This window comes from Sinohyriopsis cumingii, chromosome 8 (genome assembly GCF_028554795.1).
Source record: "Sinohyriopsis cumingii isolate HCF-2022 chromosome 8, ASM2855479v2, whole genome shotgun sequence".
Lineage (NCBI taxonomy): Eukaryota > Metazoa > Mollusca > Bivalvia > Unionida > Unionidae > Sinohyriopsis > Sinohyriopsis cumingii.
Window position 1 is genome coordinate 42584898 of NC_142968.1, and position 72089 is coordinate 42656986.

The following is a 72089-nucleotide window of genomic DNA, read 5'->3' on the forward strand; positions in this document are numbered from 1 at the left end:
CATTCCGTATGCAGATGGTATTGAAGCGTGCAAATATTTTCTTGATAACAATCCTAATAATAGCACACTATCTAGCGAAGATATTTGTAAAATAATACAAACTTATCTTGGAAAATAATTATTTTCAATTTAATAATACGAATTACATGCAGATAATGACTATTAATATGGCTCCTATATACTCTTCCCTTTCATGGGTGAATTAGAAAAGGATTTTATTCCAAACGAAAAGTTTAATCCCATCTCTTTCGTTCAGATTTTTAGATGACATATTTATGATCTGGAAGCATTCAACTGAATAACTGAAAAAAAATATTGATATACAAAAAGTCGAGCCGATATCGACAGAAGCAGCTTGTCGGAGGAAAATGGCTGACGTAAACAGTGCCTGGAGGTGTGTATAATAGCGCTCGCTGATTGGTCAATCGAGCAGAATGATTGACAACTGGCGATAGGTCAATTCAAGAAGGGATGCATCGCAGAGTCGTAAACATGGTACATGTAGCTCTTGTCACCGGTTTTCACATGTGCAAGCACTTGTCTCAGAGTAAAAATGACTTTGGGGTTAATACCAACTGGCATTTTTCTGATAACAAGATTGATACAACGAAATTAAAACGGTCCGTGGGATACAGGCGCATGAGTGGTCTAAGGCGCTGGCCTTTACAAATTATTGGCATATCACATCGGTCACTGTGGGTTTGAGTCTCGATCTCGGCCAACTGGTATGTGGTTCTTCTTACACCAAATATACTGGTTGCCATGTATAGGCTATCACGTGCTGGAAAATGTCGTTAAACCCACAACAAAAGCAAACGGGCCGCACAACTCGATTTCGTATGCATTCAGCATCTGCTACACGGACAAATCTTTCAAAGAGCCTAAAAACTTAGTTCAAGTATTCCAGAGAAAAAAAGTGCAATATGGTGGCAAGAACAATTACATAGTTGTCTCCCCCCACCATACTCTCTCTCTCTCTCTCTCTCTCTCTCTGTGTGGCAACATCATTGTATCGTCATAGTGCTTTTCTCATCCATATGCATTGTACATCTTATACGCAACTTTAAAACTAAGATCCAAACGAAAGTTTAATTTCATAAAGTATCGCTTAGTTTATGTTGAAAATCGATCCAAAGTATAATCGATCGTATATGGTAATTTGTTTAATCAACCTGCCGCACATCTACCCATTTATATCACCCTATTAGTTGTTACTCGTGACAATATGTAAGTACATCCGGGTACGAATTAGGTAAATCTATGTATAAACGTGTGACTGCAGAGCGGTATTCGAGGCAGGCGTTATACGGTGAGTTTTGTGTAATGTTTGTTTTGTGATATTACATAGACTAATACACTACATTTAGCAAGCTTGAGATTTACATATGACGAATCTCATTTGCCCCGGGGTGGGGTCCTCACACGTAGAAGTTCCCTCGTTGATACAAAATATCTTCTTGTACAGTTTTCATTCTCCATGCATCAACGCTGCCCACTCCGTATCCCTACTTGCGTTTTGTTTATTTTAGAAACACGTTTTACTATTTGGTCAGTGTTTAATCTGTTTGCAATATGATTGAAATCGAGATCTATAGCGTAATGTAACACAGATTCTTTCGATAACTTTCCTAACATCACGTGATATTTCTATTTGGTCAGTGTTTAATCTGTTTGCAATATGATTGAAATCGAGATCTATAGCGTAATGTAACACAGATTCTTTCGATAACTTTCCTAACATAACGTGATATTTCTATTTGGTCAGTGTTTAATCTGTTTGCAATATGATTGAAATCGAGATCTATAGCGTAATGTAACACAGATTCTTTCGATAACTTTCCTAACATCACGTGATATTTCTACAGCATAAGGAGACCAAGAAGTATTTTACGCCAACAAACGAGTTACTGACTGCAGTTTGTTGACATAATTATATCGACATGTAAGTAATTTTCATCTCTTATTAGAAATTACCTTTCTGTGGGTAACATTAATTTGCAGAACGGAACAGAGCATGACTTGATATCTTTCAAAAATTGCTATTTTCAGGCTTTTGGGAAAACCATACTTAGGTCTATTTATACATACGATTATTGGAGTTCCCTTTATGACGCCATGGTTACCCAATTGTGTTTGAATGGCCGTCAACCAAATCATCAATCACTGCTATGTAACTATGCTTAAATCGGTAACATTTTAGTTTCTGCTAGATATCTTAGCTCATCACATATTGATTAAATAACTCAGTTATACGTTTGACTAGTTCAGTGTCAGGTATAAACAAATTATTAAAGCAGTAATCAAAGAAATATTGGATGACTGATCATACATCGCCGTTATGTGTATATCTATCAGTTCGGTTCACTTGAAAGTTGAATAGTGGTATGTAGGTAGGCCTATATGTATGTAGGTAGGTAGGCCTACATGTATGTAGGTAGGTGGGCAGGTAGAGACATATGCACGTCAGTGCATTCCTGGCTATATAGTGCCTAATATGTTTAGATATCGCAAATAAAGACATTCGAAACAAAGATAAAAGGAAAAAATACGTAAAATACTTCAAAATACAAAGTCCAGTTTTTTTAATATGAACTATGCTCTTTTAAAAAGTACAATATTTGCTTTTCAGTTGTTCTTTTCTTTTCATGGAATTTAGTTACATCTATTTTAAGGAGTTTATTTTTATTCAATTTACATTTTACAAAATGTTAACATCTTTACATATTATCTTCTATCTTGCAGCTCTTTTATTTGCATTTATTTAGAAGTTTTGTGCAAATTCTTCACTTTTAAATTCGTTGAACTTGACTTGAAATTGGCATCATATAGCGATGTTTGTGCTGAGGCGTACTTACAATATATACATATATTTGAGGGGTGGGGTAGCAGTGAGATTGCAGATAATTTTATTTATAAAATCAACTGTATCCAGAGCACCTTTAGTCAATCTTGGTTGGATGCTCACGGGTATACAACAGAGTTGAGACGTAAATATCCATTTGCTTGATACGTGTAAGCAAAATTTAATTATTGTAAATATAATCGGACGATTAAAGGAAACAATGAAAAACAAATTATAATCATTATATGTTACTTGTTAGATACCGATATTTTTGGCTAATTTTTGTTGTTGTGTTGTTGCTTAATGTGAAGCTACCTCCAGAAACTGAGGAGTTCGAGGATGCAGTCATATTTTAATGTCATGCAGATACGCGCTAAATAGATACGATTATTTCATTGGTCAAATAATAACTAATAGCACACGCAGAAACAATTTGAAATGTATTCCATGTTACACCAAGGTTTTAAAAATACAACGTGCTATCACTACAATGAGAAGCTGTTTTAAAATTCAGGAGGTCAAACATTAAGTTATCTGTTGACACCTGTCGATTGCATTAAATTACATACAGAAGAGTTCCAAATTTCACAATACTGTTTAAGGTGACAAAATCACTACCTCCTTGAGTTTTAATTTCTTTAGAGTGGCTAGACTAAATTTGATTAATAAATATTATTATATATGTCCGACGATTTTTAACAATCGTCAGTTGATGACAAATACAAATTAAATAATAGTGAAAAATTAGGCATATTTATTATCAACATTTTAATATATATATATATATATATATATATATATATATATATATAAAGAAACAACACTTCCACTGATTGCATCCTTTTATATATTAACTGAAATATATCATTTTTTCATGTGAATTATTGATATTAATTTTGTAAAGAAATCGCGTTGGGCACTTGAAAGGCGGAGCTCATATTTGTTTAAATATTTTTGGACTTATATTGCTTAGATACTCCATGATCCACCCACCCCGGTTTCCTTGTGTGCATGCTCTCTCTCTCTCTCTCTCTCTCTCACAGAGGCGTCTTACGTACATTCATTTGTATTGTTCTTGACTCATTTGCCACATGCATATAGCCATTCGTGCCTCTGTTTAAAAAAATAGTGTTTTGTTATGCTCTACCCTGCCTCTTTAACTGTAATTTTGTCTCTCCATCTCCGGACCCGCAGGTAGGAAATTCTTATTGTCATCACTTTGCATGATGCTGGTTATCAAATCAATCTAAACCATGTATAAATAAATGGCGTGTGAAGAGAAAACAAGCAATACCCCCACCAAGCATTAACAAGCTAACTTAATTTAATATAATCTTAATTCGGATATATATAATTCCTCCATCTATCGATAGTGGATTAATATATAAAAATATACTCCAATTCATGAAGCACCGATTAAGAATGGAAATTAGATTCCGGTAAATTAATAGTATAAATTAACTAATAGTCTGTTATAAATGAAGTTCCAATCCAGAAATCACGTCAATTAACTAGTAGTCTGTTATAAATGAAGTTCCAATCCACAAATCAAGTCAATTAACTAGTAGTCTGTTATGAATGAAGTTCCAATCCACAAATCACGTCAATTAACTAGTAGTCTGTTATAAATGAAATTCCAATCCATAAATCACGTCAATTAACTAGTAGTCTGTTATAAATGAAGTTCCAATCCACAAATCACATGAATTATGGTTTGGCTTGTTGTGTATAATCTATAATTTGTGTAATTTTTTTTATTCATGACTGTAAATTTGAGTGATTATCGTTAGCTGAAATTTCGTACATGTATAGGTTTTATTTTAAGAGGTTAAGAGCGTACAGTTGCATAGTATATATAAATAAATGCCTACGTTCGTGTTGACAGTTGCTAAAAATAAAACTGTTAGTAAATATGTTTCAAGTGTTTGGCTTTTTCCTATTGTACAGGTCAGTCAGGTGGTATTTTAGAAGAATTAAGGTAATGAGGATGACTCTAAATATCGGAATGAATCAGATTGATAAGTTCTTTCCTTATGTTATCTTCTACTGCGATTATAATTTACACGTAACGGATCTTACTGCTCATTTTGCCTCGAAGTTACATATTCATGTAACCTAACCCAATCAATGGGAAGCTATATACTATTGGAATGTAACATTGTATATTGGACTTAACCTTGTTCAGAATCAAATTTATTTTTACTTTATCTGAATTATTGCCTTTTTTAAATCCGCAAAAAACTAATACGTAGCTAAAACATTCTCTTTATTGATAGAAGTAAACATGTTTATTTGAGTCTGGGTCTATGTTTTTGGGTTTCTCATATCGTACCTAACGTAGTCCAGGTTATATATTATAATCTTAGTAGCAGACTTTCTAATTATAACTAACATTTAATATTGTAAACATTAAAAAGTTTATATCAGGTTATTTTCCATTAGGTAATAGTTTTTGTTTAGAAATGCTAATTGTGAACAGAGGTCAAGTAGAGGACTGTATCATTTTGTCACTGGAAAAACTATCCATTCGGGCTTTACGATATTATAGAATCAGTTTTGTATTATTGTTTGGTCTAGAAGTTCATTTGGGCTTGAATTTTTTTCTACAAATTATTTAATTGAGTGATTTGTTTTTCTCTAGAAATACAGAGTGCTCATAAAATATTCTTGGACAGAGACACTTACTGGGATTTATAGTGAATTCAAACGTGGAATTATATTACAAAAGATTCTTGGTAAAACGAAACAATACAGCGCCACAGGCATAAAATCACCTTCAGAGTTGGACTTAATTTGGATTTCCATTAGTTTTTTCAGAACTTTTCTTATTAGGGATTATCTCTGTAATTTTAGGATTATATTGGATTTAATTGGCAATTACTTTGTATTTTATGGAAATAAACTATTTGTTGAATTTTACAACTGAACTGTCAGTATTTTACAATATTTTAACTACCTCTTGCTCGTTCCTCATTTCGCTTGGTTTCTATTCCACGCAAATTTCCATACGCCAGTACGTGAATGCCTGATAGTTCAGGTTCAGTGTATAAGAGGCTAACCGTGTTTGTAGTCCATTCAAAGTACAAATATGTGTATTTGTTTGTAATCTAAATAAAATATATGTATAGTATGTACGCTGTATGAATGATATACCACTCGGTGTATAAATGTTTCGTTAAACGGAAACTCGGCAAGCCACAAGACAACGGCTTCAAAAAGATACTTTGTAAATTTAACACTGAAAGTATGAATACGTACCAGAGAGAAGCCACAACAGGTGTGTTCGAGTGAAAGGTATCTGTACAAAGACTGACTGGCAGTGGAAAATTGCTTATCTACCAGTCCATTCAAGCTGTGTGCTCCCCTTGTTTCGATCAGGTATTAAAATTGTTCAAATTTGAACAACTTAATTTTGATTGGAAGCGGTGGCCTGCCGCCGCATCCAATGAAATTCACAGACTCGAAGCACAGAAATATCTGCTCGATACGCCAAGGTGTAGATATAGTTATCATACTCGAAACTTTGCCAGCGAATGCGTGGTGGTGGTTGTGGTGGGGGGCCTGGTGTCAGGATGATGTGACTGGATGGGACATGATGTTACATGTTTGCAGCACGATGTCCCAGGGCTAGATATCACTATAAACTGTCATACGGTAGACATCGTAGCGATATGACTGAAAAATTAAGACTACGTTACAAATCCAAATCACACTCACCCAGATCACAGCGTTACCTCCTGTGAAATCTAATTTATGTGAAATAATTCGCAGCAACATGTCAATAATGCACCCAATAAATCAGGTAATATATCGTTATCTTCATAATAATGAAACTTAGTAGCAGGTAATGTACATACACCTTTGAGATAAACTATAGTTTTTGCATAAATCCCTGTTTGTTTTGTACCTCCCTAAAGATTTCAAGAAAGAAAATATTTAATGTGATAAAAGATGCATAGAACTCCGTCATTTCATTCATTGATTTACAATTTATAATCTGGCTGTGACCAGGATGGCCCTAACATCATCATCGTCTGCCTGTTTCATGCTGAACGGAGTTTCCACACTAACATGGTGCCATATCTCGAACACTATAGGCGAGTCTATTTACCTCAGAGTAACGTGGTTTATCCTATTAGGTAACTGCCAGATAATTCCGTAAATTACCAATTGGTTGAGAGTTGAGAGTTATATCCATTTGCACGTTTGTACATATAAATTACACCACTTGTTAAATATGGACGTGAAAGGCAAATTAGTATTTGTTATTCATTTCCTTTGCTTGCAGTGCCGGATTCAACCCTGTTGAGGCCCTCAGGCCCTTAGGCAGTCGAGATCTTGGGGCTCCCCTCGCAAATTATCTCCTAATACGTTTTATCAATATTATTTTGATCCGTTGTCGCGGGGCACCTAGGGCGGGGCCTACTCTGCCTATTTGGTAATCCGGCACTGTTCGCTTGATTCGACATTGTACACATCGGAAGCAGACGATGTCATTTTTACTTTCTATGTACATACAAGTGTAGTTGTGCATCCACCCCTTCTCTGAAAAGGAACATGTCCAGTAATTGGAAATGACTGGCGAACAGGGTCGTCTTTGACACTGAACACTTCCGTTTTGTATGAAACGCGCAGACGATAACGGATATTAAGGTCCCCATTGGTCATATAATCAAGCTTGAAATTACAAATCAATGAATGAACTAAGTTATATGCATTTTTTAAAAATCTCATTTGTATTTGTGTTTTTTTTTTTAAATCGGATGGGGGTGGGGGTACAAACAAATGGGAGGTATATTAAGATTAAATGCTTATTAAAGGTTTCAATTAATTACTTGAATTATTGTGAATATCGATAGCCTCAAATATCATTTGAAGAATGCGAATGATCACAAAAGGACAGAAACATTCACATTACCTGTCAACTTTTTTTTTAATAAAAATAATACATATTTACACATAGCAGCATATCGATACCTGTCAGATATCCTGAGGTACTTTTATTACCAGTTTTATTCGAAACTAGCATTGCGTCAGGTACTGCAAATACTGAGAAAAATGTTTAAAAAGATTACATTGGTGCCAATTTTCATAACCTGGAGAAAATCCGAATTAGTGTGAGATACTATATAGATACCCGTCATATAAATTAGTTATCTGCGATTGCGACATATTGCCTGTTTTTCAGTGAATTTCACTTGCAATAGCTGTGAGAAAAAAAATGATAAATACCCGTTTGAGTCACAATCATTCATACATAAAGTTTTGGTGTCATGCTGTAATGATTAGTTTTAAATACGGTGGATTTACAATGATTGCTAAAAGAAAAAGATTAAAGATTGGGTGTTGAATTTAATCTTTTATCTCGTTTTTTTATAGATTTTTTTTTTTGCAAAGTGATTTTACAATTACTGCCCTCGGATATTGGTAGGCTGAGCTCTGAGATTTAACAAGATGAATCAAGTAATATAATGACGTCAGGGATTAAGAAGGGAAAACCAAATGAATCAATGTTGATGAAAACCTTTGTTCGTAATGGGTCAGTATTTCAAAGGTCACACTTTCTGGTGAAATATCCAGTGAGACAGTGATAATAGAGACACGGGCAGGGGGTTATTTACAATTTGTAATGTTGACTAAAGAGATATGATACAAAATAAGTTCAAACACAATGCAGAGCAATACGTGAATGCTATATAAACTGAACTAAGAAGAAAATAGAACTTATTTCAAGAAAACTAAAAATAACGAATTCAAGAACAGTAGTTAATAACGATCCTACAATAATACTAGTGTTGTTTTTTTTTTCCCAGCGAGGCAATGAAGGTCTCCGTAAGCTTCCTAGTGGTCTTTCTTACAACGAACTCATTTTTAGTGCAAATTTTTACAACGAAATTATTAGCAAAGGAGTGTCCGTTATTTTCTTCTCTAATCTGGGAAATTAGCAGCTTGACGGCCAACTGTTCAAGCGGCGAGGCTTACCACTGTCGTGTACACGATGGACAACCAACTGCATTCTGCCATGCCGTATTAGAGTGTCCTCCTGGTATGTAACTCCCTTTCCTACTTCTCCAATGTAACCAACGTCACTTTTCTCCTCTTTTTTCACACTTTCGCTCATTTCATTGTCCATTGCTACATTGATAGACAGATAAATAGACACATACATAGATCTTGCATCCGCATGTAGGAATTCATTTATGGAGCTTGCTGTATTGGATTATCCATCTGGTATATAGCTCCATATTTTAATTCTAAAATATAACTCGCGCTACTTTTCTTTTCTCACTCTTTCGTTCATATCATGGTTCATAGATAGATAGATAGATAGATAGATAGAGAGATAGATAGATAGATATTGCTTCCCCACATAGAACTACATTTATAGTGCTCGTGTGTGCATGCGTGGATATATAATCAACAAGGTTCGAGTCATATTGAGTTCCACGCAGGAATCGAACTCGAATTGCGGCATATCGCACCTTAGCTCTTCAACACCAGCGACCTAACCAAGTCGGCCATATGTAGCATGTGCATATTAAAAAATTAACGTGGATCCAAGTTAAAGTATTTAGGGGGCTAGTGGTAATTATATACTTTGTGATTTCTAAATAGAAATCCAGTGGGCTTGTATATAGTTGAGTGTTAAATCTGGCGTGTCTAGGGAGCAAATTCATGTGCTCCTCGAGTCATCACTTTTGACCTCGTTCCATCCTTTTTAGGGATAAGCGCACAGCCGAGTTGTTCAGGTTGCAGTTGTATAAGAGCAAGGCAACATATACCATTACTAGTGACACGGGTTCGATTCCTGCTTAGAACGAATTTTGTATTCATCTAACCGGTTTGACTGCATTGATGTCATTGTATATAAATTTCTTTCATATTATCATGTATCCAACTATACAGTGTAGGGTCCATTATAAACGTTTTCCACTCTGTTTTGGTATAAAGCAAATGTCTGCTATCTATTTTCGATAAGGTACATTTGCGGACCTTGTGAAAGAGGCACCGTCACCAAAGCTACAGTGCGTGGAGTGCCCAGATGACAGGTTTGACGCCTCACAAAGTCGCAGCAATGAGATAAGCGAATGCCGATACATGAAACAGAAATGCCTTCGCGAGGATCACAAGATACTCTGGAGGCCAGGAAGTGCCACTTCAGACAACTTATGTTACTGCGACTACAAGACCGGTTTTGATATGGACGCAGACTGGTACGGTGTGATTCCAGGAACAGATATCAAAATATGTGACGGATTAACACGCTGCGTGTGTAGACCAGCGTTAGGCTGTAATGTCTCTCCTAACGTGTGTATACTGCCAGGTTTGTCTTTTAAAATTATACAGTACATAGTCATTACTTTTATCTCATAGATTTAAAAGTATCTTCAGAGCAGTGGTTACTAACAGGCAGCATGTTCTTGTGATTTAGCATTGCGATTATATAATCATGGCAAGCCACATAGGTATTATCTTTTGACGTTTCTTAAAAAGATTTTCTAAAGATTGTATTTGGCGTTTTAGCAGCAGAGGGGGCGAACAGACCGACTTTGGAAGCATCCAAAAACCGAAATAAGGCTTCTTTCGAGCTGAACATTTGCTTGAGAACTACAATTTATTACAGGAAAAAAAAAAAAAATGAACCAACTTGAGGTAATTGCCCCCTCTGCTGCTATTAATCTATCCAAATACTTTATCAAGTCCAATACGATATCTTGTTCTAGGATCGTGCAAATTTATTGTTATAAACCCGTGCGGAGTAGTTTGCGCTCGTGAAAAGAAGTTTCTGAATTTAATTATATCCATGTCACCGCTGCACCAGGTTTGATGAATATTTCGCAACGTGTGTGTGTCTACGCCATTAAACACAACTAAAATATTACAGTTATCTCTGATCACTTTTAGTATTTGTGTGTATCGTTGAGTAACATAAATAACATCGGTATTTTTATGTCTACCTCGAGAAAAAATCCTAGCTGGATTTGATTGTTTGTCCAGCATCACATCATCGTATACAAGCAAGTTATTAATAAATCCGTCTATGGAATCAACCGATGGTGCTTCATCAATATCGGTTATAAACTCGATAACATCGCTATCCGCGTTTTCATTAAAATCCTTAAGTACATTATAACATCGTTGATCATCAACTGACGGGGCTACCAAATACAATTTATCCCACTTTAACCATCTCATTATAAGATTAAGTAACAACTGCGTCTTTCCACTTCCAGATGGTCCTATTATTGTCATTCTGATGGAATTTGGTAACGCAGGATGGTGCTTGACAGGTTCTTGTTTTCTTGTCGCTGAGAAATCAGTTATATCCATGCTGTATAAAATATCTATGGATTTATATTGTTTACGCTGTAAAGTTAAAACTCTAACCACTGATTTAGCTACGGTTATAACAAAAAATAAAAAAATAGCGTATGGTGGAAAATGTTCTGTGTGCGGTAGAAAGAAATTTTCGTTTTTACCTAATAAGCGCGGTGGTGATATTGCTAATTTGATGTCAAAGTTTCCAGGTACTCCATGGGCTAAATACGCAGGAGAAAAACATCTACCAGGATATAATTATTGCGGTCCTGGTACCAGACTTGATATTAGACTTGATAATCAGGATCAACCAAAACTAGGCGAGGAACCAATAAACGCTATTGATCGAGCTTGTCATGCTCATGATGTTGCGTATAAAAGCAGTGATCTACAACATAGGCATATTGCAGATGTGAAATTAATTCATGCGTTAAATTCCATAAAAAATAAAAATATCAAAGAAAAATTAGCTAATTGGTTAGTAAGATCCGCGATGAAGGGTAAATTAGCACTAGGGGCTGATAATATATAAATGGAATCGATTTATTATTCACCAGTTGGATACTGGAAGGGTAAAGCAGCAATTAGTAAACTCGCTGATGCAGCAGCGGTTAAACATTCTACTGCTAAAACGTGATTATCCAAACAGGCAATATGGCAAATTTACCTACCGCGTCCTAAGCAAATTCGATTTGCACATTTCACTGTCAGTGTTCCTAATGAAATTCATCAAGCTGATATTCTGTTTTTACCATATAATACTGTACGTAGAAAAACGTACAAATACGCGCTAACTGTTGTTGATGTTGCAAGTAGATATAAAGAAACAGAACCGTTGTCAGCGAAGACAGCTGCTGAAGTAGCCGATGCGTTTAAACGAATTTATCAACGAGGACCATTACGATGGCCACAGCTGCTACAGGTTGATCCTGGCAAGGAATTTCTTGGTCCAGTATCATCGTTGATGAAACAACATAATACGAAAATACGACGAGGGCATACTGCAATTCATCGTGATCAGGAAATTGTTGAGCGATTTAATCGAACACTTACTGAGCGGTTATTTGGATATCAATACGCGAAGGAATTTATTCAGGATACGAGATCTCGTGAATGGGTGGCAAGATTACCAAATGTGATAGTAGCGTTAAATAATGAGATTACTCGAACGACCAACATGAAACCTATTAATGCAATTGCAAGCGCGCACATACCTACACAACGACGTGATCTTTCAGCACAGCCAGTATTAGGTAATATCACTGTAAGGTATTTATATGAGCCTGGCGAACTCGAAGGTGGTAAAAAAAGAGCGACTGATCCTATTTGGAGTGTTACCACACATAAGATATCCACCGTAACTAGATCCTCAGGTAGACCCGCAATCTACAGACTAGATTCGGCTGCTCCTCAACGCGGATTTGTACGTGAACAATTACAAGTAATTCCTAAGGACACACAATTGCCACCCAAATCACTTAACTAGCACCACGACGTCGATTACATTCAAGACAGGTCAACATGATATTTTCTCGTGTATGACCAAGATTGTTATTTTTTCTACATACGGTAAATTGTCTTGGATCATTTTTCTAATACCGCCATAACATTATACAATTACAACTTGCACAATGATTATTCTGTTGTTGTTTCAGCGCAATGACAACGTCAGTGTCTAGATCAAATTCTCAATTATTTTTTTTTATCACACTGTTTATAACCAGCTAGTTTTTTTTTTTATTATATCGCTTTGACATTCGTCAAAGCCTCGATGATCGAGGTCATCATTGATTGACGAGTCCATGACGATTCGTCTCAATTGAGATATTTTTCTAACTCGAGATACTGCAAGATAAACCATGTTCGACCATTCGATACGATCATCAACGATCCAAACAACTGTATCAGTAATAGTTAATCCATGAGATGAATGAATCGTCATCGCGTATCCAAGCGTCCACGGGGATTTATCAGCACGTAGAGCATCTTCAACAACATCAACATCAACTGTGATAATATCATTCAACACAAGATTCTGTTTCCTTGACTCGGTCTGTCCTGGTATATCAACGTCGATATTTTGCCGTCGCGTATCTGCTGGTCGATAACATAACGGAACTGACAACGTTGGAAACTTTTCTCGTTGTAACTGAAACAACTCCCGCTGAAGTGTATCACGAACTATCTTTCTACTTGCAACTATCAAATCGTTTGGTCTCCACGCGCGCAAAAAGTCTTTCATGGGTGTTTCTGAAATTATCTCGCGCATTACTTCACACTGAATTTTATTCGGTTGTAGTCTGATTAATTTTTTAAATTCCTTCAACGTTGCATCAAGTGCTCTATGATCATCAGTTATTTCTTCAGCGTGGTCAACGAAATTTTTCAGCCATCCATGTGGAGATGGTCCAGCTACAGGTGGTGGTTGACCGTGATCGCCGCACATTATCACGGCAGTATTTCTTGTTAACAACCAATCAAGAAATGTTTTTAGTGTTTCTAGCGGTACAGTGCATATTTCATCCCATATTATAATCCTTGGAATGTATTTCTCGCCCATCCTTAAAGATGTCCATGTATCACCCTTCCATCGAAAAAAGCTGTGATAAGTACAGGAATTAACACCGCGTTGTTTCATTTCTCGCGCGAGTCTATGTGTAGGTGTTAGCACGATCATATCTGAATTCTGAAATAGTTCGATAGCTCGAGTGGTTTTACCAGAACTTCCAGCTCCATTTAGATAAACCGTTTTGTGTCTAGTTATTGGATCGTATACCGATGGTAACAACGAAGTTGTCAACGTTTGATATTTTTTACAGTAAATATCTTTAACCGCAACATCAGCGGATTCGGAATAATCGAGCATATATTCCTTTTTTATTCTCCACGAACCCCACGATGCATAAGTGCCTATGTTTAATTTTTCTAACAGTATTGAATGTTTTTTACTTATATAAAACGAATCAGTAGCTACTCTGACGGCATGCGCAGAAACCTTGTTTATCATCGATACTAGATTTATTGAAACATACGCGAGCATCGATGATCTTAAATGAGTATACTGTGGTGACTCACCGTCCATGTAGCTCACAATGGTACCTAGTTTATTTCCATTTGACAAGAAAACTGTTTCTCGACTTATAAACGTGTTCTTGTTCGTTGTATCAGCGATTATAAAATCTAACTCAGCATCGTCCATGATCAATCTTGTACAATGTCGTTTATGATCATATGCTCCTCCTTGTGTAAACTTGCCAATTATTTTTCTACCAAGATCCTTCGAATCGGTTTCAACCGAATGTGGTAACCAAACTTCGATTTGTTTTCGATATTATATAATTGCTTCGCTGATCGTCAGCGATATTAACATCGTACAATCAAGCATATACCGTAATAGTACTATTGGTGTCCACATTTTTTCTGAAAAATGTTTTCCAAACCAAACATAACAAATTGGATGAAGTCCTTTAGACATTTCGAATGACTCGATACGAGCAAATCCAGTTAGGTCAAAATCCGGTAATGGTCCATTTATCGATACTCGCGTCATTTCGTGCGTCGGATGACCGAATCGCTCAAAATACACAGGACAATCTCCGTATCCAAGAAAACTTCCGGGATAACATGTAACCATATCAACTGAAATAACATCTCTGTGATTGTATTTAGTATTCCATAGTCCGCCGTGTCCATATTCGACACAACTCAGTATTATGTCATTGAGAAAATCAAACCGAGTTGGTTTCCACGAATTTTTCTTTCTAGCAAAATGAGCCGCAACTGACGGAACAGTAAAACAGTTGCTCAATAATTCGTCAGTGTCATCAGTATATTGCAGTGCAAGATTTTTCATTTTCTCGTGAAGAGGATTTGTTCGATAAATAACGCCATTTGGTCTCACAAACTGATCAAATTGATTTTTTTCTTCCACGCAAGACTGAAATAACCATACTGACACAGGATCGTTTTTACTTATTTCGTTAATAAAATCAAACATGTCTCCGGGATAACATTTAACAGTTCGATCTCGTGGAAATATTGTTACTGCGTTAATCCACGCGTGTGCGTTACGATCAATAATTTCGATCGAAGCTCCTTTTGACCTATATTTTGATTCATACAAAATCTCTCCTGTTATCGTCGCTACGGTTATTGGAAATTTTAATCTTTTTCCTAACTCAGCGACATCTTTAATAGACGCACCGGTATCTTTAACCATTTCTCCCCATGTGTTTATTATTTTACGTCTATTATCCGTTAGACCGTTTCCACGAGTCAAAACGGTAAAATGTTCTGTTACTCGTTCAGCCACACAATTTATTTTTGAAAATTTCATCGGCGCTAGTTTATCAACGCTGGGTTTTTCATTTATCACATAGATTCCATAAATAACCGCGGTCACAGGATATGCTCGCTCATAATACGGTTTGTCTATACCTGTCAATAGACCTGGTTTGGAATCTTTACTTAGTATGACAGTTTTTTTATTACCGTGGACAGGATCATATTTGTCACGGATAATCCAATCATCTGTTTCTGTCAACACGACAAATTTTATTCTGAAGAGATATTTGCGATTATCAAGATAGTTGATGATAATTGCTGCTCGTTTGTCGTTCATCATAGCGTTAATGATATTTTTGTTGCGTATAATTGTGAACGTTGACCAGACATGAGATGCACCATCTGTGTGAAATTCTTTCTTGGCGTCGTCAATTTTATTAATCAGACCCTTGTTTTTTGGATCAACCAGATCTTGCATCGGCACGTCAGGAGATATTCTGTCGAGGTTGAATTTATCCACGCTCCAGAGCTTTATTCGGGATAATCTATCGAATTCGTTCATATTATATTTCAGACAAGTATTTAAATTAAAATATTATGTATACAATGTCTCAATGCAGATGGCTCATGGTGGGTTCATTGACTCGTTGTAAAAAATCCTGTAAAAAGGAATTCTGCGGCCAACACATGCAGTGCGTTAACCGTGGAAGCTTAGGACCAATACCATGTCTGCGATGTGGTACTGGAGTGCGAGGAAAAACAGAATTATGTGGAAAATGCGGTGGTAAACGATACAGAGAGCTTAAAAGATATTATGACTAAAAAAATAATAATAGTGAAAATGCTATAAAATCCGTGGAGGATTATCTAAGTTTTCAGACAAATTATGATTTAAACAAATGATATTATTACATATATGGAGCAAAATAATTTTTTCCCACATCCTACAATAACAAACTACGAATCAAATATTAATGGTATGATTAGAAATTGCAGGTTGAAAAAACCAGTTGGTTATATTAATAATCATGGTTATCTCATATTTACTGTTGGGGAGAAAACTTATCTCTGTCATCGTTTCACATACGAGTGTTTCTTCTGAGTGATCAAAGATAATCTTGTGATCGATCATATTGACGCAAACCCTCAGAACAATAATTTATCCAATCTTCGAACTATCTCACAAAGCGAGAACGTAACACGTGGTAATACTGGAAGATGTAAAACAATTATAAGGAGGGCGGTAAAGTCTACAAATACAGAAACCGGTGAAGAGATTATATTTCGATCGATGTATTCAGCTGCAAAATATTTTGATATTAATCCACCTTCAGTACGATTTGTCGCGAAAAATATATACAGATCTGCTTTCTAAAAAGTATGTAAACAGAAAATCACCTTTCAATATTGTTAACGAGAACCATTTATTATTTGAGGGGACCCAGTACTGTCTGATCGTATACTACTGAATTTTTAATTATGTAAATGGAGATTACTTTTGCAATATATAGTTTTCCGATTTTTTATGGTCAGATTAACCATTTACGTCGTAATTAATTACACGTAGAAGTATATTTATGGTTTTTAAATATATAAACGTATTTCCCATCATACAACATAGCGGATCTGTTACGAGAAATTGATCCGCAGCTAGTTACAACATGCTGCATTCACAAATCGATCTGTAGGTGAAACATGCTGTATTCATACCGCTTAGGAGCGGTGTTATTGATTCTAAGGTTGTATTTACAAACTGTTTAGGAACCGCGATTTTAATATAGATATATTCGGAAACCGTTGTTTAAATACAGATATATTCAGAAACCGTTGTTTTAATGTAAAAATAGTTATTTAAATGTAGAAACTATTCCGCTGTTTTAGTGCAAATATATTTGAAATTAGTTCCTTTTCAATGATTATTAGCTACATATTAACTTCCGAAACATATAGTGTTAGATGAATTCGATAGCTCAATCGGTATCGTATTGAACTGTGACGCTCGCGGTCCAGGATCGAATCCCATGACTGACAATTGGTCGGGTGGTTACGCATATTAGAGATTTTTATAATTAATTGGGGCGCCGCCAGCCCCTCTCCGCTCTCAAAACACCCACCCACATATCAACTGGTGGTTGATACATGTTTTGTATTACCACGGGCTGATTATTGGGGTGGGTGGTTCTGTTGAGCGGAGAAAATGTCCTCATTTCATTTCATCTCATTTCATTATATATATTTCATTTCATTCATTCATTGCATACTTAAACCTGCTAAAAGACTCATTCATAATATATGCTTGTGCCGTCCTCCTTCTTGGGCCTCTAGACCGTTGTTTGACGGGTTAGGGGCTCTCGTAGAGGGAATATTTCGTGTGCCTGATGAACTTGGTAGATTGCGGTGGCAAGCTATGTGTTCTTGGTTGTACTGTCCTTTCCCCTCCCTGAACTTGCTAAAAGACTCGAATAGATGTTCATAGGGGAAATATTTTTTTTTTATTTTAAATATATATATATACTAAATAATGAACTACGAAAATATCAATGATGTAATTGTTACTATTTAAAAATTGGAAAACGATGGAATTAATATATCTAATAAACTAAATCCTGAAAAAATAGTTTCTGATTTTGAGATTTTACAAGAACGTAAAAACCAAGGAATACACACACTATCATCTGAATACAAGTTCATGAAACGGATTCAGGCGGCGATGTTTCAGTCGCTAGCTACCGTACAAGATAATCAGGTGAAGGAATTCGTTCCTCTCTCTGCCGCAGTAGAAAAAATTAGATCACTCTTATCCCACGAGTACGAGGAAAAGAAAACAATTAGCACTAGCATAAGACTATTAAGAAAAATCATGTTAGCGAGTAACCTAGTTGGTGAAACGATCCAAAATAATAATTCTGGTGAAAATGAAAATGACTGGCCTGAACACGTAGATCTTTGATCAGAAATATTTTTTCTGAGATTATATTTTTTCTGAGATTATATTTTTTTTTGAGATTATATTTTATTTATTCTGAGATTATATTTTTTCTGAATTATTATTTATTTTGCAATTTTGATGGGTTAGTTGGTACTTAGATTTATGCAAATCAATCAATTTTGCAATTTTGATGGGTTAGTTGGTACTCAGATTTATGCAAATCAATCAAATTTATAACTCTGATGGGCTAGTTGGTACTCAGATTTATTCTGAATTATTATATTTTTTCTGAATTATTATATTTTTTCTGAATTATTATTTATTTCTAAATTATTATTTATTTTGCAATTTTGATGGGCTATTTGGTACTCAGAATCATGCAAACCAATCAATTTCATAATTTTGATGGGCTACTTGGTACTCAGATTTATGTAAAATGATCAATTTTGTAATTTTGATGGGTTAGTTGGTACTCAGATTTATGTAAAATGATCAAATTTATAACTCTGATGGGCTAGTTGGTACTCAGATTTATGCAAATCAATCAATTTTTTAATTTTGATGGGTTAGTTGATACTCAGATTTATGTAAAATGATCAAATTTATAACTGATGGGTTAGTTGGTACTCAGATTTATGTAAAATGATCAATTTTGTAATTTTGATGGGTTAGTTGGTACTCAGATTTATGTAAAATGATCAATTTTGTAATTTTGATGGGTTAGTTGATACTCAGATTTATGTGAAATGATCAAATTTTCAGAAAAAAAATAAAAATTTTCAAAAAAGATGAATTTTTCATCAGATATATTTTGCACCAATATTTATTTATTTATTCAGAAATATTATTTTGTTAAGTTGATCGACTTTAATACAGGCGTGTGCATAATTTAGAATCTGATCTCTGTTACAAATGATCTCGATAATATGTTCTCGACGGAGTTCATCTAACTGTTCTTGTGTTAATAAGAAATCCTCGTTTCCGTGTTCATCAATAACTAAATTAACGTTAAATTGCTCTGTGTTTTGTGAAAACGCTGTTCTGATGGCGTTTTCAAGTGCTTCTTTGTCATGTATAAAAACCCTCACGTGCTGATACATTATATAATATTTACTGGATTAATTAAGATTTCACATACAGATTTATTACAAGCTCTTCTCCACGTAGGTCAATTAAGCGATTAAGGTGGTCTGTGAGTTTGAAATTTATTCGTGACAAATACTGATTATGTGTGCGTAAATAAACAGGATTGGTTGGTACTTGCACGATCAAATCCCCAGGGGGAACTTGTGGTGTGAACGTGTATAGGATGTATCCTTGTTGAGCCTGATTTGATTTTCCAAGATCTATTTGATAACTGCCTTCGATTACGTCACAAACTAGATTGACTGCGATTGTCGATGTTATATTAACGATTCCCGGAGATACGTGTCTGCCGCCGCCGTGTTGATCATTATTATATCTAAAAACAGTTGATGGTGGAGTTATTTTTGTCCATGCTTCAAGTATTTTAGGAAAGAACTCATCAATGACATCATTGACAGATTTTCTTAATCCATTTGGATTATAATCAGGGAACTTAAACGTTGCAATGTCAGCTTCGGATATTTTGTATTTGGTTGCGAAAAACCTTCTATAATCGCCTGATGATTCAAAAACCAGGTTTATGATTCTGTTATAAAAATATTCAATGGTATCAGCTATATGATTTAAAATTTCTATTCGTTTCATAATTTCTTCACGCGTTGATGTCAAATCAGACAAATATTCATGAAAAAGAACACGTAAATTAGCTAGTTGTTCTTCGTGATCTGACTTTATGATATCAATGACATTATTGATATTTATATCGTAAAATGAATTATACAGGTTATTACCGTCATCAGCGTTGTGTAAAAGCCAATAATGTTCACCAATATTATTGACACGAAATTGATCACGTTTATCCCATACCCGTTTTTCTATGTTCCACCAAAAACTTGTATAATTCATTTTAATATTATGATGAAAACTCTTCGTCGATGTAAAATCAGCCCGAGTTGGTTCTGATATCGGTGCAGGTATTTGTGGTGTTATTTCAGGCCAGCCTAGCACGGATCTAATTGAAGACTGATAAATATCAACGACGTAATCAGGCGAGTTTATTTCAATCGTCGAGGACAGCGTCGGCTCATGAATATTAATCGATATTTTTGCTTCTTTTCCTGTTATTGATTTTATTCTACGCGCAAATTCATCATTTATTTGTTCGATCTCATAAGTACCAGTTGGTATTCCAACAACAACCCAGTCAGGTGTTCCTTCGGGTTTGTTTTTATCAGCAAATACAAGCGAATTATTTGCTGGTGTACCATTAAATGATTTCAATCTGATGTTTGGCCAACTATAGTATACTCGTAATTGCGCTAGCGTAATTTCATTCGCGCGAATTGCAGTTGGAAAATTGATGTTAAATTCAGGATTAATCGAGCTTAGCGAGATCATCGTGGTCTTGTGCGGGGTTGTGTTCGTCACGATCTGCTGCAGTAATTGCGTCATTATTGTTACTCGTACCTTTAATACCAGCGCAATTGTATACGCTAATCATCATTGAAAACTCAAAATCGGATATAATTCCATCATTGAGATACGCTGATAACAAAGAGGATAACCTCGTGTATGCGACAGTTGCTATGTGTAATTTTATCTTGTAATCGGATAATTTTTCATTCGTGCAAGTACATATTTTTTGCAATGATATTAAGCACGCCTGCAATTGTCGTAGTTGCACAAACACAAATAGTCACAGCTACTGGTGCCATCATTGTTACCGCGGATAATATTATTCCAGCTCCAGCAACAACAGCGGATACCGAATAAACAACAACGTCGATGATAACTAATTGTCGTTGATACTTTTTTATTTTTACTGTATATTGTTCGACTCGATCTTTCAACGCTGCCTGCCATTCACGCGCTTGATTGTACCTAAATCTTTGAACGTCGATATAGGTACTCATTATATTTTATGCCGTAACCAATTGAGGTGTTTCAGCAACAAATTCCAAACACCACCAGAAGGATGTTGCGGTTAATTTCTTATCAGCTGCTTCCAGAATAAATATTTCTTCGTTTCCGCTATTTAATACAACAGATACAACCCCGGAAAACTTATCAGTTGAATGACGCCATGGATACGTTGTAAATATTTCAAATTTTGCAGCAATAAACACAGACAGCCTGTACACGCCAGTGACTGTTGCGGTATATCCAATGGTTTTATTTTGCTGCGACCATGTTGCGAATCCCGATGATACCGTGTATACGATGTTGGTAATATGCCCGGAAGTTATTCCGGCTGAGATTTTAATCAGACTGGTTTTATTAACGATATCAGGAATTTCCGCTACGATGTTTTGCTGTGTTTGTTTGATCGTGTCGATGTTCGTCTTGATATCAACGAGTTTGATGTCAACGACGTGCGGATTACCAAAAAATTCCTCTGCGGTTTCATTAATTTTTCTAAAATTTCTACGGAGATTTGTAAACGCGTTTATGTGAACGTCATACTCGGCCCGCAACGTTGATAATTTACCATCTACGGTGTTGTAGTTGGCGTCGACGTATTTTTTTTTTGTTGCTGCGTCTTCGTCGGATGTTGGATCTCTTAAAACCACTATCTTATTTCCGTTCATGCTAAGTTCACCTGTCATTGTGTCACCGGTATTTTTTACGCGATTAGCAACACCTGCCGTAATTTGATTTCTGATGGTTGCAAACGATATACTTGAATCCCTGATTTTGCCGCTGTCAGTAAACACAGGAATATTATCCGTAACTGCACCAAGTACTCGTCGAATTATATCATTCCGTCTGATGTTGCTCGTTTTTAGTTTACCATGTCGATCCTGAAAAATAACAACCTCATCTGGGTCAACTCCAGCCAGGTTCATAATATCAGCGAGGTCATCCTTAGTCGCGTACTTCGACAGATCAATGTCATCGGACTTTTTCTTAACGCCTGGCGGTTTGGATGATTTTGATATAGCGTTAAGTACATTAATTACTTCACGGCCGCATATTGGCGGATGTCATTGTTTGTGTGGGTAGCGTTGAATACCAAACTCTACAACCAGAGGTTCTTGCGTGAAGTGGTGCAACATGATAAATTCAACAGGTGGAGCTAACCCGTATGAATCAAAATAAACGATTCCACGTGGATCAACCGCGTATGATACCCAATGAGTACCAGGTCCGGAACGTTCGTCGAGATTAATAATACCTGTTTCGAGTTTGTTTGGTTGTTTTGGTAATTGATCTCGCACGAAAACACCTCTAAAGGCTTTTATTTTTAATCGTTTAGCAGCATCAAGTAAATCAAAATTTGATGCTGGAACGTCTAACGTGGAAGCCTTAGACCTCTTCCCCAACGAGATCCTGGCAATCTTAAGCCGCGTCCCTTTTTTTTGTATCCATTTCCTGTTGCTTTCTTTAAAGCCATTTCAGCAACTGTTCCAACAGCACCTAACGCGGCTGCTTTTGCTACGGCTGACGCGGCAGCAGCTATTAACGCTGGAATATCCGCGAGAAGTGGAAAAATACCACCTGTTTTAATTGAGGCTTTAACCGCACCCGCAGAGAGATTGAGTTTGACGCCTGTTTTTGATTGTTTAGCGTCGTTGAAATGTTTAAGCTGGCGTTGTGATAATGATAGTTTATTTTTGACCACCCGTGATCTGATCTCGCTTTAATGATATTTTCATTCCGCAGTTTTTTTTCTGAATTTGATTGAAGGTTTTTAATCTGACCAGGAGTCAGACTGACACTAACGTGATGATATGGCATTTTATGATAAATACTTGCCACGCTCCAAATGGTGATTAAAGATTTTCCACTGGTGCATCAACGACTCTCATTCGTCCACTACCACCTTCAAGTAACATGGCTTTATCGCTGAGTATAACCGTGATTGCTCTATAATTAACATCACCTGTATTTAACGCTGCTTTAAGATGTATATCAACGACAGATTGTTTTGATAGATCAAGATGCTCCAGTGAAAAATAATAAATCGGGTACAAGTTTCTGAAATCATATTGTGATATTTGCAACCCAGTATCTACATTTTGATCATGTCCCATGAATGACATCAAACGATGATATGCACGTCCTATATGATTTTGTACATAATTTAGTTGTATATTCTCTGTTGGTTCTTGTTGTCCGTTTATCCGCAAGGAAATATTTGTGAGACCTAGCTGGTCAAATATCATATGAGAGTGAGTTTGTGAGTTTAAACGATTTTGGTTCTGAAACGCAATAAAAATATGCCGTGGTGCAGAAACACCTTGTTGTGATGCTATATGCCATGTAAACTGACCGTTAACGTTAGTTTGCATACTATCTGTGTTTGTTGTTAACCATGACAACAAGGATTTACCACCTGTGTCCATGAAAGAAATCAATTTTTGTTCTTCTGCGATCGTTGGAGTCATTACCGGCATCCACAGTGAAAGTTTCGATAATATTACTTTACCAGCATCACCAACAGGTCTCCACAGAGTATCGTTATCATCATTCTTTCTTACAAGAACAACCGTGTGTCTAGCTCCAAAAATAACCTTTTTAACATTCCTGCAAAATCCAAAAATGTGCGATAGTGGAATTGTACATGAAAAACTTCTATTGGCTCCCAGCAACATATTTCTACGTGCTGCAAATCCCAAGTTGAAATTTTCATTAGAACCATGAACCACCGGCCACACATCAGCATCATTGTTATTGGCAAAATTTCTTGGTCGTCTTATATTATACGGATCGCTTTCAGGGTTATTAGAATTATCTTAGTAGTTAATTGGGGCACCCTAGCGACAATGGGAATTAGCATTACAGAGACCCCTGGGCAAATCTAGCGACAATGGAAATTTAACATGGAGAAAAATCGTGGGCAAATCTAGCGACAAGGGGAATTTAACATGGAGAAAAATCGTGGGCAACTCTAGCGACAAGGGGAATTGAACATGGGGGAATAAAGTGTGGGTCTATCTAGGGACAATGGGAATTGAACATGGGATTTTTTTTTTAAAAAAATAAAAAAAAAATTTTTAAAAAAAGGGGTAGGCAATCGAAAGTCATTCTCTTTTCGAGAAATATGGGTGGCCCTGAAAAGGGCCTTTGTTTTTTCTTCTTCTTCTTCTGCTACTAATTTCTTCTTTTTCTCAACCAACTTCTTATTTTCTCTCCTACACTCTTTCTCTTCTTTTTTTCTCCTCCTCTTCTTTCTTCTCCTCCTCTTCTTTCTTCCTCTTCTCATTTTCTTCTTCTTTTTCAATTTTTTCATTCCATTCTCTTATCCTTATCCTTTCCTCTTCATCCTCCTTCTCCTCCTTTATCTCATGACACCACTTATTATGTCCTTTACTTTTCTTAAGTTATTAATCTCCATCTTTACTCGATGGGACTATAGGAATAGTGGTCTTCATTGAGTCTCACTAACATCTGCTCCATTATTCCTAAATTGTCCAAAACGTCTTGTAATTTTTTCATTTTGTCAAGGTGGTTCGAAGCCATCTTCTTTGTGGAATGGTTTGAACGACGAATACTTTGGGTTCTTATACGAAAAGCGCGGACGTGAAGGAAAACATCCCCTAAAACATAAAATTGATCTTACCTAGATCATTACCAAACAACGCGCGGACGTGAAGGAAAACATCCCCCACTTTCTCATTTCATATAATAAAATCCTAACTATACTCTCCACATACGCTAAGAAACAATAAAGAAACCCATAATCTACTATTCACACAAACTTACGTCAGCAGTTACAAACACAAACACAAACACACAAACACATACACTCACACTATAAAAAAAGAGTCAGTGTTTATATTCACACTACTCTACCTACACACACACACATTGGCAAATTGATGGTTATTTCTTTTCTTGAGTATTGGGTAGCCCTGAAAAGGGCTGTTGTTTTTTTTGAACTTCATGGACACCTGGTTAATGATGGCACCTTCCAGGCCTGGCGCCACATACACATCTTGTTCTCCAGTTGCTTTTTACTTTTTTTGGGGAGAGAGCAGAGGCGGGATAAATAGCTTCAGAATCCCAATTTTCTGTTTCTGGGATTCTGAAATTTCTTCTCTCCTTTTCCTCCTCTTCTTTGTTTCTTCTCTCCGCCTCTTCTTTGTATCTTCTCTCCTCCTCTTCTTTGTTTCTTCTCTCCTCCTCCTCTCTCATCCTTCCCTCTTCCACAATGGCTTCCGCGGCCAGTTCGTTGAACAGGCGCCTGGCATATTCCAGATGCACATGAAGTTCCAACAGTTTCGCTAGTCTGGTGTTCATTCTGGTGTTGATCAATCAAGAAGGGTAGCTGGACTGCCGAACGAGTTTCAATTTATACTAAAAGTGCGGACGTGAAGGAAAACATCCCCCTAAAAACATAAAATTGATCTTACCTAGATCATGACCAAAAAAAACAACGCGCGGACCTAAAAGAAACACTCACTCACCTTTTTTATACTTCCCATCACTATTCTAAAAAAATTTTTCATTAATCACTTCAATATACTATCCACATACGCAAAGTAATCTAACCTTAAATCTACTCTCCCCACACCTCTAACAGCCAAAAACAACATCATCTTAATCTACTATCCACACCAACGTACGTGAGCACTTACTAACACACAATCCTATACACAAACACATACCCTCACACTATAAAAAAGAGTTAGTGTTTATATTCACACTACTCTACCTACACACACTGGCAAATTGATGGTTATTTCTTTTCTAGAGTATTGTGGGTAGCCCTGAAAAGGGCTGTTTTTTTTTTGTTTGCTATGGCAATCTTTTAGTTTCTAAGAATGCGATGTCCTCTGAGGATAGACTTTCTGGCGATAGGTCTGCTTCTTCGGAAAGAGAAGAAGAACTCTTTGGTGTCGATACGACAATCGACAAAGCCTCTGTCACGTTCAGGTTGCTGCTGCTGCTGCTGTTGTTGTTGTTGTTGCTGTTGCTGCTGTCTCTGAAGTCTGTACTTCTCTGTCCATTCTTCTTTCTTGAAGAGCCCTTCTATCAGGTCTTCAGTGACTTTTTACATTCTCACATTCTCTATCTCTTCTGGCTTCGGTATCAGACTGTGTCTGACCCTATGCAAATTTACGTAGGCTTCGTTTAGCTTAGCTAGTTTGGAGCACATCTTCGTAGGAGGATGAGTCGACAATGGATGGTTAGACTGGAAACTCCCCCCGGTTCTTAAAGCCAAAGCGCGGACGTGAAGGAAAACATCCCTCCACGGTTTTTTCGAGCCGACACGTTCAATGAGTGTCATGAGAGATAGAGAGAAGTGAAAGGGCATGAATCAAACATTCTTATAGCCAAACAAAAGACAAAGGCATTTTTTTCAAAACACAACATTTTTTATTCAAAAATCACTTAACACTAACCAACAACTCTAACATTTTTTTAACAATAATCCAACCATATAACATCAAACATTTTTTTTCTTCAAATCACAAACATTTTTTTCAATTCATACTCTACTTTAAACAGGGCTGACAACGTTGTGAATGAAATTGTGATTTCCACTGTTGGAAGTCATTAGGCCATTGATGGACACTACGTTTCCTAGCTTGAGACAAAAGATAATCATAATGGTCACAAAACCATCGATCTACTTTCACATCGTTTCTTGAAGAAGAACGAGGATCAAAATGAGTCACTAAATGTTCTAAGGAATAGCCCAGGCTGCGATGATGCAGAAAATACACACAATATTGTCCACACACCAAGGAATCTGTGCCTTGTAATGTCACATTATTGAATCGGGTGGTCTGAGCATTTCTTCTCATAAAGTCGATGATATCGTCTTCCAAAGGGGACAATCCGTACGAATGGAAATATTCCACACATCCTTCTTGAGGAAAGTAAACGGCTACCCAGTGGGTTCCTGGGAGATGACTGTCGTCCGTGTTGATCACGTAAGCTAGATGGTCTTGAGGTTTGCGATGAGGGAGTTCATCTTTAGCACAGACGACAGGATTCCAAGAAGCCGTATACGAACTGTGGTTCAAAAGGTAATAAAGTTCCCAGGTATCCATTGATTTGTGTGTGTTTTTTTTCTTCTTCTTCACAGGTAATAATAAGTCATCAATTCGATCCTGACTTTTTGCTTGAAAATGTCTGACAAATAACCGTTTCTTCGTTTCGTCTCCTCACTCTGATTCAGGAGAGTTTCGATACGATGGATCTCTTGAGTGGTTAATGGTGGACAAGAATGTTCACGCAAGTCTTTATACCACTGGTGCAACACGTCTTCGTCCGAGATGAGACTCCAAGCCTCGTCTAGATACTCGTCCAATTTTTCTTCTTGACTCAGCATCAGGCATTTATTGTGTTGAATTTGACTGGGATGATCGTTTTGACATCCATAGCAATCTTTCTTGATCAATTCCGTCATTTTTTCCACCAAGTGTTTGGCAAAACAGCAGACTAAATGGGCTTCTTGTTCTGGCCATCTTAACTTCATCATGACAACTTCTTCGTCTTTGTCTTGGGATTCTCCTTCCACGGTCTCCTTACATTCCATCTCCAAAGTTTCTCCACTAGGTAAAGAGGGATAACAGTCTTCCATGGCTTCTAATAATCTAGAATGACTTCTCTCAAACTGTTGATTTCTATCGTATTATCGAATTCTGCATACAGGATGACGTTCAACGTTACATCAGGGTCCCGTTTTGCAAACTGAATTTCCACACGAATTTGGCCTAATTTTATAGAGTGGAAATGTCCCTCGTCGCTGCCTTGGTCTGGAGTGAAATAGAAAGCCCACAAAGCATAGCCTCCTGCGTAATCTTCGTACGTAATACCGTGACTGGTGTTGGTCCCTAACTGTCCAGTGGCTTCGTACAGGGACAAGTACGATCTCAAGTAATTCATATTTGTGGGATCAAAGTTAGGTTCGAAAGGTCGGGTACACAAGGTCTTGCCATCGCGACTGACTTCAATCTTGGACACGTTGAAGTGATGAAAGTTGAAAGGATTTTGAGTGAAGTCTCCGTTGAAGGCTGAATTCTTGACGATACCAAGGATTAAACGTTTGGGTAACTGTCCTTGAAACAGATGATCTTCGATCATTGATAGCTGTCCACTAGGAATGGTGAACGTTTTCACTTCCACGCGTCGTATGGGATACTTGGCGGTCGTTCTGCTCAACGTTTGACTGATGTCGTTTCCCACTTTACGGAACACTTCCACGCGTCGTACGTAGAGTTTTGCCTCCTCGATTTTGCTTTTAGGATTGCCATTCTTAATAGCATCACCATCAGCCAACAAATGGAAAGCGGCACTGCTACGATTCAGTCTCAAGCGAACATTTACCCCGTTCAGCAAATATTTTTCTTGCAACCACATGTCCAAATGCAAACGATCCATCAGTTCTAAACTCTTTCCATCTAAGATTTTCTTTTCTCTTTCCACAAAGCCGTCATTGCTTCCATCTGTTTTGTCGAACTTGTCCGCTTCGTCAGGTTCCCATAGCACACAAGCATTGAGATGAGTATTCTTGGCATCTGTTCCGTACGTCAAGAGATTTTCCAGGTAGGCACGGTAAGGATAAGTATCCATGCTGCTGCTGACCAGTTTGTTATTCAAGTACAAGTCCACTGAGCTGAACAAGGAATGCATGAAATTGTTGACGCGAGCTATATTCTCACTGTCTTCTACTCTATTACCATCCTTATCTAGAACTTTGACTTTCAAGTACAAGTAACTGCTATTCAGATCGATGTAATCTTCGGGCTGTCCTTTGATGTCAAACTCGATGGGAGCGGAATCAGCCAATGAGGAGACGGGGTTAAATTCCACCCATTGGGATTCTTGCATGGTCATCATGGTGGGGGGCATGGCAAACAGATCCAGTTCCGACTTGGAATAGGCGCAAGACTCTCGGTGCATCATTTTTTTTATTGCTGTGTCTCAATAATCGAAAAACGTGTAAGTCTCGAACGGTTCTTCTTTTCTTGGTCTTTCTAGCTTTAGACGTGTGAAGTCTGGTGAAAGGGTGTTTTCTTCGTCGTCTCTTTCTGCCTTGTCCTTGCTGAATGCCTGACTCGGTAGCGTGCAGGGCATTTATAGGTGTTTCGCGTCGGCCCAAAATGTCTTTGTCAATTTGCAGCAAGACATTTTTGCCTGCCCTCATGAAGGCTTCTTTAGGGTTTTGTTTGTCGATGATGACATTTTGGAGAAATTCTTTGCCTTGGGTCAGTGGCGCATCTTTCAAGGCGTGCAATCCGCGTGTCACCATCGGTTTCAACACCGGAGCCACCGAACGAAAGGCCGATTTTAACATATCTCCTAAACCGTGTCCTCGCTGTCGAGCAACCCCTCGGTACACTGGATACATGACTTAAGAATCGTGAGAGAACCGTTTTCGAGAATGGAGTTTCACTGTGACTTTTCCTTTGGTGAATGGAATATTTTGTCCCAGATCTCCTTTTATAGCAATGTTGACCGTGTCCAAATACGACTTGCTGACAGGCAAATAGTGAGGATGTACAAATTCGCGGTGGACGTGGTAAGTGTTTCCACCTTCCTCGTCAGTGACCGTGGCAGAATTTACTTTGAAAGGAATGACACGCAGTAATGGCACGGAGGTGTGTCCCACCACGTTGTACTCCACCACATCGGAGTACACAAAGATCAAATTCAGTCCCTGGTTCAGTTCCACCGGGAAACGAAAATACCTCGTAAAATGCATGTTGTTGTCAATCTCTGCGATGTGAATCGTTTTGGTCTGCTTATCCGTGACCAAATTGAGGTCTCCACCCAAAATGTCATACAATCCAGGGCAAAATTTAATACGTATACTTTTTTCCTGATTTTCAAATCCGATGAGTAGACGGTGAGACAGTTTGTGGTACTCCATGGTGACACGTTTACCTACTTTGGTCAGAACTTTGTCAAATGTTGCATAGAATTTGTCAGCGATGGCCTCCACCAGATGTTGACCACTAAAATAATGGCCTGAGTTAATTTTAAAGTGATAAACATAAAGAGGAGGAGAAGGGTCACTGCTGTTACGGGCTATTGGGTCCTTCGCAAGATGTGATTTATGTTGAGGACTGCCCGTCATCTGTTGCTGCACTGCTGGGTCCAGAATTTCGACGTCAAAAGTGTTTTGAGTTTCAGTGATGTTTTTGATTTGTGTTGGGTGAATCATTTCTACCAAAGCCACTTCCCAATTGGCTTCGTGATCTAAGGGGATTGCCTGAGGTAATTTGGCCGTGTAACAGCACAACGTGTTGTGGGGAAACACCTCCATGGAACTGTCACTGGGTAAGGTTAAGTAAAATTGGTTTTGGTGACTCATAATTCCAGAGTTCTGTGGCTGTCCGAGGGGTTACTGGACGTCAGAGGCGTGTCTCCGCCCAAAATGGGGTTCTGGTTGTGGTTGTTGTTGGAGTGGTGACTGGCACTGGACACAAGGTTCCCGTGGTTCCCGTTGGAAGAGAATTCCAGGGAGGGATTGGGAAGCAGGTAACCGATGCAACTGCTCAATAAAATGGTCCACAATTGTTTGTCTCCTTGTTGCAAACTCAGATTGGCAATGCCTACCCCGATGACACAATACACCACAAAGATTTGGCAGAAAAAGACGATTTGCGTTTTAGGCGCACATTCTCCGCACCACGCCCACAAAGGTTGTTTTTGTAAATCTTGCACAGAAGAACTAGGTGAAGGAGTGGTCGACGTAGCTGCGTCTGTGCGAAAGGGCATGATGGTCACTTCTTTTTATAGTCGATGACGTGCGAAGCGTCGATCCAAGAATCAAAACTGGGTGGATATCCTTTCCAACGTACTTTGACTTCTTTGACACGTCGTTTGCCCACTTTACGGGTTCTGCGTTCGAGAATGCTTTCGATGTCGTACACGTCGTCTTCTTTTTTGGTGACACGTTGTAACTCGTGCAAATAAAACGTTCCTTTGAGCACTTCTCCGTTCATGTCTTCCAATTTATAGACGGTAGGATGACGGCCATGCACTCGTCCAGTGACACGAAACAGTTCGGTCGTCCAGTTAGGTAAGTAACCTTTGTCAAAAGTGCGTTTGGTTTTGCCAATGCGCACCCAATCTCCTACGGCCAACTCTCCACATTTTTTGGGGACAGCCCTCGTCGGGGACGTACCAAACAGGCGCTCAAACACCAACACTTCGTTGTCGGGAGTCACTTCTTGCGGGGCACGTCCGATGCTTCGATGGTAAGATTGGTTGTACGCTTGCACCAGGTGCGGTAAGATGTCGATGTACTTCAGAGTGTGGTGATGCGTAAAATATTTCCACATGCGTTCTTTCAAAGTGCGTTGAAAACGTTCCACGATGCTGGCTTTGGTTTCGGGATTCTCGGTGGTAAAAAAATGAATGTCACGTTTCTTTAATTCTTTTTGGAAAGCTTGGTTCAGAAATTCGGTGCCTTTGTCCGTTTGCCATCGAAGAGGGTGACGACCGCTTTGTTTCAACACCCGTTGCAGGGCTCGCACTAACTCGCTGCTGGATTTGGAAGTCAAGGGCACGACCCAGCCAAATTTGGAAAAGACGTCGATGACACAAAACAAATATTTGTAGCCACGATTGTAGCTGGCCAAATGAGAGACTTCGGCTAAATCGGGTTGCCATTGATGATCGATGCCTTCCACTCGGGTGCGACTTCTGGCAAACTTGCGTCGAATGGGTTTGTGTAAAGTGTAGGTAGCTTGTTCTTGTAACCATCGTTGCACTTGAGGTAAACGGAGACTTTTCAGTCGCGTTTTGGCAGCAAGATACAATTTTTGAACTCCTGCGTAACCTGCAGGATGAGAGGGATCGTAGTAAATGCTGGCTAAGACTTTTTCCATTTTTTTATTTTTTGTGTTTGTTTCTTTGTGTGTTAATAAGCCACCCACTCTTGGAGGATGCTACTCTTTTTCTCTTGGGGTATTTTCTTGGATTGCAATGCTTTGCGTGTGCGACCGGCAATAGGTGTTGAAGAGGAGGATGTCTGAGCGGGGGATATCGGTTCTTGTTTTACTTCTGTCTTCACTTTCTTTTTCTCTTGTGATGAAGAAGAAGTGGCCATCATCTTTTTAATCCATCCAATTCTGGAGGTAGGTGGTGTTGTTAACTTGCGTACTTTTTCTGGTGGAGTTTGAAACCCTTCTTCTTCTTCTTCTCCTTTTTCTGTCTTGGTCACTGGTAGTGGTGGTACTGGTACTGGTGATGGTACTGGACTTTTCATCAAGGTCTTAAAATCTTTCAGAGTGGGTAGAGCTGTTTCGTCTAAAGCTTTCTGGTGAAAGAGTTGCAGTCGTTGCAAGAGTTGACCGTACTTTTGCGATTTTTCTATTTCGGACAAATCTTGGCGATCCATCAAGGACTGCAATTCGTGTTGTAACTGGGACATCTCGCTCAAATGGGGATTGGGAGGTAAATGCGGGGTGCGTTGTTCTTGCCAACGATGGTATTCCATCCATCGTTTGTAAGGCACTAAGGCTAGTTTTCGTCCTTCCATGGGGTTGTCAGGGGTCGATTCTGAGATCTTGAGACTTCCGAGGGCCTTTCTATCTTGCTCCCACCAGTCCTCCCAACATGGTTCCCAAGACTCCTTTCAGCAAGGGACCTAACAAGAGGGGTAAAATGCCTCCACGTTGGACCAACATCTTCTTCTTTTGACGAATGGGAATTTTCTTTTGAACCATTTGGCGAAGAACGTGACGATGTTTGCCTAAGCATTGTTTCTGGTGTTTGGACAAAGGGATCGTGCCTTTCAAGACGTTCAAACAGCATTCGCACACGGTATCGATGACCTCTTTGGAGGCCGATTGAATGAGTTTTTTTCGTAGGGGTGGAGAAGCTTTGGACAGGACAGATAACATGTCCCCATGTTTGACTAAACGAGGAGGCAGTCCTTTCCTTTTCTTTCCTTGGAGCTGTTTAGAAGAGGTTTTTTTTTCTGGAGGGTGACATCTTTGAGTCTTCAGGAGCACCAAAAAAAACACTGATACCCTACTCGGTCACACACCTTTTTTATACTGGAACGCGTCGCCACTGATTGTCTTTACGTCGTATCAATTTGAGGACAGGCATGACACGTCGTGCAGGGGTACGCAACGGACTAAATCGAGCCAGTTCTTGCTTGGACAAATCCAGTAAACTTTGTAACATGCCCGATCTTTCTTGGACTTTGATTTTGGGAGACGGTACTTTGTGAGCAGCAGCCACTGCCGCTAAATTGGAGGGTCCTGACACTGGGGAAGTTCTTTTTGGGGTCAATAACGGAGAAGTTCTTGGTGTGATCAACGTCTCCAAGTACTCTTCCGTTCTTGGTGTCATCAACGGAGAAGTGGATGAACGTGAGGATGCCGGAGACGCAGTCACTGCCGTGGCAGGTCGTGGTTTGCGAGTGTAAAGTTGCGTCCTGGCCGAAGTGCCTCTCTTGCGACTAGTTTTCTTCTGTGGACTTTCCTTTGTCTGGGGACTTTTTCTCTGTTTCTTTTTCTGGGGGCTTCTTTTCTTTTTCCGGGGTGGTGCCTGGTAAGAGGAGGGTCCCGCCACTGGAGAAGTTCTCCTTGGAGACCTGGTCTTTTTCTTTTTCTTCTTGGGGCTACATTGGACTTTTGTCTTGGGTATAACTTTGGGGGCATTAGGATCCCATCTTAAGAGAGAGCGAATGATGACCCCTCCTAGAGTACCGCTCCCTCCAGGTTTCAAAATGATTTGTTTTTTGGTTTGAGTGTCGATGCGGGGATCGGCCAGTTGGACTAAAGCGACTTTGTTTCGATCGAAAAAGCGTTTGGTTTGATGAGGAATCTGAATGATTCCTTGGAGTAATTGACGTGCCGTCACCGTGAACCATCGTAAGACTTCTTTGAGACTAGCTTCTAAGACACGAGCTCGTATCTGTGGATTTTTTTCTCGACTGATGCCATACAAGGCACGAATCAATTTGACGGGAAGATGCGTCTGAAGGGACGACATGTTCAAAGTGTGTGAGACAGACGAAAAGGGTCTGAGGTTTTTATAGATTTTTTGTGGAGTGAAATTAAGTCGAGAACGGAGACGTGTACAGGACAGGCCCTCCGTCTTGGCACCAGTGGTGAAACAAATGGGTACGAAATCGCAAATCCTCGGGGGTCGTAGGTTTCAAATCGACGAGTAAATAGGCGTGTGGAGTTTGAGTGGCATCGTCGTACGCCTGAGTCAGCCAAGGCGTTCCTAACTGTTTGGCTAAGACTTGCACTTGCTATTTATCTCGAGGGCTTTTAAACAAGACCACGTAATGCGCATTGAGACTGATGGTGCGATGGGCTTTACTTTGTTGAAACAAATTTTGGGTGATGTAAACGACACTGGCATTACGGTGATGCCCTTTGCGCGTGAACCACAGTTTAATTTGTTCTTCGTCTTCTCCTAACATGTCGTCGAAAATGACCAAATGGGTTTGACGGGAGTCAGAGACGATGCCGTCGTCTTCTTTAGGAATGCCTTCCACAAACACGTTGGAATCGCCTTGACTTTCTCGCAAGAGGCTGTACGCCGATTGCCACTCTTTGTAACACCACACGATCCGCTGAGGTGGCCGATCGATCAAATGATGTTTATGTTCGATCAAACGTTTGACGAATTCGGTTTTGCCTGAACCGCTAGGTCCAGCAATGAGCATGTTCAAGGGATGGCGAAGATACAAAGCCTCCCAACTGGCACGATCTAAGTGTTCGTCGATGACTTTGACAGTAGAGGAAGAGGGAGCAGAGACAGCAGAGGTAACTATAGTGTGAGAAATGTCACTTGTGACACGAAAACAAACAAGACAAGAGTTTATATACTTTTTTCAGAACACGTTTATTGAATGTTTCAAACATAAATACGAAAGACAAAAATACATAAAAGCCAAAGGCTTAAGTACAAGGATAAAAGGCACATGATAACCATTAACGTGGAATAAACACAAGTGTCTGTACAACATGTTTTGGGTAATGTTCTAACCAGTTCTATAGAAGGGGGTAAGGTCACACAAGTGTCCTCCCGAAAGGGTCTTTCAGGCCTGTCCACGACAGTCCCGTCCTGGGTGACGGGTTCTTCTGGCACCGTCACTAACACGGGTTGAAAAGTAACTTTTTTCCTTGAACAACTCTCGTGCATACTGGGCCACTTCTTGTGTCCAAGCCTCAAAATCCCATTCTTTCCAGGCACGGACATCTGTCCAATGGGGATGTAAGTCACAAGCTACACACACATCGTCATACACGTCTTGGGTAGCTAAAAGTTGACGAATCTTTTTTTCCTGTTGAGGTCGAGAAGTATCCAGATGAAACCGCAAGGCTTTGAGCAAAAGGAGTCTTTCGTGACCATTTAAGGCCATTGGTGTGGTAAGTACTGATCGTAAAGAGTCCAAAAGGAATCGGCTGGTAAACGAAATCCCAGAAAACAAGTCACTAAGACACACACCACTTGTCGACCCAAATTGAATGGATACAGTTCTTGTAATAATCGATGGTAATGATCCACGGTTTGAATATGGTCATTGAGTTCCTTCCACGGAATCTGTTCAATCACTTGTGACATAAGCCGTGGCATGGATTCCTGTTTTTGTACTCTCTTTTTTTCGGAAGCAATACACGTACATTCTACCCAGACATCTTCGTTCTCCAGTAGGAAATCTAGAATACTGTAAACTACAGTTCAAACTTCGATTAGAAGTTTTCTCTTCCACTAAGTAGATTCCACGTAACATATGTTGGTAATCCTTTAACTCGTCTTCCTCAATGCGTTGCTCTAGGTGAATCTCTAAGTAACCAAAATGATGAACATTTCGTTCATTCACTAACTCACTAACAAGGTCTGACCACTGAAACAATTTCTGACGAATCAGTCCTCTTATATCATTCAGGTACCAGTGGTTAAAGATCTGGTGACGTAACGGATGCAATTGTGGTGGTGGCCAATAGCCTCGTTTACCTTTGTGCCTAATGTAATATCCACTCATAATCAGTCTTCTTGTACTTTCTAACAGAGCATAATTTAAAAACGGTTGAATAACTTTGCGTTTGCGTTTCACTTGTATTTTGATCCGTTCTCGGTAAATGCGTTCTCTCAACTCCACAGGCAAAGCACGAATGTTCTCTAGCAAAGTATCCATGAATAGGTCATACTAAATCCTCTTTGGTCTGACACAAGAAATGTACTCTTTGCACAAACATGGTTTTACTTCAGTGTCGAATTTAAATCGTTTAGTCACTAATTTACACATTACAATTCGTTCAGAAGTTTCCTCTTTCACTAAGTTGACATTGTGTTCAAGATATTGGTAATTTGTTAACTCTTCCTCTGGAATTCGATGCAGTAAGTTTACAATGATGTGGTAGATAGAATCGTCCATAACAAACCAATCCTTTTTAAAACTAGAGGATCGTTCATCAATGTCTGTCCAATGGAACACTTTCAATTGAATCAATCCTTGTATAGCCTTCAGGTACCAGTGGTTCAAACACCGGTGATGTAACTGATGCAATTGTTCTTTACGTTTCAATTGTATTTTGACCAGCTCTCGGTAAATGCGTTCTCTCAACTCCACAGGCAAAGCACGAATGTTCTCTTGTAAAGTATCCATGAACAGATTATGGTAAGTTACTTCAATGTCTCGGTCCCACTAAGGGAAGTAATGATAATTCGGTGACCATCGAGCATGTTCTACGTAGGCCGAATCTTGCGGTTCCCAGTGGTGAAGTGACACACCGCAACTGAAGCACTTGACTTTATCTCCTTCGCCCAAGTAGAAAAATCCGGCTCTGGCTAATTCTTCGGGGGTCGGTCCTCCCAGATACTTAGGCCATTTTCCTTTGAACGATTGAAGACGATTTTCAAAGTCGCAGTATTCCGACAAACGCACAGGAAACGAATATTCGTCTTTCACAGGTTCGTTTCGATGAGGGTTGGGTGACATGAACAGGAGTTTGCTCAGGGCTGGATGACATCCGTCGAGGGGTAGACGTGAAGGTGAACATTCCCCTTTAAAACGAACCCCAGTAAAATGTCCAAGAGGACGAGCGGCATCACTTTCTCATCCCTCAGGTTTGACACGCACAGCATCACTTTCCGTGATAGGGGTAGTGAGAACAAAGTTCCCATGATGCTTTACGGCATCGCAAAGGTCACAGCGTACAGCATCGTACCCATCGCAAGGTTCACAATCGCATTCCACTTCAGAAGCCTCACACTTGAATTGTGCCTTTCTAAACAACTTGTTATGTGTTTCTCTGAAAGTATTCATCTTGTTTGCTCGGTCTTGGTAGTCACAATGAACTATCGATCTTGACCATAGCCCCTTTTTATACTAGTCGCAATGCAGTCTCCAGCTTGTACATCTTTCCTTTTTTATGTTTTTTATGTCTTGTTCTGGAAGGTACCGTCTCTAAGGTACCGTCATAATTGTACCGTAGTGTGATGGGTGGAAAGGCCATAGAAAGGTAAGGACAGTGCGGAGACCATCGAGTATGTTCCAGAATAGCTGAATCTTTATAGATACATAGATCCATTCGTAACTTCAGTCCACAAGCGAAACACTGTACCTCGTATCCCAATCCTGACTCAGGTCCCAAGTAGACAAATCCTGTTCTAGCTAAAACATGCGAAGAAGGTAATCCTTCCCTATCCGTAGGCCATTTCTGAAACGTGTCCAATCGACGGGCACAATCACAATAGTCAGGTAAGAAGACTGGAAAATGGTAGGGTTTGAACTTGGAGTTCTCATCGGGTTTCTCACTCGATTCTTGCTGTGGCGAAGTCATCCTTCTAGCGGGTGACTATCCTCTTACAACCAATGTTTTATACCAACGTGTCCATAAGGTAAGGTGAAATGATTGGGAAGTCGAAGTCGCTTCTGGTACACGATTTGATAGACTTTTTCCAAGGGCCGACTGACGATGTGATGAGTGGGTAAACGTGCAATCTTGTTCGGTTGATAGGTGGTCACTTTAAAGTTTCCATCCTCTCCGGATTGCAAGGCTTCTTTCAATACCCCAAAGTTGACCACACAACTGGTACGATAATTCAGAGTCAGTCCTTTCACTTTGCACGTCGTGTGCACTTCTCCTTGTTTGTCCCGGTATTCGTAGCCGTAATTTTTGGGACCGCCACTGACGAAACTTAGAATCTTGTCGTCGGGATGCTCGTCTGTCCAGGCTCCTAAACGGTCTCCTTCGATGTCAGGGTGCTGTTGACTCGGGTGATGGATGTAAATGCAACTGTCCGTGTCAAAGTACAGGACGCGTTCCCCTAACAGTTCTAAAGCTTCGTACAATTTTAAACGAGCATGAGCTGTCACGTAAGCCGCAATGATGACATTTCCAAAAGGGTCGTCTTGTACAAAGTCCAGATCTTCTTCGTAATTGACCAAGATCAAATCCTCGCGAACGACGTCCACGTGTTTCATGTATTTGATTTTGTCGTGAATCATCTGGAAGTAGCGGGAAGGTTCGGTCAAATATTCCGTCTTGGGTAAACACGGTCGTTGTGCCATTTTACCCCACAAGCAATTTGACATCACTTTGGCAAACGATCGCCTGCCTTCGTTTTTCTCGATGTGGTCTAAAGTGATGCCTTCTTGTTCATAGTATTTCTCTTTGAATTGTATTTGGTCTTCGGGAGTGTGACACCAGGACGGATAACCGCTGGCTTCTTGCTTCAGTTTCAAAAAGGTATCCACGTAGTCAGCGAAAATGCCTTTCTGACTGGGATCACCCTTGTGGTATTGCTGTGTCTTGGGAAAGTGGCAAATTTCGTACACTTCTAACAGTTGGTATCCCATGTCCAGAGCTTTGAACAATTCCACGCTGACCCAGGTTCCCGTCAATGCACGTTCTTCCTGGGTGTGCTGACAAGGTTGGTCTTGGTTGCACGTTTCGGCACAAGTACGGCACAATGGAAACATCAGTTTGCCTTGACAATGGTGAGGTAAGACGGGATGGTACAAGTTCGTGGGAGGCAAAACTTTACACTTGATCAAGCCTTCGTATTGTCGAATGTTTTTCAGGTCGATGTGTTCCGTGAACAATTGCGGGTGCCCTACAGGAAAGCGACAATATTTGCACACGTAGGGATACAGCGAACACACGTCCAAGTATTTGATTTCTTCTCCTTTCTCTTCGTTGGCTTGGTACAGCAAACAGGTGGCATTGGTCCTTCCTCCGTACAAACTATCCCTCGGGTTCAGCGGGTCCATGAACTGGTAACTTTCCACGAGGCGTTTAAACTCGGGATCGGTTTTCATACGGTGATCGTACTCGTGTTCCCACATTTCCACCACTTGGTATCCTTCCTGTTCCAACTTTCGGCGCCGCTGACAAGTGTCCTGGTACAAGTCTTCCATGGTTCGTTGTAAAAACTGATTTTTAGTGCTACGATCAGGGTAACAGACTGGAGATCCGTGAAATAAGCAACCGTTAAACTCGTACACGATCTTTGGGTTTTCTAAGTCCAAGCCATCTACCGAATACGTTCCGATGGTCTTTTCACCCCGTCCGTTGCGGGCATGCTGAATCCATTTGTCTTCTTTGTCGCACAAGTAATGTAACCAACGTAGGGCTTTGACCGAGTATTGACGTTCGACATAGTGGGTTGTTTGAGGACTGATGACAGCCACGGTGTTTTCAGGCATGAATCGTTGTCGATACACTAAGGAACACGCTTTGGCAATGGTGCAAGCTTCTTTAAAAGGATCGACCCCTCCGTGTTCCATGAACAGTTCTCGAAATTTTCCACAGCAACGTCGTAAAATGTCCACGTCGGAACGACAATACTTTAGCATTTCTTCCTGAAAGTCGAAAGGGTCCGAGGCGTGAGCGTGGTACCAAGCGTAGAAAGCTTCTCGTTGTTCGGTACGCATGTTGTCGGGGTCGTAATAGTGAGCCTCAGGTAAATGGGGTAGAACGGCGTGTTGATTGGCTTCCGTATTGAAAAAGTGTGGAAAGTACCCTTTAACCATTTCTGTCATCCCAAACGTTTTAGGCATTCGACTCAAAGGCATGGCCAAATAGCTCATCGAATCTTTAAACTGTACTTGTCCCACTTGCATGAAAATGATTTTGGCTCCGTTCAAAGTCACTTTAGGACACTCGATGCCTTGTTCCGTATAGTATCTCAAAAGACACTGTCCATCGTATCCGGAAAAATTGTGAGCCATCACCGTGGCATGACGATGACAATCTCCGTAACGTTCGATGTCCTCTTGGCTCCACGTCTTGTCGATGGGGTCTAAGACCCATTGGGCAAAATCGGCTAACGTGTTCGGCCCCGAAAGATTTTTTCACGTCCTCCAGGAATCTTGCTGCAGTGAGGGCAATGACTGAAAATAGGTTCTTGAATGCACTTCTCGCACGCTCGATGAGCCACGCAGAAATTAGGAATGTGAATGCCAGTCTCTTGCATGCATTCAAATCGAAAAAGATGAAATTGCCTTTCTTCTTGTGACCGTCCTCTTTCTCTGGTGGGGGTTGGTATTTTTGCACGTAGCATTGGTGTTTCAAGTCCACGATGTGGTGACAAATGTGACATTTTTTCTTTCCTCGACATACGTGTGCCTTGGCATTATTGGTACGTATGCCTTGTCCACACGTAGGGCACAATCTCAGGAGTTGACAAGCACATTTCTTCTGTGAACCTTGCGTCTTCAAATGTTGTTGGTAACAGGTAGGGCTGACAAACGTGCGCAGACAAGTTGAACAAGGCACTGGTTCTTCGCTCAGACAGGGTGGAGAGGCCAAACGTCCTGAGCATTTCCATCCACAATGCTTGTGTTGCTCTCGATTATTAATAACCATAATCACATTTCTCACAGTAATAACTGTATCCCAGGAATGCAGTGATACTGGTAATGGTATCGAAATGGTTATCGTGATAATAAACATGAATGTATTTTCCGTCCTTAAAATCTTGGCCTCGAAACAACAGAGGTCCGCGCATTTCTTGAGGGTGCACTTTAAAGGTGTATCGTGGAGCTAGGGCATCTTGCAATTTTTGCATCTCAGGAATGCCACAGGGTGTGTCTTTGGACAGTCCGGCTTGTTGTAACAGGAGTTCTGCTTCGTTTCGTTGTTTGGCTCGATCGGATCGTTGAATAGTTTTCCAGGTTCTTTTCCATTCTACCGTGTCGTTCTTGTTGGCATAGGTTCGTCCCACCACGATGGCCCTGGCTAAACACATCTGGTCTTGAGGGTTGTTAATTCGGACGAGACTTGTTTTGGTGTTGCGAAGGTCGTCCACCAATAACATCTTTTTGCGTCCAGTCCCTTCAGGAGGAGAGACGTGGGTCATGTCCAGTGTGGCTTTTCCATCGGTGATGTCAAACTGGTCATTAGATTGTTGTACGTGTTGAATCTTGTCCATGACTTTGGAAGCGGTCAATTCTGCAGGGGTGCTAAACTCGATCCAAACAGGGGATTTCAAACCGTCGTGTTGTATGGAAAGTCTCAAGCGATCGTCTTCTTTGGGTTGACATTGTCGCTTGAGTGTAGTGAGCAAAGAATCCCACACCCCAGTGATAAACACTTCTGCTTTCTCTAACGGCACTTCAGCCTTGAAATCTTTAAACTTCACTGTGTATTTGTAAGCCGTGGTTCTAAATTTTCTAGAGGAGCGCTTTTCCGTCTCTCGAATGGAATAGTATTTTTCAGGGTTGACTAAGTGTGGTGAACTTGGTTTAGAGGGTTCGGATTCTGATTCACTCATGTCCTCTTCAAAATCACTGGCATGAATTTGTGCTAAGATTTCAGCCCTGGTACGAGGCGATAGATCACGTTTCTGCCTCTTACTTTCTTCTTCTTCTTTCTTCTCGAATGAATAGGATCGTTTCATCTTGAGTGAAAAACGTCAAATGACTCAAGTTTAAACACCATAGACTAATTTATAGTCATGGCAGACCAGCGTATATAAAAGGGTGTGTGTCTTGTCCTTTCACTATTCATTTCACTCTCAAGCTGAGCACAACGATGGAAGAGACTAGCGAAATCGAACGTTTCGTCAGAGCTTTGCGAGGGGTCATTAGAAAATTCTCTTCAGACCAGCCCACGGACTACTCTCCTTCCTTTCGAGATAAAAGTCAAGATACTTGCTATATCTGTCAGAAGAAAGGGCATTGGTCTTCAGAGTGTCCAGACCGTCAAAAAAGAAAAAAAGGGCTAAAAAAGACAAAAGTCAAGATACCTGTTATTATTGTCAAGAAAAAGGACATTGGTCTCCAGATTGCCCCAAAAAGAAACAACAGGAGTCAGAAGAAAAGAGGAATTCTTCAGAAGAAGAGAGGGATTCTTCAGAGGAAGAAAGAAGACAATTCTATTTACAAGAGGCAAATAAACAGGAGAAGAAAAGAAGAATGGAAGAAAATGATGAGAAAGAAGAGGAAAAGACGGTGAAGAAATTCAAAAAACAGAGAGACTAAACAAGGAGAAAGAAGAAGTAAATGAACTTTTAATTAAAGTGTTCTGTTGTGAATTGTGAATTGGATTGTAACAATGGATAAAAGAATAAATTAATTATATAAGGTAAGTGTCTTTGAGTTTTGATTTTAAAATAAGAAGCTGCACTCACGCACTCATATACACGTACTATAGGGGTAAAATGGGTTGTTTTTTGAGTTATTGGCAAATTGAAAGGCTATCTCTTTTCGAGAAATGTGGGTGGCCCTGAAAAGGGCCTTTTTGGTGTAGGGGTGAGTTTAAGCAATCAACTTTAACTGCCTTAAGCCTTTGTCACGGCCAAGGCCTACTTCTGGACTGCGTAATGTTGATGATGATTGGGTTGAAATCACTAAGGGTGGTACGGTAGACTTAGTCACAGGGTTAACGTGTTTAGCTCGGGAAGGTCGTATTCTCTTCGGTCGTAATAAAGAAGTCTGATACATTTGTTTCAGACTTCTTAACTCCGCTAAAATGTCCAACAGTACCGTGACCGTTTGATTTTCACCCTCTTGTTTCTTTGCTGCTACTTCTTCTTGTTGCTGTTGTTTTTTTCTTACCTCTTCTTCTTGCTGCTGCTGCTGCTGTAGGAGAAAAGCTTGTTCCGCTTCCTTTTGTCGTTGTATAAATTTCTCCAATTCTTCTTTCTGTCTCTGTCTAAAATTCTCCACTTGCGGTAATGAAGAAGGTAACGAAGGTTCCGGAACAAATTCTTGCGAGGTAAGAAAATCCACAAAATCCCAATGTACCTCTTCTGAAAGTAAATCCGGGTTCCCTTGGTCAGTCTCCCCTGCTGGTGCACCCCAATGGATCGTTTTCTGAGTTTCCGTCATGTTGAATCACTGTTGCATAGATTGACTGTACACAAGCGCTAGTGAATCTATATAGACCACGTGACGTCACAGACTGCTCTCTTCGGACTGGATGCGGGCTGACTGAATTTTGTAACGCGTGTTCGGATTGGTGAATGAACTCAATCCGTTTCAATCCTTCCTCTACCTATAAATAAGCGCAGATCACTGCATTGATTCACCTGTTCTCGTCGCTTCAAGATGTGGACCACAGTCGAATCATCCACCCTTGTGTCTTCCATGATGTTTAGGACGGACATGCTCATGTATGTCCGGTCCAAGTGGACCGTTGTCGACAAGTCAGACACCAGTCTGTGGATACGAAGAGTGTACGTAGAAAGACAAGGTTGCCTCAAGAGAAAACTGATTTATGGCCCTCGAGTAAGACGCAGCTTGAGGACAAGAAGATGCCGCAGATGCCCTTTATGTTAATGGATACATTAACATTAATGGATACATTAACATAAACCCAAAGGCCCTTTTCAGGGCCACCCATATTTCTCGAAAAGAGAATGACTTTCGATTGCCTACCCGTTTTTTAAAATTTTTTTTTTTATTTTTTTTTTAAAAAAATCCCATGTTCAATTCCCCTTGTCCCTAGATAGACCCACACTTTATTCCCCCATGTTCAATTCCCCTTGTCGCTAGAGTTGCCCACGATTTTTTCTCCCTGTTAAATTCCCCTTGTCGCTAGAGTTGCCCACGACTTTTTCTCCATGATATATTCCCCTTGTCGCTAGATTTGCCCACGATTTTTCTCCATGTTAAATTTCCATTGTCGCTAGATTTGCCCAGGGGTCTCTGTAATGCTAATTCCCATTGTCGCTAGAGTGCCCCACTTAACTACTTATCTTTCATAAACATCATTGTGGGACCTGCTGATCTTGTATAATCATCAGAATATCTTGCCAACCCTATTATTGTTGTAGCAACGTCGACATCTTTCTCAATCGATTCAATATTTTTTCCATCAATCATATACGTGGCGCTATGAAATAATGCCATGATCCCGTTGTTGACAAAACCAACTTTTACTGGATCTAAGTAATTAGTATCATCCGTTTTTATAATTGTACCTTCTACCTCAATAAAAGCCTCAGCGGGTAGAAAATATCTACTTGTGTCATGAACTTGTAGTTCAATTCTTCCACGTTGATCTGGTGTTCATGCGTCATAGGAATAAAATTGATAATCACGTACCGATTCATCCTTAAGGACAGGTGCTTCCATGTCAAATGCTGTGTCGGATATGCGCTTGAACATTTTATTATAATTATTTTCGTCTAACACGTTGATTACCGAGTTCGGAAAATTCCACCTCGGGAAATTCCACTTCCTGATATCAAACTTGAGATATTATTTCCCGATTCACCGAGTCCTTGATCTGCTAACGCTGCTAGTTTTTGATTCGCAGCTTGATTTATTATTTTACTGACATCCGCGGGCATAATATCAGTACTTGGCAATTTTACTGGTTGTCGTTTTCGTCTTATTAATCGTGCTAGTCTATCTTTGATCGCCGAGAACGCCTTACCAGCAACATTGACAATTGCACCAGGAGCTTTTTCACGAACAATATCGGTAGCTTTCATCGATAATTGTTTTGCAATAGGCGCTGCTTTTGGGGCTAACCTTGTAAATAATCCCTGAATGACATCACCAAGTCCATCTCCGTAAATAACCCTATAGATTGGTAATCGTGAGTTTACCGCTCTGACAGATACGGATTTACGATGATTATTGTGTACGATCATCCTATTTTATTTACCATTTATTTAATCGCGGTGACTAATCATCAACGAGCTCATCAATAAGCTCTCGGTAAACGCCAATATCCATGATACCACCTTGAAATAATTGCCGACAAATATCAGCTGCTTCATTGGTTATTTCTGGTGAATTATTCCCGGCACGTTTTCCCCCTATGAGAACTTCTAACCGTGACACGTCATTGAGAATATTACTAGGACAAACAAAATTATTTCCCAAACCACTGCCAGTAGCTCCTTCTTCTGTTGTATCTGTGTCTTTAGATAAGGATCTTCTTGCTCTTTTAAGATACTTCTCTTTAAGTTTCTGCGAAGAAGACTGTTGTTGTTCTATCTGTTGCAGAGGTGGAGAAGACTGTTGTTGCAGAGGTGGAGGAAGTTGCTGCTGGGAGAGTTGTTCTTGTTCTAGTTGTTCCAGTCTCTCTCTATAAAGTCTTTTTACTTCTCTACTAAGACTTTCGTATTCTGGACCTCTAGCCTGTTTTTTGTTGTAATATACGCGATATATCCATTTAATAAAATTATCATCATTTACTTTTTCATGATGGGTTTTTAAAATACCAGATTTATTAAATATACCAAATAATATCATTTCGGGTAATTTTTTTTTCTTCAGTATTCCTAATATCTTCGACAATCCCTTCGTTAAATCTTGCAATCAATCCTGCGTTTACTTCTACTGGTTTGGGTTCAGATGCAAGTTTTTTTCTCACGTCGGCGACTTCAGTACGAAGTTTTCCAATACCTTCAAGTATTTCTTCACCGACAGGTGGAGGTTGAGCTGCAGCTATATCAGTTGGAAGATCTCGTAAAATCCTTTTTGTTTTTTTAGTTCTCGCTGCTATTTTTTCAGTCTGCGCTGCAGTTTGTTCTAATACTGGAAAAATACCCTTTTTCCTCCTATCATCCTCAATATCTCCCCATATGGTTTTTTCAATAGCCGCTGAAGCTTTTTCAGTAGCTGTAGTGACAGGTTTAAATAGTTTTCTTCGTACTCAACCTGTGCTTCTTGCTGCGCTTGTAGATTTTTTCTGAATGAATCTCTAACAGGAAGAAATTGTTTGATTGCTTCTAATCGTTCTCGAGCTATCCTTGCAGTATGAGATTCCGGATGTACCATTTTATTATAACATGATGATTTAATTATAGCAGCAGAGGGGGCAATGACCTCAAGTTGGTTCATTTTTTTTTGTAATAAATTGTAGTTCTCAAGCAAATGTTCAGCTCGAAAGAAGCCTTATTTCGGTTTTTGGACGCTTCCAAAGTCGGTCTGTTTGCCCCCTCTGCTGCTGTTTTTGAACGCTGAATTTTAATGAATCTTCGTATAGATAGTGGACAGTATGAGAAATTAAAATATTGTCTTGTTTTTAATTTAATAATTGACTTCTCTTTCTTCTTCAATTTCTTTAAATTTCATTCCACGTGCTTCAAGGACATAGCGCATTGCTTTGGTACGGACTTTTATTTATTATCACCATTGACTTCCTCGTCCTTCTACGTAACTACATGTAGCTACAAAATCATAAAATAGGTCTATATGGACAGATTATATGTATTTTATTTTAACGTATGTATGATATTAATAACTGTTTAGTAATATTTATATTGCAGATAAAACATGCTCAAGACAGTGCCCACCCGGTTTTACCAGACCCCCCTTCAGCTATAAATGTGTGTAAGTTTGTTCTATATAAGTCTACCAATCGGACTGTCTTATTTTCTGTCTCACTGTTGTTATGCTATCGTGTTTGAAGCGATGTAAACATTTTTAGCTATGTTGTTCATTAACGAGGAATAAGCTATTAAACACAACATGTTACCAAACAGAGCAGGAGAACATTGTTTCATCAGCGTACCTGACAGCAATTACAAAATATAATTCTTTAAACTTTGATCAGCATATGAATCACTAGTTGTTGTTGTTATTGTTGTTGTAGGGTTAAAAGCCATTTTTCAGCACAAGATAGGCTATACATGGCGGCCAGTATTAATGGTGGAGGAAGAACACGGAAAAACCCCGGAAAGAACCACCGACCCACGAGAAGCTACTGGCAAGCTTTCTCACATAACCACATTAGCCGAATCCGAGACTCGAACCGACGCAGAAAGAGGTGAGATGGCAGTGATCCGTAACGGTGAGCGCTTTAGACCACTCGGCCACTCGGGGCCCCCTGAATCACTAGTTAGTAATTTGCGAAAGTTTTGTGCCGCTACATGTATCTTGAATTTCCAAAATTTACGAAATATTCATAACGATAAAATAATATGAATTCTGAATAATTAACTGTTTGATATCATGTTTGCTGCTGCCCCACTGACTTTATATAAGTAACTGCAGAGGACTATAATAAACAACAAAATGAATACTCTTCAAATTTTAGTCTTTATATCTCCATCTGGGGCATATGTTCAGGAGTGGTCTCGGAAGTTACTACTATCATCGTATTCTTCCAAGTATTGCCTAGCTTGCGCTAAGAAATGGAGTTAAACCCAAAATAGTCCGAGTTTCCTCTGACCCTTGTCACCCCATTTTTTTAATATATATTTGGACATTTATGTTGGGGTGTAGGGTTAGAGCGCATTCCCTATCGCCGACTGTATGACCTCTGATGTCATTGAGATTTAGGTTACGACAGTTGCGTAGTCACGTGACTAGGAATACAACTGGCCAGATCCAGGTCAAATGTTAGCAACGATGTACTTTCTTCTCGTGTATCAGCGGATTAAAGACATAACGAATGCTATGATCGCAATTTCCGAGAAAATAAATCATATTCCTATCGATTTCATGCAGGTATATCTCCATGAAAGGTCGTTCAAGTTTGCTGGGCCGGCTAGTAAGCGGCTACCCCATGCCGACACATTGGTTTCGGCGAATTCCAGCTTTTCGATAGGAATTGCGCTCTGACCCTACACCCCAACATAAATGTCCAAATATCAAAAATGAGATGGCAAGGGTCAGAGGATATCTTAACACAAGGTCAAAGTCAGCCGACCAAAATAGGAGCAAGAATATAAATGGTATTCAGCAGATTTAGCCAAATTTCGCTCTTACAAAGTATATATATATATATATATATATATATATATATATATATATATATATATATATATATATATATATATATATATATATATATATATATATATATATATATATATATATATATATATATATATTCTAGACCCAAGGACGTAACCACAGTAACAACACCAAGGAATATGCGGAGATCTCCTTTCACAGTAACCACAGTAACGACACCAGGGAATATACCAACCTCTCCTTTCACAGTTTCTCCAGGTATTCAGTGTGAAGTGAAAATGCAGATTCCATCAATCTTATTTGTACCCTTTGAACCAGTTTTTTTTAAAACAAATAGAATAAATTTTAATGTGCAACATTGATATAATAAAGTATTTGTTTCCCTCCACACACACCCCGCAAAAACCCAATTATGACAGTAAACTGAGCCAGAACAAAGAAATCTGAAGTCAACGGAAATTTTAAGGAACTGAAAATAGTTCGTGGTCGTAGCCATTATTATCATCATCTTCAGAAGTTACAGTATTCATCGTGATCCTCATCATCTGCATTCTCTCTCTCTCTCTCTCTCTCTCTCTCTCTCAGAATGTGATAATGTTAGCAAAGATTTCAAATAAACCTAGTTGTATTTCAAAGCGGTAAAGTGAACCTAAATTGAGTTGCTTTTCTACTATCAACTTTATAGGCAATAGGCCAGAAACACCAAAACCTACTGAAGAAACACTCCAAAATACGACTGGAAACGAAAACTGGAGCCCGCTGTACATAGTCATGGCGGTTCTAGGTAGGTATGATTGTGTATGTGTTAACATCTGTCTGCAAACTGACACATTACCCAGTCTCAATAGTTTTCTTAGTCATCAGCATAATTTAAGTATATTGTCAAATGATTCATGAGACAAAAATTCAACTGATCATCGTAAACTTACAACAAGGGTTATTAATTGCAATTTTGTGCAGAAAATGAATATATATATATATATATATATATATATATATATATATATATATATATATATATATATATATATATATATAAATATAATCATTTTCTATCTTAATATAAATATAATATTATTTCCTCATTCAATATATCTACAGAGATACTTAAAGGAAAGTAATAGGTATGAGAATAAAGAACTTTGAAGCATTGGGCTGGATGTTCACGTGACAGCGTATTATATATATATATATATATATATATATATATATATATATATATATATATATATATATATATATATATATATATATATATATATATATATCTGTTTTACAGCTTGCGTTGCTGTGGTGCTTATCACAGTTATAATTTTAATCATCTGGAACAGAAGTCGACAATGGATTGGTGAGTTGCCTCCATTATCACTGGTACAATCTTCCTTCTGGGGAGTTCTGAACATAATAACAAACCTAAGGTTAAGCTTCTTGTATCCGTCAAACTAATCGCGTTCAAACTAGCCTCTTACGTACCTCCCTGAGCCCCCCTCCCCGCCATACGAAGCTCTGGTAAAGTGCTTCATTGATGGCCTTTACCAATAGTCTTACACCACTAGGCTTTCTCAGGCTCTGCGTAATGAACGCCAAACGATTGGCTGCAAAAAAAGGATGAGTTTCACATTCTGTGCCAGACCGATGTTTCATTTTCACAAAATTCGTAATGGGATTTGATTCACTGATGACATGAGGTGACGGATGTTTTGCGTACACATGGACAGTTTAATCGGTTGATTAAGACAGGCTCCTGCATTATCCTTTCCTTCACAAAACGACATTGAATTATATCATTTAAAACGTTCAGCGAGAGGTCTGGTTGAAGAAATGAAAGAAAAATGACATTTTTTACTCGCTCAGAATTTATCCTGACTTTATGCCAGACTTCTGTTGTAAGCTTGGAAGAATATAATTAAACATTATTTGTAAACGGACACTGATGCAGTAGGCGTTTCTCTAGCAGCCTATCAAACTCTTTCATGATAGCAATGAAGTCACGTCATCTCTTCAGCCAAACAGATCACTCTCCCAAATTTTCGGGTTGAAAGGAAAATTCAGATATTTTAAAAACATATCATTGTTTGACGAAAACCTTACAGAGCCACGCGAGAGGTCCGCTTGAATGAAACAGTTACACAAAATGATGTTTTACAGTAAAATACTTTGTGATTGGTTGATGCCAAATCTCTAGTTGAAACTCAGGCTTACAAGTTTTATACGATCTGCCCTATAGTATTTTATATTCTTCGCCGTGTGGCCATATACATATTTAAATACAAGTGCATGCGTCTGACGTGCATCCAGCAAGAGGATTCTTCCTTAATGATTGGGGATGAGGTAAAATGCGATATTTTGGGCAAGGTTTGCAGTTATCTTTTATATTTATGGCACATGCTATTGTTTAATAGAATAATAGTATTTGGTTTTATAAGCATGTTAACCTTTTGAAGTTCTAAATTTACATAAAAGTTACATAAGTAAAGACATAAACATGACGACAACAAAATTACGCAGACGCCATAAAAGGTACGCCATAAGCTTCTTGTGTTGTACAATCTTCTGAATTTTCTGAATCATTAAGTTTGAACATTTTCATAAGATAGGATAAAATGCCAATTATTCAAGCATGCAGAATCTTGTTTATCCATTAAAAATATTTAGCTGTTGCACGCCGTGAATATTCTGTTGATCGTTGAAATTAATAAAAACCCAGGGTACTCAAAATTAGCAAATCTTTCAACAAATTACGTTGTAAAAGGTGTGAGAGTTATGCTTTTGTATGTATTTTAAACAGACTAAAAACAGATAATTTAAATCTCTGTTGGCATTAACGTCACGAACAATCCTGTTATTAAAGTTTAAAAATACTTGAAAGATGCTAATGAACCATTGTAAACTTTATTTCCATGGAGCTAATAATGCTTCTCCTATATCAAATGAATATAATCTCAGTTTCCATAATCATAGCTTTATGTCATTAGTCATTAAAGAAATTGCTGTTGTTGTTGTTGTTGTGGGGTTTAACGCCATTTTGCAGCACATGATAGGCTATACATGGCGGCCAGTATTAATGGTGGAGGAAGAACCAGAGAAAACCCCGGAAAGAACCACCGACCCACGAGAAGCTACTGGCAAGCTTTCTCACATACCCACATTGGCTGAATCTTAGACTCGAACCGCCGCAGAAAGAGGTGAGATGGCAGTGATCCGTAACGAAGAACGCTTTAGACCACTCGGCCACTCGGGGCCCCTAAAGAAATTGCAAAGTAGTCGGGTTTTTTATGTAACTGTATACATGCTATATACAGCTAGAGTTAACTCTAATATTTGATGAGCCCATATTACTGGGAACGAATACCTAGTAGCCAATCTTTTGCATATCATTTAAGAGTTTATAAAAGTTTAGGTTAAAAATTGTCGTTTTCATGTTTCTTAAATCCTTTGGTAGGTTCTCATCATGCTAAGTTGGTATAAATCATTATGGAGTTAAGGACAATATATTCTACGACTCTCAAATGTTTGACCTGGAGGTCAGGGCAAGAGTTATAGAAAATCTGCGTTAAGGTTATCTTAATATTTTTCATTTGTTTATATTCCAAACCCTCAATCGATTTGATTCATACATGGGATGAATAATAATGAAACTACGGTGAATCATTTAATGGCATGTTCATTCATCCTTTAGATTAGTGGTTCCAAAAGTGGGCAGTACCGCCCCCTGGTGAGCGGTGGGATTACCGAGAGGGTGGGCGCTAATAGGCAAGGGGGATGAGCTGCTTTACGGGGTAATTAAGAATGGCCGAAGATAAGTTTATGGAACCAAAGGGGTGGTAGCCCGAACAATTTCGGGAACCACTGTTTTAGATACTGTGAGTAAGATCACATATTTTACAGCGACGTTTTTACATAGAGCCTCAGATGTATACCGTGGATGTCTTGTTTAAAGGTGATGAATCATAAATCAAGATCCCACAATGATTATCACGATATTATTTAAGTTGACAATGATTATCACGATATTATTCAAGTTGATTATGATAAAATGATAAAACACCGATTGACATATTCCTCATGTTAGAGGTACTGCACTTGCCTTATTACAGCATATACTACAATACACTTGTTTATTAACTGCGTGAACTCAACGTTTGATTGACATGTGTATTTTATTCTTTCCTCGACTCGAAACATATATTGGTCTGTATACTTCTTGTTAATCCTTATCAAGATCAAACGGCAGTGCTTCCTTTTTTATTAGATACGGCAGTACCCATTCCATCCCATCAAGCCTGTTGATAATAATGCCAAAGTCACACCGAACCCTTCATATCTGAAAAAAGTATTACGTAAGAACAATGGTCATGTGTAATGTAGTCTTGCAGTTAATTAATTGGAATTCCTTGTAGGTTATCGTTACATGAAACTAAACAGTAACACACTGACATAATTTGTTATTTAACATTTGCTTTTTGCCAAACGACTATTGTTGCTATTTAAATTCATAATCTCATATCATATCATATCATATCCCATCATACCACATCAACTCATATCATATCAAGTCATATTATATCATATTACATATAATACCACAGCTTATTGTCAAAAATGACTTTCTGACATCACATAAGGCAACGAAAGTGTCACGTGCCTTCTACGGTATTATTTGTAATATCAGAGAAGGTGGACAATTAAAATTTGAATAGCTCCGAGCCCCCAGTCTGCAATGCCGACGGTCTAGGTGTATAAATAACTCATGGTGAAAGGTAAAACAATTTAATGAAATATATCAAAGGTATTCAATAATTTAATCGACAATTTTCTCAATCGCGATTTTTTTCGAACAAATACAATCAGCAACCTATTCACAGTGCCAATTACTATTTCACCTTATGAAATGAAAGGTCTTAAGTGAGAGTATTTCCTTTCAGTGTTGTCTCTGTTATTTATGTGTCAGTCATTGTCCGCCTCTTGTTTCTCTTTGGTACTTCCGGTACCCCTGACTACGTGCTCTCCTGGCACTTCCGAATCCTCCTTTAGACACTTCCGGTACTCTCTATTACGTGCTCCTTCCGGCTGCTGAAAGCCATTTCACTACTCTTTTTTTTGTGAATGTATTAAGTCATCCTACCACAGAGGTAAAAGCATACAATGGTACCCTCTCCAATCCATCTGCTTTTCCGTCTGCCCATCACATACTGAATAAGGTTTGCGTTTAGGACATGGCAGGCATTGTGTTGGACACCAGTGTTCAGTTGAATAATTTCTGTGATAAATTGAATCTTTCAAGAGTGTTTATTTCAAAACAAAACTTTATGAAGATAATTAAATAATGTATATTATAGAATATTAATTTAATATTATCTTTTTATTGACCATCCCATAATATTTTAATGCAGTTAGTAGTCTAGATATACATGTAAATTAGAAGAAAAAGTTTTCTCCTTCATTATTCATATCGCCAGTATTACGCGTGTATTATGAAAAACAAATGTTGCTCCATAGACAAATCTTGTATCCCAAAGTACAAACAAATAACTTGTACACTATTTTACATATAATATCAAAGCTGGAAAAGTTAATATTTTTATTCACATAATAGATAGTTCATAAATGTTTTGGAAAAATCTGGAATTTTTGCTTTGTTTTCTATACATTATTCTGAGTAAGGAACAGAAAACTGTATTTCCCAAGCATAATTTTCACTTCGTCAATAGCTGCGTGATAGTGTACTTTCCCACCCCCTGAAGTGCACGAACATGCCTAAGGAAACTTAATAGGGGGGAAGTATTTTTATGTCATGTTTGATAGAAGAATAACACAATTGACTTAGTGCATGTGTTCTGTATTTCAGGTCAGCATCAACGGGTTATCCAAATAGACACGCAGTGAGATCTGAAGTACTTATTCTGGGCCTTGACAGTGCAGAAAAATGGCTTGTCTAGCAGCTCATTGAATACCAAGAAGAAGAAGACTCAAAATAATTAATATTGCTAATTGTTTGCAGTTCCTTGAAAGAAATAATATGTGTTTGTAATATTTTAAACCTATTTATTTCACATTTATTGTGCAGCAAGTTCTTTCACCTTACTCAGACACGATCTCAGTTGCACATATGTTGTAATATGTTGTGCCAAAATATATTGTTTGTAGACGATTGTAACTAAAACCTAATATTTGTATCCACTGTACTTTTTTGCATTTTTATCAATTTTTGTTGTTGTTTTGGCAGTCAGAAACACGTTTATACAACTTTTAGATGGACAATCCACGCCATTATTTCGTTAGTTGAGGCTGATTGTACATCTAAATGTCAAAATTCCTTGTTTATGGGCTGTAAAAAAAGTTTCCATTATGAAATACATTGTTTGTTGCGGTTACTAAGATCTATAAGAAAGAAGAAACGCTGAGCGAAAAATTTCACTAGTAAACATCAGATTCTGGTTTTATATTACTTTTCATCTTCTTCAAACATGCCCGAAAAATTTATGTGTAATTTGACCTTCCAAACGTTGACTGAAGAATATTAAATTATAGTGCATTGGGTTCTTTTAGAATTTGATTTGGATGGAAACCATTTCTATCTTCAACACTGAAGAGCAGCTTTTTATAATAATCCTTTCCTGCATGAAGCTGCTACTTGCTTGACTTACTTTCAGACAAAGCAAGTATCTCTTTTAGGAGACATTTCTTCAGTTTTTGACATTTTCTACTTGGATTCAGTTCACTTGAAAGGACTCCACATTAATTTGTTTCCCAAACTTTACATTGTACAAATCTTTGATGCACTGGTTTACACAATTTGTATCTCTATCGGTCTGTATGTCTTTGTTCATTCTGTTCATTCTGTATGTATCTTTATTTTTTTATCTCTTCATTTACAGATTCAAAATAAATATATTTACCAATTCTGTGTTTCATTTGTGCTTCATTTACATGTCATTGGAATTAATTCTTAATTTTAGTTGCTTTCTATTTGCTTTTCAGACTCAGAGCTGCATTCTGATTAATATTAATTTTTGGAGTGCATTTACCAAAGCTGGTATTTCCCATTTGTGATAGTATTAATGGCGGGAACTATTGCTTTCATATCTTGTTGATTTAAAAGTATACTTTAGTGAAATAGAAAATGCATAAAATTCAAATAGCATTGTAACTTACAATAAACAAATATAAAGGCTTTTCAAAAGATAACCAAACAATTGTAACTAGTCAGTTTATTGTTGGACATGTGCCTTCCTAGCCAAGTGCAATTTTTCAGTTATGAGATTTACACAGCATCGTTTTCACTATTACCCACTTCCAGATACTTATTTCTCTTTAGAATTGTATTGAAATAATTTGAAACTTTTTGGGTCGTTGTATCCTTTCAGTTTTATTTAGTGGCGTACCATGCTTTTTTCCTTGTAATTTTGAATTTTATTAAATGTCGTGAAGTGTTCTTTTCATTCTCTATTGATTTTAATTTTAAAAATGTTTTGCAGTGTACTTTTCATTGTATTTCTTTTGGTTGCATTATACTGAGTATTTTGCTGTTTTCTCATTGTATTTTTGATTTTCACTAAATGTTTGGCAATGTTTTGGTGTTTGTTTTCATTGTATATTTTGAATTTTACCGACTGATTCAACAATGTTATTATCATTGTGCTTTTTATCTTTAACCTTTTAACTTCCTTTATGAATGGAATATTTTTCCCTCTATCGAGCCTCGAGGACTTGGCTCAAAAGAATCGGACGGTATTATTAGGACAGAATTTTGAGTAAAAATAATAAGATTGAAATTTTCTCTAAATTGTATTCAAAGTAATGTTTCATTCAATTATATTGAAAGCGATTTTCCACTAAGATATATTGAGATTAATCTATTTGTGTAATACACCTGTATGCTATCTTATTTTAAATTCTTTTCACAATAATTTCTTCTACTACTTTTGACGTCATATATACAGTCATACTTCCTGAGTACCTGTATTATCTTCTTTATTTTATCAAACGTTTCTGAATTACCCCAAGTTTCACAAAAAGAGCTGATGTAAAATCTTGTTGTTGTTGTAGGGTTTAACGCCATTTTTCAGCACACGATAGGCTATACATGGCGGCCAGTATTAATGGTGGAGGAAGAACCCGGGAAATCCCCGAAAGAACCACCGACCCTCGAGAAGCAACTGGCAAGCTTTCTCGCATCAAATCTTGTGGTACACGAGTGAAGTTAGTTTCAGATTCACGGTTGCAAACACATACACGTATTTTTATTTTCTCATTTTGAGCGTAAGGTTCTGGGCCGCATTTCTGTTTATGTATGGCTCTTTGTGGCGTCTTTGTCCGTGGGCTCTGCGTTGTCATCGCGCAGTTTGTGGTAAATATCGTCAAGTGCACCAACACGTGCTTGCTTAGACCGTGTGTAAATTCTCTGTATTGTTTTCGCCAGATTCTTGTCATATTTGCGAATAGTTTTACAGTTTACCGATTGTTTTATCGCAATGTAACAATATTCCGTCGATGAACAGTTTATTGAATGAAAGTTATGAAAGTTGGGTTGATGCTTCTAGCTTTTATTACGAATCTTACTAACGTCTTCCTGTCGTTTCTCTCGTTTTGTGTGTAGTCTTCAGTGATAGTGTATAGATTTTTTTGTGGATTTTTACTTAAGCCTTTTCCAAATATTTGACTGCATCCTTTTGGTTGTCTTTATAGTTCGTAAATTTGTCGATTGTCCGTCTTGGCTTGGCATCACTTTCAAGACAAAGTGCATGATCTATCTGTAATCAATCAGTGTTCATTTCAAGGTTGTCCCGCATCTATGTTTTGATTTTCTCCTCGCACTGTTCTCAGGTTTCCTGGTCCATAGGATATTAAGCTTTTTTTTTCTCTCCGTGGAGCCGAGATTTTTAATGGTCACATTGTATTAAAATTGGTTTACAAAGTCTCAAAATCGTCCCGCATGAGTTCATGTTCTTTATTTGACTAAATATATTGTCAGCCTTTCTGTACAAGCTTGAATGGTTATTTTTGAGTGATATGAACTATTGCTGTATACCAGTAAAACAACCATAATTTCTTCTGCTTGATCAAAAACATCCCTATCAGTATCTAATATTAATGGCTACTGCTAATGCGAATAGGCCTAACAGGGTGGGTGGATGTGGTATAGCTAAATATCAAGCACATTTCATAATAAGTGAAAAATGATAAATTGTTAACTTAATATTTTTATGCACTTTCTGTTTTAGGGACAATGTTTATACGAGTTGAAACTTTAAATTGAATTTTACTCGTAATATATTACGGCATCGAGATAATATCGAGTTGTTGGATTGTAGTTATTGTGCTCAGTGAAGACTAAGCAAGAGGCAACGTGCGTTACCTTTTTAATATACAATAGGTCTTGCGTACAATGCAGGTGGCAAACATCACGATGTATTGTAATAGGGTCTACCATATCGGTCTTCTTCCAGTCCAATGACTGGCAATCCGTCATATTACACGTATACCTCTAACATGATGTATATCCAAATTCCCAAACTGAAAGTACAGTTTTGATAGATACTAAAAATAGCGAAGAAATCCCTAAACATTCCTGAAATAAATACTACGAAATGAGTTATTCGCTTTTTTTTTCTTCTCTCGAATTTTATATATTCCCGTATCACCAGTCCTTGATTCTTAATATCCATCTAAATAAACCTTATATGTATACATAAATAGAACATATATATTGACTTTCCTTGTAAATATGAGAACTCTTGTACATGTGGTATGCGTTTCCGTTAATGTTTGAGAAGGCACTATCCGCAAAACAAGAGTATGATTCAATTTAAGAAAAGGGCACAGTTTAGCAAAATTACAGACTGATCAGGTAAGATATATCCCGTACCCACCTGTTCTAAATTGTGCATTACCAAAAGTTCTTAAACTATCCGTATTTACAGAAAACGTCGCTTGAGAGAGTTCTATGTTTGTTATTTGTTTTCGCACTTTGAGTGTTCGGCCTAGCTTTGGTTTGATACCCGCCATTATGAGAAGAAGACGCGGCTGATTAGAGTCCAAATGTGCAACGTACATGACTCACAAAATCTTATAAAATTTGCACGCTCACTTTCGTCATGTCCGGTTGCTTGAAACAGCACATCTTACATTTCCAAACTTCAATGGAATATCCTACTTTCAGACAAAGATTTTGCCAATTTTTCTCAGCAGTGAAAAGCATGACTTACACTTACACTAGGCAGGTGGCGCTCTGATGAGTCTGTCTTGTCGCGACCCAAAAGCGTATGTCTGATTATAGGATGGTAATGAACCATTTGCGGTAAGAACTGACCCAACGTCAACGTCTTTTACATATGAATTCGTTTTCGACGCCCATTAAGTGTATACATAGTTATGTAGTGGGTATTTCAACAGTTTCTATGTTGTAACCAAGGGAACACAACTCTTTGTCCACAAGGAACAAACCAAGGGTATGATTCGAACCACTTATCTGACACGTGTTGATATTGGTTCGTTTATAAACGTGTTGACTTTTGGTACGTTGATAACACACCAGTTCTCAGATAAGTTGGATTCACAATTTGGGAGTTACCCTATCCAACCCTAGCCCGACCCCCAGCGGTTGAATAAAAAAATATAGAACCGATCTTCAGAGTACCCACATTCATGCAGTCATATTCCAAGGTTAGAAGTCTCTACGAGTGATACCGCAAACTTACGTAGGCACGCACGGACGGGCGTACTTGCATAATCCCTATCTTTTCTCATAACATCGCTGGGATGACCTTTCTCTTAAATATTCCGCTCCATTCTCACAAATAAAGTCATAATCTGTACCCAGATGGATCCCATGGGTTTTAAATTAATCTCTCGATAGATCTACTCACTACAAATACTCAATACGCTTGTCTTAATACCGATATAGAGCGACGATAATCATAATCTTACTCGTGCATTAAACACTCTTATTGTCACCATTTTACCTGCATGCACATAAACATATACCTATTTTATTTAAAGTTTTAAATGCATTACATAAGAAGGAACGTTTGCTCGTTGTTTCTTTTATATTTAATCTATGCCGATTCTTCCGATCATTTCCAGTTACATAATCATTTAAAAAGTATCTTATTACACAAGTTCATTATATTACATGGAGGAATTTGTTATCGTCAACAAAAGAGACTCGAGTATTATATTGCCAAGGACTGAAGTCATTATATATATAACACCGATTGAGTACCGTCATTTAAGGTGATGTGTGCTTCGTCGTGAGGGGATATTGGCTCGTGTGTGCAGGCAAGACAATGGGTTCCGTTCACCCGCGGACCTGGGTTCAAATCTCCGTAGAGTTCGAATTAAAAATTCTCTAACTTGTATGATAGTATTATTTGTATTACATATATAATACATTGTGACGACAGCCCTATACTTATTTGTTGTACATATATAATACATTGTGACGACAGGCCCTATAATTATTTGTATTACATATATAATACATTGTGACGACAGGCCTATACTTATTTGTATTAAATATATAATACATTGTGACGACAGGCCTATACTTATTTGTATTAAATATATAATACACTGTGACGACAGGCCTATAATTATTTGTATTAAATATATAATACATTGTGACGATAGTCCTATACTTATTTGTATTAAATATATAATACATTGTGACGACAGTCCTATACTTATTTGCATTAAATATATAATACATTGTGACGACAGGCCTATAATTATTTGTATTAAATATATAATACATTGTGACGACAGGCCTATAATTATTTGTATTAAAAATATAATACATTGTGACGACAGGCCTATACTTATTTGTATTAAATATATAATACATTGTGACGACAGGCCTATACCTATTTGTATTAAATATATAATACATTGTGACGACAGGCCTATAATTATTTGTATTAAATATATAATACATTGTGACGACAGCCCTATAATTATTTGTATTGATTTATGACTGCGGAATATATCTCACTAATCTCAGAATAGGTATTGCAATTTTAGGATTATCAGGCTTTCTAAGGTAAATTACTCACACAGCCCGTTTTAAAAAATATATATTTATGACTTTTTTAAATGTTGCATTTTGATGTATATTCGCGATTTTTAAAAATGTTACATTTTGATATATATTCACGATTTTTTTAATGTTACATTTTGATATGTATTCACGATTTTAAAAAAAATGTTACATTTTGATATATATTCACGATTTTTAAAACCTATCTTGATATGTATCTTATATTTGTTGTTTGGTATACAGTCAAAAGCCGTGTGGGAGTGGTATACAAATTTGTATAGACCGACAAAACAAGATATACCATAAACTACCGCTCACATTCTCCTTTCATATAAATCATTTCGTTATTACCTTTCGTATTCTCTTGCATGGTAAGTAATTCAGAACGTTTTTTTTAAAAAAAAGTCTATGTTGTCTTTGTTTTATATATAAAAGTCCACCTCAGTGAAAAGTTATTTTTAAATTGCTGGGTATTTTTAGACTGTTGGGAAATCAAGTCTACTACAGTTATAGCTTTGTACTGCTGATTTTTGTTCCACCAGTCCCAGTATATTGTACAGAAAAAATATATAATAATGTCGTCGAGATTTCAGTGTGTTTGGCAGTAAGATGTAATTTATACCTATGAACATAGTAACCCGGATGTATCAGAGGACTCTGAACTTTACTAACTATAAAGGAAGATAACTTTGTTTTTGACAACCATAATTTCGTATGCAGCATTGTTTCCAATTTTTTATTTTTACTATTGTTTCATTAAATACGATTATTCACTCGTTGAAACACCACCTGTTCATACATAAATGATCATAAGTTAAGCATGGTACACTGATGTATGTATGTATGTATGTATGTATGTATGTATGTATGTATGTACGTACGTACGTATGTATGTATGTGTGTGTGTGTGTGTGTGTGTGTGTGTGTGTGTGTTCTTCAAATATTAGATTCATTAACTGTGTTAATATTTGTAGTAGACTTCATATGATTGGCATATACATTTAGACAGGTCGTTTACACACATGTGCTATTTGTCTCCAGGATCATTTGCCACCCTAGTTCAAATTTAACCGTCGCCGAAACTAAGTGCAGTACGTTTTGGTGTGCAGATGACAGCTGTTTGGTCCAGATGCAAGTCGCAGCAATATGAAAAGCGAATGTCAATTAATCAGAAAAAAATGCAAAATATCTGAACACAAAAAGTCTGAAAGAAAGGAAATGCCACAACAGATGGCATATGTCACTACAAATCCGGTTTTGACATGGACTCGGACTGGTCTGAACAGTTCCTACCATTAGCATCCAGATCTGTGACGGAATTTCACGTTGCCAATGTAGACAGACGTCATGGTGTAATCCCTTACATAAAGAACAGATGTATCTATTACCAAGTTAGCCTTTTATAATTATATCTCACAAAAGTAATGACTTTTATCTCCAACATCATTATATTAGTTGGAAAAGTAAGGTTTGGGTATATGTATGCTATACAGATGACCAACAGGCACTATGGTCTAGTAGTTTCACTATGGTGATAATATGCTTGCAATCATTAAAGGTAATTTTGAAGATAAAGTTGATACTATTTATTAACTATAATATTATAAGATTATTGGTTAGATAGAGGATAAGAATAACAATTAAAATATTGGAATTGACTTTTCTTTTGCCTTCTTCTTTTAATAACCAATTTCTACTTCGTCTTGATCACTTTTATTTAGTAAATTTTAAAATATTTAAATGCCCAAAAATTAATACAAATATAAATGACAAATGAATTGCAAAACAGTTTCATACAAATCACTAGTTCCTTCAAAGTATACCAAATACGATTTATTGGCATATTAAGAGATAGATCGAGAGATCAAGATCGGGTCATTCCGGCAGGTAGCATAACAGACAAGAGACTAACGCCGGCGGGGTAGTAAATGACATTAATTGAAACGGATAAAACTGGCAACACATATATGTGTTTACAAATTGTTCAAAATGCTGGTATGAATAGAACACATTTTGTTGCCAGTGAAAGCAGTATCTAAATCGATCTTGATATTAAAACTGTGCAAATTGTATTAAATCTTGTCTCTGAATCCTTTATAGTGTATTCAAACAAAAATTGTCAGTCTTCACTTGCTGATTTGCAGGAGCAAGTGACATTGTCGACATTATCATCACCATCTTTTTCATCATCGTATTTCTAGTGATCGATATTAATAAATTGGAATCAACGAGCGTGGTACCTTTTATCTATATCTATAATATCTTTACTGTAGACAAAATATGTACAGGAATGTATCCACCTGGTCAGACGAGGGATGACTTTAGCGTCGACTGTGTGTAAGTTTGCTTTTCATATGTTCCTCAAACATTCTGGCATTTGAGTGTAATTACAATTGCTGGAATTGATTTGGATTATCACTTGATTAAGAGAAAACCCTACCTAAAAACACCCGTTACCTAACGCTCGCAAGTAATGCGAGTTATATAACGAACATACAATATTACATATTTTATTAGTTATTGGTATCCCCTGTCTTTATTATCAAGAAGTAAACCGTAATAATTTTGTAGGGTTAATATGAGAGGGGATTTTTCAGACTTCAAGAAAATAAGACTCAAAATCGAATATTATGATTTAGCGTATTAACTGCATGGTATAATGATTGTTGCGGCTTATTTGAATTTATGTCATTAATTAAATGGTACTTCTATTTTCAATTTACATTTTTCACATTTTAATGTTCGTATCAACGCTTTGGCCATTGCTAATGTAGATTAACCATAAGAAACTACCAATGAAATTTTATTCTGTTCTTAGTATATACATTACGTTATATTAATTGATAATATGTGGGAAAACATTTAATTTACGGGCAGTAGATTTTTTTAATACATTTTGTTAGTTGCTATAACTAATATATCACTACAGCTTACCACGCCTAACATATCTCATAAACGTTTTGAAAGAACCTCTTCGAATGTACAAAGAGCAGAGCACGTGCACAAAGGTCTTCCCAGCATAGTGGTCATTGCTTACTGATAATGACTCAGTAACGTCAACATTACAACTACACGCTAAAAGGGGTCAATTCAACCATAAATGTCAATATTTTAGAAACTAAAAAGACACCACACAAAAAAAACCCCACTCCCCAACATATTGTTTTTGTTCTCGCGCTAGCTGCAGTTGATCAAATAATTGTACCTATATAAGGACTATTTGTAATGCACAATTCGGTATAGGTGGATGGGGGATGGTACTCTGATTGTGAGGAAATGGCTTAAAGTTATGGTAATAGTGATGTCCCATTCTTTCAATTAAGTATCGTGCACCATTTTGGCAGTGAGTGTGTGAAGGAATAACTCATAATTAAAATATCCATACTTTTCTGTCACAGAATTGTATGCAGTGTGCATCAGTAAGAAGTCTGTACAAAGTAAAAATGGAATGTCATCAACACTCATGAATAGTCCGTTTAGTAGCAAGGAGAACTGAATTTTTTCATAAAACATGGATCCATTGAACATAAGCTGTTTCTCTGCACATATTGTTTGCAAATAGAATGCGTATTTATCAATCCTGAACAACCTTGACTAGTTCCTAAAAATAAATAGGAAGACATGTAATGACCATAAGCAACACATTTTTTAATGACGACAATAACATATTTAATCAGTAATAATAAAAATAAAGACAAAATTGTTAGTCCTATACATATGATGATACCCAACATGAAGAGTGTTGAATATTTTCATATTCTCTGTTCACATGTTCTATTGTGCATGCTGAGCACCTATTTATCTATTCTACCATTAATTAGTAATTTAGTTTTCTACACTTTATTAACATTATAACTCTTGAATTTAAACATCCAACCACTATTTTGGTATCCTTGTAATGGATTCAAGGCAAAGTGGACAGAATGGTAGACTTTGGTCTAATAGTTCCCCTTGATGTAGACCACCAGCCACATTCATCCGCATTATTGTATCCTGCTTTCTAAAGCACATCATGTCCTTGAAAATGACTACACTGTACAACGATTTCAACTAATTTAACCAGTATTTAAACGTCACACTCAAAACAACAACAACGAAACTTTAAACCAAAAACAAGTTATCACAAATACTGTCAAAAATGTCAGCTTAAATACCACAAATATGTATACCGCAGACATGTAGCATGATGTCCCACACAGTCACATTATCCTGACACCAGGACAACCAGTCCTAGCAATAACTCATAATGCTGAGCGCCAAACGAGGCAGCTATTAGTACCATTTATATGTCTTTGGTATAACCAGGTCGAGTTTCGAATCCGCGACCTCCAGCATCCGGGGCGGATGCTCTAACCACTAGACCGCCGGTATGTACTCATACTTACAGGTAGACATATAATGTTTATTAAAGATTACCTGTTAATGGCGAGTACTTTATATCATCTTTAGAAAGGTATCAAGAACGTAATACTGATGATACCGAAGATATAAACTTTGGATGATTAATATTTAGAGAACTACATGCGGTGAACGAAGAAAGGAAAAGAAGTTAAATGTAAACAAGTAACTAAGTAATTTTATATTTTTTTAATTAATATTTAGATTTTGACTTCACTACTACTAGTTTCGACCACAACTGTACTTTTAAAGTTTGATAGCCATCGTGTTATAGGTATGCGTGTCTGTCAAGGGATCTGGTTCACTTGCGGAAGAGCAATATGGCATCTCCCTGTACATAACATCGTGATGTTTGTCACATGCATTGTAAACAAGGCCCAATCTACGTTAAAAAATAATAATGCTTGTTGTCTCTTACTTAGGCTTCATGTAATACATTAACTAAAGTACAATAACTGATCGATATTCAAATCCCGTGATCTATTGCGAGTACAATAGCTATTTTAGCTCGTATAAATACATTTTCCACAAGCAGATTGTACATGCACGTTTAAATATCATATTTTGAAGTTAATACGTTATACCTTTTCACTCATTACATAATATACCAATAACCTTTAAGTTTCATATCTCAGTCAATTATCTTTATTACGAATAGATCGCCTTGCATTACCTGCTAACGTTGCTTCTGTCTCTTTATATCAGGTTGTAATGAAAAGAAAGAACAATAACACAAACGGTCTTCAGCAATCTCATCTACATTCTGGTCATAATTTGATAATAAACTATTCAGTTTTACAATTTTCATACAAAATTCGCCTATATATTTCGAGCCAAGTATAAAAACATCTCTACAAGACTGAAAGATACGACCACGGTACCAGCATCACTACCTAAACTAACTTCAACAGGAAACCAAATAAACCCCAACCAATATTCAATTGAAAATTAAATCGTCATTTTTGCCCCTTTAAAGAGGATTTAAAATAAGAGAGTTCGTTTAAAATTTACAATTGTCTTAATACAGTACATATTTACGGAAAAATAGCATAAATTCTTGATTTTTATAGAAAATTGAAGAAGAAAATACAAAAATGTACATTAATTGTATTTTCGTCATCATCATTATCATCAACAATAACATCCAACCAATAGAGCTGTGTTTCTGTGTGTGAGTCATCCAACCAATCGAGCTGTGTTTCGGGGTATAAGTCATCCAACCAATCGAGCTGTGTTTCGGTGTATACAAATTATATGTCATATCAGTCTCTCTTGTAGGTAATGTACAATTGCTACGATGTACTTTTTAGGAATTTTTAGAATGTATGGTTTTTGGAGTTGAAATTTTAATTAATATAATTTGAATAAAAGTATAATTTTTAGAATTGTAATTTAAATTCACAGAATAAAGAAAATGATTGTTAAAATTTTTGTATTAACTGATTTTACAATAATGCCATCAGTACTACAGCTTTATATTGTAAAACAAGTAGATGGTATTCACTGTATATTGTGGCTCTACGCCAGCTTCATTTTAAGACATCATATGTATCTAATAAAACTATATTCAGTACAAGCTATGATTTACGAATTCCCAAACATTGACGTAAACAAAAGCTAGTAACGGTCTGAGTTTACATGGACCAGGTTTCTGACGAAACCAGGTATCACTGAAGCATGAAGGTCATTCATAATCCAAGGTTAAAGTGAAACTGGAGATTGTAAAGCATGCTATGAGGCGCCGTAGAGGACAAAAGCTGGGCCAATGAGAAAGATGGAGATGAAATTTCGATGTCGTTTGTCGGGAAATACAATATCATGTGTTAGATCAAATTGTATGTCCTTAATGTTCCGTTTTCTAGACCGAGATTTTAGATTTTAGATGTTGAATTATTCAGTGGTTGTTTGAAGTTCTATTTCCTATGTCAACGTTTTACAGCGTATATTTTGAATTACACAGTGGTGGTTGAAATTTCAATATCATAAGTCAAGATTCCATAATTCACGCGTTGCATGCAACTGTTGGTGATGCAAGTACCATTTTATATAGCGAGTATTTAAGATTTCATTCGTCGAATTTCACAGTAACGAGAAACATCCTCCTTGTTTATTAATAAAGCGGTCCGTTCACGACAGCGACCTCTAGCGAAGAAATTCATAGTAATTCTCGACTTGTGAATGGTAACTTTCAAACTGTAAATGCATGAAATGCAATGGCGTCTTATAGTTGAATACACGAATGATGTATCATAATACTCAATATTATTTTGATTTGTTAAATTGGACATACTTTTAACACCAACCATGTAAAAATAACAATTGTGACAAGCACAAGAAAATGTCCAATCATCTCCGTGTAATTCAACAGATACAATCTAAAAACTCAACATACGAACTGGAACTTTCAGCACAATCAATGTGATTCAACATTTTAAATTGAAACTCTTGACATATAACATTAAAATTTCAATAACCGCCTTGTAATTCATAAGATACAATACAAAAACTCGACATTGGAAATCAAATTTTCAACCAGTGCTGTGTAATTAAACAGACGAAATCTAAATATTTAACATACGAAATGGAACTTTCAACATAAACTCTTTGAACCATTACGTAAATTAGGAATTCTAGACGCATGGTATTCAAGTTTCAACCACCGCCTTGTAATTCAAACGACACAATCTAAAACCTCTACATACATATTATAACTTTCAACCACCACTGTTTAATTCAACGGATACAATCTAAAATCTCGACCTAGAAAATGAACTTTAAGGACAAGCATTTTTGATACAACATGTGAAATTGGAATTCTGGACATATAACATTAAAATGTCAACTGCAACGTTCTGATTGGATTAGCTTTTGTCCGCAAAGGCGACTCAAAACATGCCCTATTATGGTAAAGCCGGCGCCCCGCAGAATAGAAATCACTATATATACCCTACACCCCCACGGCTTCGTCAAAAATTGCTGCCGTACACTTAGACCTCGACTTCCGGTTTTCCAGGTAAGAGTCTGAGTAATTAGTTATAGTTAGAGATTTTTATGTGAAACAAGTCTAGAGATTATTTCATCTGACTCTGGAAAGCTTGTAGCATGTTGTTGTTGTTGTTATTATTATTATTATTATTATTAATTTTATACAATATGATTTTTTAAATATAGTGTTTCTTGAACTGTTTAAATTTATTTAGAATTTGCGTTAATTTAGAATATTAAGCTTTGGTTATTGTAGAACCGGTTTGCTACTAACTTAATAGTACTAATAAGTTATTTAGAAATAAAATACCTTCTAAATTACAGCAAATAATATTCTAGTTGAAAATTAAGATTGATAATGATTTGTAATATTTTACTTTAGCATTTTTGCACCACTGGCAATTTATTTGGCTTATAATTCTGAAATGCGGAAATCATATAGTTGTGTGAAGTTGGTTATCTCTAATTAAATGAAACATTTTTATTATATATTTTAAATGAATTGTGTGTAATTTGTCTTCTATATCTAGTGTAGTTTTTGTGTAATTTTAAAAACGAATTGCTCCCGTACACCTAGACCTCGACTTCCGGTTTTCCAGTTCGATCCAAGTACCTCTTCTAACACATTAACGATGTAACACCTATATAGCTAGTGACACCGCCGCTTGAGAAGTCACAATGGTACACCTCTCTCTCTCTCTCTCTTTGAGAATCGTTGCGTCTAAGGATCGAAGGAGTGGGAAATGATGCACAATAAACTGACAAAATGGTTAAATTACCCATTAACTGTGGGAAGAGAATGATTAAAACATCGTCCTCGATAAAGAACCAACATTCGAATCCGCTGAAGAAACACCCGGAAGTACTGATACATAAGTGACTAGCTCCAGAGGCGTAGCTATGATATTTTGCGCCCGGGGACGAACTATAAAATTGGCGCCCCAGCCCCCTCCCCGTTTAATCTCATTTTTGAATATTACCCTTGTTTACTTATTATAATGTAACGTTGTAAGCCTTATTTTGGCGCCCCTGTACCTTGGCGCCCGGGGACATATGTACCCCCCTGCCCCCCCCCCCCCCCCCCAGCTACGCCTCTGACTCGCTCACACTACTAATACTAGCAGTAGTTGTACCATGTTGTACACTTAGTTTACAAAGTGATACGGTACACGATTGAAATTTGACGGTGTTCTGAATCATTCGCGAAGTTGATGTCTAACAAGGTAATATTTCGCACTCCTGTAATCATCACATGCATCTGATAGTCATGCAGGAAAATATTTTAACTCATCCCTTTAAAGTTAAACAATGCGTATGCTGCGTGAACTGAGACTAACTAACGTATATTATTGGCGGGTTTTCGTGACGTAATGAGTCACTTCTCCTTTGCTAAGTCTGTCTCACTCAACGCGCCGAATCACTCGCTCTTTACATCTATTTGCACCATGATTTTGAGACAAAATTCCTGTCACTTAATTAATCTCGGCGACTGTGTGGTATTTTTGAAGAAAATACCTTGATAATACCCTGACGATATTATTTAAGCTTATAATAAGGCCATTACTGCAAATAAAGGTCCGAAAGAAGATGACTGTAAGAGGAATAAAGAGAAGAGATTTTACACCTCAGCCTAATAGTAATTACTTAAAAACACCCGGATGTAGAGACTTCTATGCTGACCCTTATTTGACAGTTATCTATTTGTACTGTTTTATGTGCAGATAAATAACCATTTATTAAAAACCGATGTCTTACTAAAAGGGGAAAACCATCTAATACTTCGACGTATTAAACATAATACTAATACTAATATTAGTACCCCTACTTCGTGGATGGGGTACTAATATGAGCCTTGTATCAACGGAGTAGCCGAGTGTGACTCACTCCTAAAAGGATTTCAAAATGTTCCTCACACATACCTAAAAGAAACCAAATATTCCTTTTATTTAATACAAGTATAGCTGCATATTATTGTAGAAGTACGTGCAAAATATGGTTTACCTTTTTTATATGATATTTTTCTGTGGAATACACGGCAATATTATTTCAATTTATAACTACTTCCGTTTTCAGCCTCGAGTTTTTGTGTGCCATATAAGGACATTGCCGCCTTATTTGGAAACTAAACAGATCGTAGTACTATTGTATACTTCAAATAACATACATGACCGTAGAGTGCGATCACAGACCCTGGGATAAGAAACACACGGATCTCTCTCTTCCATAAAATTAAAAAGTGTTGCTCGGCCCGGTCCCTTTACTGTCCCGGGCCACATGGATATATCCGCGGTTGCCCTCTACACCCCACCCCCGTCTGCCCTGATAACATATCATAAACTAATCAAATATGGTACATGAAGCCTTAATTTGAAATCGAATTACCGCGAGAATCTCTGTTATCTGTCATCGTGGACGGGGTACGTTAGTGTAAACATTCCAATACAATTTACCTGATACATGTTTCATAACTATAACAAGAGCGAAACTTACTATGAAAGACAACAACTCCACTTAGGTAGTAGATTTAAACTAAAATCGTCTTTTTTGTCTTTGTCAATAGTTTTATTTACTTATACCTTATAATAGGTATTGGATTATATTCTAGCCTCAACCATGTTCAGGCTACGACATCGTAGCTAAATATAATACTTAGAGTGTCAATGTTGAATGACTATTTGTCATGCTTGAAGTAAATAATGTGATTATCCAATCAACCTGGGGTATGCTTAGGTCACTATCATAAACAATATGACGCGATTCAGACAGCTTATTTGGTTTAAGCACATGGAACAGAGTTAGAACTGTGATGGAGAATAATAATAATAATAATAATAATAATAATAATAATAATAATAAACTATCTTTAACGAGGATCCCACATCTGGTCATGGCTGACCCATCTGCCATGTGGTCCTCAGTTTTTGTAATAAAAAAAAATAATAAAAAAATAGAAGAATGCATAAAACTGGTTTAAGGACTAATTTAGGAAACAACATTTTAATTTCTTGTTATTGTCCAAAGATAATCGAGAACATCATCAACTTAACTTTGTTTCCTTTAATTTATGTACGTATGTTGAAAACTGCAATAATTAGGTGGCATGGTCGATTCAACTGCACGGCAGTGATTGACAGAAAGTGAATAAAGATATTAATTTATGTCTGAAAGTATGTTGCGTTTGCATGTCAGAGTTTTCACGCAGATTTGAAGTGAAGTGATTTGGATTTTTAACGTAGCTTTAACAATTTTTCAGTCATAAGGCTACGATGTCTGCAGTGTGGCAGTTTATAGTGATGTCCAGCACTAGGGCATCATGCCGCAGACATGTAGCATGATGTCCCACCCAGTCACATTATCCTGACACCATGCCGACCAGTCCTAACACTAACCTCTTGATGCTGAGCGCCAAGCGAGGAAGCTGTTAGTACCATTTTTGTAAGTCTTTGGTATGACTCGGCCGGGGATCGAACCCACGACCTCCCGCATCCGAGGCGGACGCTCTAACCACTAGGCCACCAGAGCGGTCACGCAGATTTGACAAGAAGTCCTTACTTTTATTGATAAGGCAAACAAAGATATTGTATTAGCGGCCTTTGAATGCATCAGGATCCAATATTATCGTCAGATACAAATGTTATTTACACATTGTTTGTCCAGTACATTCACTGAAGGTTCTTGCTCAGGCCGTCTAACTTGTTTTCCTGTGAAATGTCTCTCCTTTAATTATTTTTTTAATTTTAGTTTAAAAGCGTCCTCGTTATATTAATCAGTGTTTAAATCTTAGAAGCTTATTAAATTGCAAACTTATCTACATAATGATTACGTTTTGTCCATACATTAGCTGGTACTGAATCGAAGTAATAATTGTGATCTTATATCCGTATGTGTGTAGGGCTTAACGGCACATCAGCACGATACTGGCAGTATAGTGCTAATTAAAATAAATTTTCTAAATGCAATGTAAAATAATTGCTAAAATCCTTTATCAGAATACCCTTATTAATAAACTTAAACATATAACCATACAGGAAAAAATAAGACAGTAAAGATGTTAAAGTTCTGTAAAAGATACATACAATATATATATATATATATATATATATATATATATATATATATATATATATATATATATATATATATATATATATATATATATAAA

At 37.6% G+C, this 72089-nt stretch overlaps 1 protein-coding gene across 3 annotated transcripts; it reads left to right on the forward strand.

Annotated features, from left to right (window-relative positions):
• Positions 1-1210: 1210 nt before the first annotated feature.
• On the forward strand, positions 1211-55410 carry LOC149793378 (uncharacterized). Of its 3 annotated transcripts, XR_016422767.1 has the most exons (9): positions 1211-1309; positions 8656-8888; positions 9822-10166; positions 47076-47139; positions 48650-48765; positions 49193-49291; positions 49787-49855; positions 52187-52286; positions 54356-55410. XR_016422767.1 is itself a non-coding variant. In XM_089967354.1 (8 exons), the coding sequence occupies exons 2-8, from the start codon at positions 8663-8665 to the stop codon at positions 54391-54393; spliced, it is 957 nt and encodes a 318-aa protein (XP_089823480.1). In that variant the 5' UTR covers positions 1211-1309; positions 8656-8662; the 3' UTR covers positions 54394-55410. The 3 variants fall into 3 exon arrangements, 2 of the variants coding, with proteins under 2 accessions (XP_089823480.1, XP_089823481.1); XM_089967354.1 differs by lacking the exon at positions 52187-52286; XM_089967355.1 differs by lacking the exons at positions 49787-49855; positions 52187-52286.
• The last annotated feature ends 16679 nt before the right edge of the window (positions 55411-72089 follow it).

Coding starts and splice junctions, on each gene's coding strand:
- LOC149793378 (XM_089967354.1), top strand. CDS start 8,663: ATGAAGGTCTCCGTAAGCTTCCTAGTGGTCTTTCTTACAACGAACTCA. Junction 8,889..9,821: donor CGTATTAGAGTGTCCTCCTG/GTATGTAACTCC, acceptor ATTTTCGATAAG/GTACATTTGCGGACCTTGTG. Junction 49,856..54,355: donor CAGAAGTCGACAATGGATTG/GTGAGTTGCCTC, acceptor TCTGTATTTCAG/GTCAGCATCAACGGGTTATC.